The sequence below is a fragment of the Callospermophilus lateralis genome, chromosome 11, assembly GCF_048772815.1.
Source record: "Callospermophilus lateralis isolate mCalLat2 chromosome 11, mCalLat2.hap1, whole genome shotgun sequence".
Taxonomy (NCBI): Eukaryota; Metazoa; Chordata; class Mammalia; order Rodentia; family Sciuridae; genus Callospermophilus; species Callospermophilus lateralis.
In genome coordinates, this window is record NC_135315.1 from 86,728,477 (window position 1) to 86,799,227 (window position 70,751).

Below are 70,751 nucleotides of genomic sequence, written 5' to 3' on the forward strand. Positions count from 1 at the left end.
TCATTAAAATGAATGCATCCTAAAATGGGTGTGTTACATGGGCTGTTGCAGGACACTAAAAGTTTCTATCTTTTGAGGTTCTGAATGATCTTTAATAAGCCCTTTTTTGCCTTTGGGCATAAGGGGTATTGTCTCTGATGTGGAAAGACTATTTTGATTGGAATTGCACTTTTTGCCCGTCCAATTTTGCCTTCAGTAGCCCACACTTCATGGTTTATATCACCTTCTAATAAAGGCAAACATAATGGCCCTCTCGGTCCTAAATTCATTGTAATGGACGTCTGAAGTTTTGAAAGTAAATCCCTTCCCAATAAAGGGGTAGGACATTCTGGGACTATCAGAAATGCATGAGACAACATCACCCCGTCCCACTCACGACTCAGTGGGGGAGTAAACTCTCTGGTGATTGGCCGTCCAGACACTCCTTGCACTGTTGTAATATTAAGGGAGAGAGGTCCGGGTAAGAGGTGAGCACAGAACAACTGGCACCAGTGTCTAAGAGGAAGTTGACCTCTCAGCTCCCTAGGGAGAAGCATACCCTGGGCTCACGTGGGGTGATAGGAATTACAGGAGCCAGAGTTGAGCCTGGCCCCATCAGGCCTGTGTGGAGGAGTCTGGCTTCAAGGACCTATGCCCCTGAGGACAGTCATTCCTCCAGTGATTGCCTTGACATTTTGGGCAGGGCTTTTGAGGTGGTCATTTGGCTATTGGGCAATCCTCTTTGAAATGTCCTTTCTCTCCACAATGGAAACAAGTCCCTTTTGTGGATTGAGGAGCATTTTGTCTTCCTCCTTTTTCACCCTGGGAGCTTACTCCTCTAAGAGCAAATACCAGCGCTTCAGTTTTTTTTTTTTTTTTTTCTGTCTCTGAACTTTTTTCCCTTCTTTTCCTCTTGATCTCTATTATTAAAAAACGGAAGTAGCACGTCAAAGGATGTTATCTAAAGATTGATCAGGGCCATGTGCCAATTTTTATACCTTCCTCCGAATGTCTGGGGCTAACTGAGTGATAAATTCATCCTTTAAAAGTAGTTGGCCCTCTGTGGACTCCGGATTCACAGTGGTGGTGTTTTCTCATTGCCTCTCTGAGTTTCTCCATGAAAATAGCAGGGCTTTCCTGGGGTCCCTGAATAATTTCTGAAAGGGCTTTTGCTTGATTCTCCTGAGGGCCTCAAGGACCAGCATTTGGAAATGGCTAATTTTCCAAGCCTCTTGCTCATCATTTGGGTTCCACTCAGGATCATTTCTGGGAACTGCCTGTGCTCTAAGTGGATAATTGGGTTTGCTCCTAGTCTGTTCTGCTGGGGCAAGAGCAAGGTGTAGGTCATCCCCAAATTCCTCAGCTGCTCTTAGGGCTGCTTCCTTCTCATTGAAATTCAAGTTCTGGTTGAGTAATAGTGTAATATCTTTCCAGATGAGGTCAAACACCTGGCATATGTTTTGAAATACCTCAGTATATTTATCTGGGTCCCCCCAAAATCTCCCCAAGTCTGTTTTTATCTGCCTTAAGTCTTGAAGGGAGAATGGGGTATATGTACTTTGATTGGTCCAAATTCTCCTCCTGGCATCTCCTGGAGAGGTAATATATTTGGTCTGTCTATTGGGGCAGATGCAGAGAGGCCAGGGTATGGAGGACAGGAGGGCTGCTGTTGCACACCAACAGCAGATGGAGATTTTGTGGGTCCTCCTGATTCTTTCTCCTCAATAGGTGAGTCCCCAAGATTTTCTCTCTTCGTGCCAGATATCATAGCTAAGTCTACTTTACATTGTTGGCATAATTTGGGGTTTTCCCTTAGGGCAAAGAAAACCTGGACATACGGCACTTCACACCATTTCCCTTCCTTTTTGCAAAATTTATCAAGCTGTAAAATTGTATTAAAATCAATATTTCCCTCTGGTGGCCAGGTTTCTCCATCAGGGAGTTTGCTTTGAGGCCAGGACTGGTGGCAGAAGAAAATGAGGCACTTTTTCTTGAGCATTCGTGGGTCAAATCTCTCCCAATTTTTCAATATGCAGGTTAATGGTGCACCTGGCATATTGGAGAGAGAATCTCCCATCTGAGTGAGAAGAGGAAAAAACAGGACTCGGGCACCTGCGCTGGAGAAAGCTGTTCTCATTAGGGACATCTCCCTAAATTTGAGCTTCCTGAACGGTCTAGAAAACCTGTCTCTCACCTTGCTTTGCCAAGGGTGTTTCTGGTCCCCTTTGGCAAAGTGCTAGGGTCTCAGTTTGCCCTGTGCCAGAGACCCTGGGAGGATTCAGACTTAAGGGCCTTACTGCTTTCCTCCCTGTCACTAAAAACCCAGAGCAAAAGAGAATCAATCGCGCACTCTTCTTATTGCCTTTTCTCCATAGATTAAAGGAACCTCCTGAGGGTAAGGGATATCTCCTGGTTGTAAGGTAGCCCTTTCCATTGGAGAGACTATTGGAAGATTCGATTCTAAAAATGCCTCCCTCTAGCAGCTTAAAGAGAACACAGCACATTCTAAACATTGGAGCAATAATGGGAAATTTTAAAACAGACTAGTGAAAGTTACCTATGCACATGAGGGAACCTGGGCAGCTTTTACTAATTATCCCATGCTTTTCTCTCAGTCCTACAACCTGAAATGCTAACATTTCTGACCTGTGAAGGAAGGGAAGCATCCAGGAGGGAATGGATGTGGGGTTGGTAGTGTTGCATAGCCCACACGGAGGCAAATGTGATTGAGGCTTTCCCTCAGTGCCGTTCATCTACCGATCACCCTAGATACCCCTTAGGGCTGTTGAGAGGGGGCTCAAGAGAAAGAAACCTTAGGAATACGTCTGAGCATAGCCCGGACTGGAATTCCAAACTCCTTCCTCCACCTCCATGCATCCAAGGCAGATCGGGATTAGGGACACTGTGTACTCACGCCAATTGCTCTCCGGGCCCAGACAGAAAAGTTGGAAGCGGCTTTGGAAGAACCCAACATGCCTGCTCTATATGGAACAGGTGATTGAGAGCTGCCTAGGCCAGGAAACCTCTCACCTGAGTCTTGAAGAGTGGCAGGTGCACGTATTGTGTTTAAGTAGCTGTTGGGTGCCCAGATCACCCTCCAGAAAGAAAGACAAAGATGTACCTCAGACAGACATGGGGTGCGTGGAGAGGTGCTTACCTCGGTGTAGATCTCAGTGGGACCTCCAATCTGTTACTGCTGTTTACCAGTGACGAGTCCTTGCTTCCCCAGCATATATAGTAGTATAACACCAGAGAAGCACGCTGAGGCAAGGTTAGAGTGGAAAGTAGAAGCTTTATTAAGGACAGCAGAAAAGACTTCTCCCTGGAAGAAGAAGGGGAACCAAGAGGTGGAATCTGTGGAAGGGCAATGTCTTCCCCTTTTAATAGCTAAGGTCTTCATCCAGCTTTCCTACATTTCTGTCCGTGTTCCTGTCCTTTGTTCTGTTATCTTGCAGTGATAGAATGTAGGTGAGAAGACCCAAAAGATGAGGGGCAGATGGGCCAGAGGAGTATTCTGGGCAGAAGGAGCCTTTTGATTAGCACCTCCCTGTTTTCTGGGAGCTGCTTCATTAACATTTCTTTATAATGGGCCCTGGGCCTCGGGAACATTAACATTTCAATTTCCCCAAGTGCTGCTCTGCTTTCCTGGGCTCCATTCACAACATGGCCTTCATTTTCGATTTTACTCAATATTAGACCCTATTTACCTAACTACACTAACTACCTATCTGTAAATCTGGCTTCATCGAAAGCTGTGCCCTCTGAAACTGGCTACAGCCAAATAAAACTGTTTCCTGTTATCTTTGGTGCCCTACCTCATCTGTTCCCTACAACAGTATGAATGAGATGTGCCACACAAATAAGTTCTCAAGGACTTAGTACAAAAAAAATATAAGTCACCTCACAATAGCTTTCATTTTGATTATGTTTTGCAGTGACCATATTTTGGTTGTCAGGTTAAAAATATATTAAAATTAGTTTCACCTTTTTTTCTTTTTAAAATTTTTTTTAGTTGTTGATAAACCTTCATTTTATTTATTTATATGTGGTACTGAGAATCCAACCCAGTGCCTCACACATGCCAGGCAAGTACTCTACAACTGAGCCACAGCCACAGCCCCTCACCTGTTTTTCTTTAAAATGCAAAATTTGAAATTATGCTTACATTTGTGATTCAAATTCTCCTCTTTTGGATAATGTTTATTTGAAGTAGAAGAGTTTTATTGGATTTAAAATCCATTTACAGCATCACAAAAAAATATTGTGAATTTAAGGCAAAGTTGCTAGAGTTAAAGAGATTAGTTCCTCAAGAGATTAATTATCTGTGGGCTGGGGTTGTGGCTCAGTGGTAGAGCACTTGCCTAGTACATGTGAGGCCCTGGGTTTGATCCTCAGTACCATATAAAAATAATAAAATAAAATAAAGGTATTGTGTCCAACTACAATTGAAAAGTAAACATTTAAAAGAAAAAAAGAGAATGAATTATCTAAAATCTGGTTAATGACAAGAACAAAAATGTGTTGGGAAAATAAGGATAAATAGCTTTTACTTACTTATGCAAACAAATTTTCTCATCAGTGGTAATGCTAAAAAAATTGAAGAAAGTCATCTTTTAGTCAGCCTGATCAGGTACTACTTACAGTTGATCCTCAATATCTGTGAATTCCTTGGTTGTGAATTCACTAAAATTTTTTTGTTTGTGATTTTGCAGATACAGTAGCCTGAGGCACAGATAGAGCTGAGGTGCTGTCCAGCTCCGGGAAGCTCTCGGGCCTGCAGTGTGGCCTAGGAGGTTGGGGTGGGTAAGCCACAGAGGGAGTCAGAGCCGTGCCCCCACAACCCTGGGGGCCACAGGGAAGGAGGAGGGAATTCACCCATCTGTCTGGGAGGCTGCTCTGGAAAATGCTGAAATAACATCACTGCATATGGCGAAGCTCTGGAAAGCAGTGAAATGTGTAGATTCACGAGATGATGACCAATTTAAAAAACATCAGTTAAAGGCATCGTTGTGAGGCTGAAAACCAAAGAATCAGAAACGTGTTAAAGCCTCCTGGGCTGGTGCAGCCAACCACCTTGTTTCAGGAAGGTGGTCAGGCATGAAAACTGTGAACTTGCAGGCCAGGCAGATTCTGCAAATCAGCAAACTGGAATGATTTTTAAAAACACCTGCTTAGAATTATACAGGGTGTGGAAGAACAGGTTTTCAATGGTAATGAAATGGCTTGTTTCACGAGGACATTGGCAAATGAACCTTTGTAGCAAGTGGCATTTCAGTTGACATAAATGTGATCAGAGGCTTGTAGGAAGCTTACTCTGTATTTCCTCTGTAAGTAATAGGCTAATATTCACTAATTCAGTGTTTATAGGGACTTATAAATAACAACTTGAATAACAAGAATCAACTGTATTTCAAGCATAAAGCCTGGTACTAAAAAATCAAGTCCTATAAACCACAAAATTAAAAGTAAAATTAATAGAAAGCAAGGTCTCATTTAAATCATGGAAAAGATGGGGTCCTGGGGGTTTGCTCAGGAATGTTCATTGAGCACGCTCAAGGCCCTGAGCTCAGATTTCTAACCCTGAAAAAAAGACTCTAGAAGTTTTTATGCAATATCAATATCTAATATTTTACACATTGCTCTTTATTGCTTTCTTATATAATAGACAATATAGTGGGCTGGGATTGAAGCTCAGTGGTAGAGTGCTTGCCTAGCATGTGTGAGGCACTGGGTTACATCCTGAGCACCACATAAAAATAAATAAATAAAATATAGGCATTGTGTCCATCTACAACTAAAAAATTAAAAAAGAGAAAATATAGTAACTTTTTCCAACAAAGCTCAAGGTTGATGATCTCATTTCTTCCACTTCCTTTCTTTAAAATATTTTTTTTAGTTGTTGGTAGACCACTCTCCCTCTCCTGTCCTCCCCCTCTATCCCTCCTCCCTCCTCCACCTCCTCTTCCCTCCTCCCCCTATAGTCTTGGGAAGGTGCAACTCTAAGTGGTGCTGAGAATCAAACCCAGTGCGCCATGCATGCTAGGCAAGCGCTCTACCACTGAGCCACAACACCAGCTCCTTCTTCCACTTCCTGTTAGTTGCTATGTAAACACTAGCATGTCTGTGGACCATGAGATGAGAATAGTCGGAAAGTACAGCATTAGACTTAATTATGACTTATTTACATGAAGCTCAATCAGACAGAAGAATTCTCAAACCATCCTTCAAGAACAGCCAAATAGGGGCTGGGGTTGTGGCTCAGTGGCAAAGTGCTCGCCTAGCATGTGCGAGGCCCTGGGTTCGATCCTCAGAACCACATATAAATAAATAAAAAAAAAGGTATTGTGTCCAACTACAACTAAAAGATAAAAATATTTAAAAAAAAAGAACAGTAAATGCCTGTGTGACAGGAGCCGTACATCCACTTGAAGGACGGAGACAGGCACAGTGGCACACACCTACAATCCCGTGACTCACAAGTTCGAAGCAATGCAGCAAGACCCTGTGTCAAAATTAAAAAAAAAAAAAAAATCCCGGGTTGGGAATCTAGCTCTGTTAAGGCACCCCTGAGTTCAATCCCCAGAATGCGACAGCTCCCAGTGCTGCATGGTGGAGGGGAAGAGGCTTGAAGAGGTGTTAATGAGCACGACCAGGAGGTGGGTGAATATTCATTTCTTTTGGTAGCTGCCCATAACAAATGATCACAAATGTGGGGACTCATGACATGTAATCATTGTCTTAAAGTAGGAAGCCCCACACATGTCTCAGGGCCCTGGGTCTTTGTGGAGGCTCTGGGAAAGTCAGCCTTGCCACCCCCACTCCTTGGCTGCCCCCATTTTCAATGCCCCTGCTCTCCCTCTCCTGTCCTCCCCCTCCAACCCTCCTTCCTCCTCCACCTCCTCTTCCCTCCTTCCACTACAGTCTTGGGAAGGTGCAACTCTAAGTTTCTCGTCACTGCAGTGGCCCCGCCTGACAATCCAGGATAATCTTCCCATCTCAAGATACTTAACTGTGCCAGGTGCTGTGGCTCAAGTCTATAATCCCAATGGCTTGGGAGGCTGAGGTGGGAGGATCTACCAGCCTCAGCAACAGCAAGGAGCTAAGCAACTCAGTGAGACCTTGTCTCTAAATAAAATACAAAATAGGGCTGGGGATGTGGTTCAGTGGTTGAGTGGCCCTGAGTTCAATCCCCAGTACCCGCAGCAAAAAAAAAAAAAAAAAAGATCCTTAACTGTAATCGCATCTGAAAAGCCCCTTTAGCCACATGAAGTCTTCTACTCACAGGTCCCAGGGGTTAGGACGTGGACATGCTGTCAAGGAGACATCCTGCTCAGAGCTGCTCCTGTGGTAGAAAACTATGGGGCATAGGAAGGCTAACATTTCACTATATGTACCCTTTATTATTTGGTTTTAAATATATGCAAGACTTAATTTAATTGAATAAACTTTAAAGCTCTTAAATTAATTTATCAGTGTTGTTGGTCTTCTTGTGTTTCTTCTTTATTTTTTGGCGCTAAGGATAGAACTCAGGGCCTCACTCAGGCTAAGCCAAGGGCTTTACTAATGAACTATGCCCCCAGCCTCGCTTGTATATCTTAAATGCTAAGTAATTTAAAAAAAAAATCTTCTGAGCCAGTTGCAGTGGTACATGCCTGTGATTCCAGCCACTCAGGAGGCTGAGGCAGGAGCATCACAAGTTCCAGGCCAGCCTCAGCAACTAAGTGAGGCCCCAAGCAACTGAGGGAAACCCTGTCTCAAAATAAAAATGGATGTGTTTCAGTGGTTAAGTGCCCCATGGGTTTAATCCCTGGTTCAAAAACCCCCCAAACTTCTGGATTACAGCCTCTAAGGCCTACCATGATGGCCACCAGATGGCGCCCTTTTGACACGCTGGTGTATCCTGGTCACAGGGCTTGCTTGCACCCTGGCTGCTGTGTTCCTCATCAGGAACCCAATAGGGATGAGGTGCGAGAGGCGCACTCCAGAGCCCAGGGCAGCTGCACTCAGTGGTTTCTTTGTGCTGCTTATGCATTTGAAACCTGCGTCCCCCTCTGTTAACTGTCACCTCCTGGCCTCACTGGCGGACTGAGAATCCACATGAACTTATCCTTCTTTGATGGAGTCTGGTCTTCTCTTTGGGCCTTCACTCTCTACATGGAATCAGTCTTTTGTCAGTCAAATTTGTGGAGGCTAGGGCTGGGGATGTGGCTCAATTAGTAGCATGCTCGCCTAGCATGCGTGTGGCCGGGGTTCGATCCTCAGCACCACGTACAAACAAAGATGTTGTATCCCCGAAAAACTAACTAAATAAATAAATATTAAAATTAAAAAAAAAAGACTTCCATGGAAAGATATCCAAAATTAAAAAAAAAAAGCAATAAAGAGCAATGTGTAAAATATTAGATATTGATATTGCATAAAAACTTCTAGAGTCTTTTTTTCAGGGTTAGAAATCTGAGCTCAGGGCCTTGAGCGTGCTCAATGAACATTCCTGAGCAAACCCCCAGGACCCCATCTTTTCCATGATTTAAATGAGACCTTGCTTTCTATTAATTTTACTTTTAATTTTGTGGTTTATAGGACTTGATTTTTTAGTACCAGGCTTTATGCTTGAAATACAGTTGATTCTTGTTATTCAAGTTGTTATTTATAAGTCCCTATAAACACTGAATTAGTGAATATTAGCCTATTACTTACAGAGGAAATACAGAGTAAGCTTCCTACAAGCCTCTGATCACATTTATGTCAACTGAAATGCCACTTGCTACAAAGGTTCATTTGCCAATGTCCTCGTGAAACAAGCCATTTCATTACCATTGAAAACCTGTTCTTCCACACCCTGTATAATTCTAAGCAGGTGTTTTTAAAAATCATTCCAGTTTGCTGATTTGCAGAATCTGCCTGGCCTGCAAGTTCACAGTTTTCATGCCTGACCACCTTCCTGAAACAAGGTGGTTGGCTGCACCAGCCCAGGAGGCTTTAACACGTTTCTGATTCTTTGGTTTTCAGCCTCACAACGATGCCTTTAACTGATGTTTTTTAAATTGGTCATCATCTCGTGAATCTACACATTTCACTGCTTTCCAGAGCTTCGCCATATGCAGTGATGTTATTTCAGCATTTTCCAGAGCAGCCTCCCAGACAGATGGGTGAATTCCCTCCTCCTTCCCTGTGGCCCCCAGGGTTGTGGGGGCACGGCTCTGACTCCCTCTGTGGCTTACCCACCCCAACCTCCTAGGCCACACTGCAGGCCCAAGAGCTTCCCGGAGCTGGACAGCACCTCAGCTCTATCTGTGCCTCAGGCTACTGTATCTGCAAAATCACAAACAAAAAAATTTTAGTGAATTCACAACCAAGGAATTCACAGATATTGAGGATCAACTGTAAGTAGTACCTGATCAGGCTGACTAAAAGATGACTTTCTTCAATTTTTTTAGCATTACCACTGATGAGAAAATTTGTTTGCATAAGTAAGTAAAAGCTATTTATCCTTATTTTCCCAACACATTTTTGTGGAGGCTAGGCACTGAACCTGGGTGGGGGTAGGTGACAAAAAGGCTTTGTTTTGTTTTCCTTCTCCAATACCGTGGACTTGCTTTGGGGAATGGAACCTGCGTAGAGGTGATAAGAGCAGAGTTTAGAAAAGCATTGAGGCTGCTCTTGTACATGGGAGCTATCCCAGGTCAAGCCTGGGTCAGCCATCTGTCCTGCAGCAGCATGAGATACCCGGGGTAGAGACACTCACAGTTAAATTTAGGCTGAGTTGTTACACAGCAGTAGCTCATTTATAGAGTTGCTTTTACCTTTTTGTCCTCTAAGGAACAGGGAAGCAGTTCCAAATGAATTTTAAGAGGCTAGTCTGCTTTTCCTTACTGATTTCTGAAACGTTTTTATACTATCAAGGACATTAAGTCCTGTACATGAGGCTATGAATGCTTTCACAGGGTTTTGTTTGTACTTTCATTTGTTGGTAAGCCTTCTTTGGTGACTAGAACACACACACACACACACACACACACACACACACACACCCTCCAAACCACTCTTTGGCTTTGTGGATTCTTTTTTTTTTTTAATGTGAATTCTTTTTTTTTTTAGTGGTTCAAAACATTACAGAGCTTTTGACATATCATATTTCAAACATTAGATTCAAGTGGGTTATGAACTCCCATTTTTACCCCAAATACAGATTGCAGAATCACATCGGTTACACATCTACATTTTTACATGATGCCATATTAGTGACTGTTGTATTCTGCTACCTTTCCTATCCTCTACTATCCCCCCTCCCCTCCCCTCCCATCTTCTCTCTCTACCCCATCTACTGTAATTCATTTCTCTCCTTGTTTTTTTCCCATTCCCCTCACAACCTCTTATATGTAATTTTGTATAGCAATGAGGGTCTCCTTCCATTTCCATGCAATTTCCCTTTTCTCTCCCTTTCCCTCCCACCTCATGTCTCTGTTTAATGTTAATCTTTTCCTCCTGCTCTTCCTCCCTGCTCTGTTCATAGTTGCTCCCATTATATCAAAGAAGACATTTGGCATTTGTTTTTTAGAGCTTGGCTAGCTTCACTTAGCATAATCTGCTCTAATGCCATCCATTTCCCTGCAAATTCCATGATTTTATCAATTTTTAGTGCTTTGTAACACTCCGTTGTGTATAAATGACACATTTTTTTAATCCATTCATCTATTGAAGAGCATCTGGGTTGGTTCCACAGTCTAGCTATTGTGAATTGTGCTGCTATGAACATCGATGTGGCAGTATCCCTGTAGTACGCTCTTTTAAGGTCTTCAGGGAATAGTCCAAGAAGGGCAATAGCTGGGTCAAATGGTGGTTCCATTCCCAGCTTTCCCAGGAATCTCCATACTACTTTCCAAATTGGCCGCACCAATTTGCAGTCCCACCAGCAATGTACAAGAGTACCCTTTTCCCCACATCCTCACCAGCACTTGTTGTTGTTTGACTTCATAATGGCTGCCAATCTTACTGGAGTGAGATGGTATCTTAGGGTGGTTTTGATTTGCATTTCTCTGACTGCTAGAGATGGTGAGCATTTTTTCATGTGCTTGTTGGTTGATTTTATGACCTCCTCTGAGAAGTGTCTGTTCAGGTCTTTTGCGCCTTTATTGATTGGGTTATTTATTTTCTTGTTTAATTTTTTGAGTTCTTTGTACAGGATATTAGGGCTCTATCTGAAGTGTGAAGAGTAAAAATTTGTTCCCAGGATATAGGCTCCCTGTTTACCTCTCTTATTGTTTCTCTTGCTGAGAAAAAACTTTTTAGTTTGAGTAAGTCCCATTTGTTGATTCTAGTAATTAACTCTTGTGCTATGGGCGTCCTATTAAGGAATTTGGATCCCGACCCAACAATATGTAGATCGGAGCCAACTTTTTCTTCTATCAGGCGCAGAGTCTCTGATTTGATATCAAGCTCCTTGATCCATTTTGAGTTAACTTTTGTGCATGGCGAGAGAAAGGGATTCAGTTTCATTTTGTTGCATATGGATTTCCAGTTTTCCTAGCACCATTTGTTGAAGATGCTATCCTTCCTCCATTTCATGCTTTTAGACCCTTTATCAAATATAAAAAAGTTGTAATTTTGTGGATTGGTCTCTGTGTCCTCTATTCTGTACCATTGGTCCACCCGCCTGTTTTGGTATCAGTACCATGCTGTTTTTGTTACTATTGCTCTGTAGTATAATTCGAAATCTGGTATTGCTATACTGCCTGACTCACACTTCCTGCTTAGAATTGCTTTTGCTATTCTGGGTCTTTTGTTTTTCCATATGAATTTCATAATTGCTTTATCTATTTCTACATGAAATGCCCTTGGGATTTTGATTGGCATTGCATTAAACCTATAGAGAATTTTGGGTAATATCGCCATTTTGATGATGTTAGTTCTGCCTATCCATGAACAGGGTATATTTTTCCATCTTCTAAGGTCTTCTTCTATTTCTCTCTTTAGGGTTCTGTAGTTTTCATTGTATAAATCTTTCACCTCTTTTGTTAGGTTGATTCCCAAGTATTTTTTTTTTTTTGAGGATATTGTGAATGGGGTGGTTGTCCTCATTTCCATTTCAGAAGATTTGTTGCTGATATACAGGAATGCCTTTGATTTATGTGTGTTGATTTTATATCCTGCCACTTTGCTGAATTCATTTATTAACTCTAGTAGTTTCTTTGTAGACCCTTTTGGGTCTGTTAGATCTAGTATCATATCATCTGCAAATAGTGATAATTTAAGTTCTTCTTTTCCTATTTTTATGCCTTTAATTTCTTTTGTCTGTCTAATTGCTCTGGCTAGTATTTCAAGAATTAAATTGAATAGAAGTGGTGAGAGAGGGCATCCCTGTCTTGTTCCAGATTTTAGAGGGAATGGCTTCAGTTTTTCTCCATTCAGAATGATGCTAGCCTGAGGCTTAGCATATATAGCTTTTACAATGTTGAGGTAAGTTCCTGTTATCCCTAGTTTTTCTAGTGTTTTGAACATAAAGGGATATTGTACTTTGTTGAATGCTTTTTCTGCATCTATCGAGATGATCATGTGGTTCTTATCATTAAGTCTATTGATGTGCTGAATAACATTTATTGATTTCCATATATTGAACCAGCCTTGCATCCCAGGGATGAATCCTACTTGATCACGTTGCACAATTTTTTTGATTTGCTTTTGTATTCAATTCGCCAGGATTTTATTGAGGATTTTTGCATCTAAGTTCATTAGAGTTATTGGTCTGTAGTTTTCTTTCTTTGAAGTGTCTTTGTCTGGTTTCGGAATCAGGGTGATATTGGCATCATAGAATGAATTTGAAGATCTCCTTCTTTTTCTATTTCTTGAAGTAACTTGAAAAGTATTGGTATTAATTCTTCTTTGAAGGTTTTGTAAAACTCCGCTGTATATCCATCCGGTACAGGGCTTTTCTTGGTTGGTAGTCTTTTGATGGCTTCTTCTATTTCCTCCTTTGTTATTGGTCTGTTTAAATTGTGTGTATCTTCTTTACTCAATCTGGGCAAATCATATGACTTAAGAAATTTATCGATATCTTCACTATCTTCTATTTTATTGGAGTATAGGGTTTCAAAATAATTTCTAATTATCTTCTGTATTTCTGTAGTGTCCATTGTGATATTGCCTTTTTTATCCCATATGTTAGTTATTTGAGTTCTCTCTCTTCTTCTCTTCATTAGTATGGCTAAGGGTCTGTCGATCTTATTTATTTTTTCGAAGAACCAACTTTTAGTTTTATCAATTTTTTCAATGATTTTTTTTTTGTTTCAATTTCATTGATTTCTGCTCTGATTTTAATTATTTTTTGCCTTCTACTACATTTGCTGTTGTTTTGCTCTTCCTTTTCTAGGGTTTTGCGATGAAATATGAGTTCATTTATTTGTTGGTTTTTCTTTTATTGAGGAATGAACTCCAGGCAATGAATTTCCCTCTTAAAACTGCTTTCATTGTGTCCCCTAGATTCCGATATGTTGTGTCTGTATTTTCATTTATCTCTAAGAATTTTTTGATTTCCTCCTTTATGTCTTCTGTAACCCATTGATCATTCAATAACATAATGTTCATTTTCCAGGTGATGCATGGTTTTTCCTTCTTTTATCATTGATTTCCAGTTTCATTCCATTATGATCAGATAAGATGCATGGTATTATCTCCACACCTTTATATTTACTAAGAGTTGCCCTATGGCATAATATATAGTCTATCTTTGAGAAGGTCCATGTGCTGCTGAGAAGAACGTGTATCCACTTGATGATGGTTGATATATTCTATATATGTCGGTTAAGTCTCGGTTATTGATTGTGTTATTGAGTTCTATAATTTCTTTATTCAGCTTTTGTCTGGTGGATCTGTCCAATGGAGAGAGCGGTGTGTTGATGTCACCCATAATTATTGTGTTGTGGTCTATTTGACTCTTGAACTTGAGGAGTGTTTGTTTTATGAATGTTGCAGCACCATTGTTTGGTGCATATATATTGATAATTGTTATGTCTTGTTGGTGGATGGTTCTTTTTAACAGTATATAGTGTCCTTCTTTATCCCTTTTGATTAACTTAGGTTTGAATTCGATTTTATTCGATATGAGTATGGCCACTCCTGCTTGCTTCTGAGGGCCATGTGAGTGGTATGATTTTTCCCAACCTTTTACCTTCAGCTTGTGTATGTCTTTTCCTATCATATGAGTCTCCTGAAGGCAGCAAATTGTTGGATCTGTTTTTTTAATCCAGGTTGCTAGCCTTTGTCTCTTTATTGGTGAATTTAAGCCATTAACGTTTAAGGTTACTATTGATATATTGTTTGTACTTCCAGTCATGCTTATTTATTTATTTATTTATTTTAATATGGCTCTTTTTCCTTTTTGGTTATTTTTTTTTCTTTCCTTTACTGAGTTACCTCCCACTGTTAGTTTTGGGTGCTGTTTTTCAATTCCTCTTCTTGTAGTGTTTTGCTCAAAATGCCTTGCAGTGCTGGTTTTCTGGCTGCGAATTCTTTTAACTTTGGTTTATCGTGAAATATTTTAATTTCATTGTCAAGTCTGAAGCTTAATTTTGCTGGATACAGTATTCTTGGATGGAATCCATTATTTTTCAGCATTTGAAATACATTGTTCCAGGATCTTCTTGCTTTCAACGTCTGTGATGAAAAATCAGCCATTAACCTAATTGGTTTACCCCTGAATGTAATCTGCCTTCTTTCTCTCGTAGCTTTTAATATTCTCTCCTTGTTCTGTATGTTGGATATCTTCATAATTATGTGTCTTGGAGTTGGTCTATTATGGTTTTGTATGTTTTGGGTCCTGTAGGCTTCCAGGATTTGGCAATCCATTCCACCTTTCATCTCTGGGAAGTTTTCTAGGATTATTTCATTCAATAGACTGTTCATTCCTTTGATTTGAACCTCTATACCTTCTTCTATCCCGATGACTCTCAAGTTTGTTTTTTTAAGACATCCCATATCTCTTGGATAGATTGCTGGTGATTTGTTAGCATCCTTTCTGTGTTGACTATATTCTTTACGAGTTGATGAATTTTGCCTTCATTATCTGATGTTCTGACTTTTATTTGATCTAGTCTATTTGTAATATTATCGTTTGAGTTTTTAATTTGGTTTATGGTTTCCTGCATTTCTAGGATTACTGTTTGATTTTTTTTTAAATCTCCATCTCCTGGTATAGCATGTTCTTTGCCATTTGAATTTGCCTATGTAATTTGTTTTCAAAGTATACTTTCATTGTTTGGACTTGCTGTCTAATGTCTTCTCTAAGATTCCGTTCGATCTCAGTTAGTTAACTCTCTGTCCATTTTTCTGATGCCTCTAGGTTCTCCTGTGAATTTAAGTTGTCCTGCATTGTTTGTAATCCTTTTTTCCCTTGTTTTTTTATGGTGCTTACGTTACTTTCCAACTCTGTTTGACTGCTGTGTTTCTGTTTTCTTCTTTAAATTTGTTTTGGTTTTTATAGTTCCACTATCTCTCCTTTGTGTTGGAAGACAATGTTTAGAGATGTTGGATTTAATTATGATTTAAGGTAAATTCATTAGTTTCATTAAAGGCCTACAGAATTTGATGGCATGTATAGAATTGAGGTTTGAACTTAGGATTTTATGTTGAGGTCAGGCGATTTGATGGTATGGAGGTTAGTATATGTTAGCTTCTTTGGGGGGTTGCTCAAATGCAGACGGATATTAACAAGAGAATATACAGGAGTACTTGGGGGTAGTTAAGGGCTTAGGCAGACTATGGACCGATTCATAGTATTCATCTATTTGCATTTAGTAAGTTGTTCGTAATCTGGGTGGTCATGTTTAAGAGGAAAGATGGGGAAAAGGTAAGGAAGCAAACCAAGAAAGAGAGAGGGAGAGAGGAAAGAAAGAGAAAAGAATAGAAAAGAAAAATAAATGATAATAAAAAAATAATAAAATCCAGTAAAATAAAAATTACATTAAAAATAATAATATAATTATAGAAAAGAAAAAAATTAAAATTTAAAAATTTAAAAAAAAATTAAAAAAAAAGAAAAAAAAAGAAAAAAAGGGACACTGTTAGGCTTCTATTTTCTTTGCTTCCAGTAGATGGTGCTGTGTCTTCCAGGCCAAGATTTTGCCCTCTGGGTGTAGGAAACAATCCATGTGAGGCCGCTCCCCCCCTCCCCCAAAACCTGTTAGCTTAGGTTTATTACTGGTTTCTAGTCCCCTGGCTTCTCCTGTCAGCCAGGCCTTTCCCAGTGTGATACCTCTTCGCAGTTCAAGCTACACTCTGCCTGCAGTTTCCTGGATGTGTAGTGCGGCTATTGGGAACCGGGCCCCTATTGTTTTGGTTCCCTCCGCTAGCCCCTCCTCTGAGAGCTGGCGAGACAGGTTTCGTTTTCACCGCTGGTGGGAGGTGGGAGTTGGGAGTTGGAGGTCAGGTGCCTTTACCTTTCCCCACACCTCTATTCACGCTCACTCTGTTAATCACGCCCCCGGAAAGCCGGGGAGAGATTTTATGTGATTTCCCTGCTGTATGGGAGATGGTCTAAATGACACAGAAATGTTCTATCGCTGAATGAGCTGCAATCTGTCGAAAACTGGCGATGGTGACGTCAGCTCTCCAAGATGGTGGCCGCTGGCTTCCTCGGTGGGCTGACCAGTGTGGAGGACAGAACTGGACCGCTTCCTTCCCCGTCTCAAAACCGGCTTTGTGGATTCTTGTCGGCACTTCCTATTCTGCAGTTCTGATATTCGAATATCCTTTTGCTACCTTGTAACTAAACCCAGTGGGTTGGCCCCCTGGTGACAGCAAAGCCAGTAAACAACCAGGAGATAAAAGAGTCAAGAAAGGTTTATTACTTGCATCAAGAATGGAGCTGCACTGGAGATACTCTCAACAAGGTCTCCCCAAGGAAGAAAACCGGGGGCTTCCCCAAGGGTGATTTACCAGTGAGCTAGGCTCTCCCTATCCCCCTGCTCCTCCCCCTCCTCCTCCTCCTCCTCCTCCTCCTCATTACTGGGGAACTGGGAATTAAACCCAGAGCTGCTTTACCACTGAGTTACATTTCTAACCCTTTTGGTTTTTTTCAAGGGCCTTTCTAAGTTGCTGAGGCTTGCTTTGAACTTGGGAGCCCCTGCTTTAGCCTCTTGAGTCTCCAGGATTAGGGTCCTGTACCCGGAGCCCCACTGCAAGGGTCTTTTCTGGAGGAAATTTATACATATTCATTTAGGAAAGTCTCCTCTGGTCAAGGTGGCCACATTCCTGAGCAGGCTCAGTTCAAGGTCACACATTTCAAGTTTAAGATAAATAGCAGAAGGAATGCTCTGGGTGGAGAATTGAATGTTGTGTAAAGTTTACTCCAGGTCACCTGAAAAGAGCAAGTCAGAGTGACTAGGTGAATTGGGGCTGAATCCTTGGAAGTTTTTCTATAAGGAAATAAAGACAAACAGAACCACTCCACTTTGCCAAGTCATTCAAAAGTACAAGTGGTTGTGCCTGAAAGCACCAGAGCAACAGCTAACAACCTGGTGATATTCCTTTCTCTGAGGGGCTCATTCCCCTCCCACTTTCTTTCTTTTTACCTGGGATCTCAAATTCTTCAAGGTCAGAGGGTTCCCCACAGGCAGGCTTGGAGTCCACTGAAGGAATACAAGTGAGGGCCACAAGGGGGAGAAGGACAGAAGTGGGTGCTTTGGACTGGAAGAGAGTTCTCTGATGAATGGTTCATTTTTTAGCATCATTAGTATGGAGATTTAAGAACAGTCTATTATTTTTGCTAGCTCGCTGCCTACACCACTTTTTTGAGAATTATATATCAAATGGACTGGGGACTGGGCAGTTAGGACAGCTGGACACTCCCTTCCTGCCTCCCTCACAACTGTAGGAAGTGAAGGTCACATTTTTAGACTTTCACCCCCTTATCAGTTTTTGGCTTGAGACTTCTCTAGGGGTTGTCTACTTACCTTGGTGCAACCCTTGTACTGAGACCTTTTAATCAAAGAAAATACTCTTCTAGCTGAGCTGGCTCACAAGTGGCAAGGCCTCTGATTAGGGATTTTTTAAGCAGCACCATTGTGGTGGTTGGGGTTAGTCGGTGCCATCTCTCCCACACTGTCCCCTTCTGCCACCCTGCCTTCAGCAGTTATTAACACATCCACAGTCTTGTTGTAAGTACCTCTCTCGACTCCCTCACCCGCACCCCACAGATTGGTTTTAAAATTAAAGCCATCTTAATTTTTCCATATTTGCCATGAACTCCTAAAACACAAGGACTCTTCTTTAAACTGCATGATCAGGATGAAACAGGGGCAAGGCACAGAGAGCTGATTATCAAAGAAAAGAAGACAAGGAGATAGGACTCCCTGTTAACCATTGCTAACACTTCAAGATCACACTTTCCAACACAAGCAATTACCCCCTGGATGGCTCTTTCCCTGCCTTTTGGTCTGTAGGCATGAGAAAAAGGGAAACTTCAAATCTATAAAGGGGTAAGACATCCCCCCTCCCAGAGGCACCAGATCTGGGTCCCAGCTCCTTTCCTGAGGATCCCCACCCAACCCCTCTCCCTGTCTCTGTTCTATCCCCTGAATAAAACTTGTTTTCTTGCCTGGGTGTTTGTTGGGTGTTTAATTTTTAACACCGGGGGAAACAATGACCCAATTCTGATTTTCAAGGTGGGTATCAGATGGGGGCTCATCCAGGATCATCACCAAGGTCAGTTTCTTCCACACCCCACATCTTTCTGGGGTGCACCCTTCTGTGTTTCTTTCTGGGGGACAATAATGGGCACCCATTGGCTAGTTAAACGTGGTTAGTGCAAGCTGCCATTCTTCAAGACTCAGGTTAGGGGATTCACAGCCTAGGTGGCTCCTCTTCACCTATCCTTCAGGTCAGGCATGTTGGGTTCTGCCAAAGCTCTTCCTCACTGTCCTACCCAGGCTCGGATGGCATAGCATCTGTGTCCCTAGACAGTGTCCCTAAACCCAGTTTGCCTTTGCATGCCCTGATAGATGAACAGGGGGGTGACACAATGCGAGATTCTGGCGGGGGAGGGGCTACTCCCTGGTGAATCTCAAGGGCTTTTCTGCTGACCTCCTCTCCCGACAGCCCTCATAGGGCAACTTGGGGGGACTGATCAATCAAGCAGTGCTGAGTGAACCTCCCAGGGACAGGCACCTCCAGAGGAGCTGATCTGCACTCTCCTGTGCTCCCTCTTCCTGAACACCCCCTCCCCTGCAGATCAGACTCCAGTTGAGAGGGGGACATTTTACAGGGATTGGTTTAGGAAGTGCCTGGGTTCCCTTTGTTCCCATATGAAGCCCTTACAAGGCTGTAGGGAATGTCCCCACGGTTCTTGCTGTATCTGGAGGGAGGTGCTTTCAATTCCTCTTCCATAAACTCCTCCTCCAGGAAAAGGGCCTTAAGCATTCAACAACCACTACGTGTCCTCATCACCCTCTGGAGATTCCTTGGGCCACAGCGAGTGCAAATTCTTTATCCCAGCCTTTACCCCTAGTGTTCTGCTGCTGCCAAACATGGTCTCCATACAAACTCTCTGAGTCATGGCATCAGGGGGAAATACAAATTTCAATACCATCCTACAGCTCAGCCTGTTCTATAAAGAGGAAGGAAATAATCTGAGGTTCCTAAGTGCAGGCCAAAGGACTTCTCAGTTCTTGTTTAAAAGACCCAAATGGCACTAAAAGTATAAATTATATTGGGCTATGATCCTCCATTCTAGTGAGGCCCAAGTCTGCTCCTCCAAAGTTCATTAACGAACGGTAGACTCCACTCAGAGAGATCAGGATTCATTACAAGACTTGTAATGATTAACTCCCAGGGTTAAAAGTCACATGGTGAGGATGGATAATCCAGAGGCTTACATCTTTTCACGGCCACCTATGAAAAAGCACAGGGGTTGTGACCACACTGGTAAGGCAGCAATTAAAACCAGAGGTCATGCATAGAAGGAGGGGGGAAGCTGCTGGCTAGAGGCCCCAACATCAGGGTGGACACAATATTTTTATTTTGTTTGTTTATTTTTATGTGGTATTGAGGATGGAACCCAGTGCCTCACACATGCTAGGTGAGTGCTCTACCACTGAGCTACAACCCAAGCCCTTAGCCAACTCTTAATAGTTAGGAACAAGGTCAATTTGACCAGCTTGGTCTTAAACACCTGGCCAGAAAGTTATAACCAAAGCACAGCCATACCTGAGAATTTAAAAGGAAGGATAATAATTATTTTAATTTAACTTAAGATGTATACTGTATCAGTCCCACCAAGAGTGAGACTGGAGGCTATCTATATAAGAAGGGTTGTTAGACAGGATTGCCTAATGACTATCAAAAGAGACAATCAGAGTCAGAAGCTTTTTTAGTCAATTTAAGACCTACAAATCTTCCTAACTCCTACATAGGCAGTCTTGATCTGTGTTTGCTAATATGATTATCTAGCCCTAAGTGACAGAAATACAGGGATCTCTGTGACATTATAAAAATTGTGTTCTGTGTTTATATTCTTGACAATTCTGAAAATGTAACTAATAGTCTTAAAGATTTACATTCCCAGATAGAGGCTGTGACCTCACCGGCTCGTCGTGGGAACAACTTCTTAGTTCTTGGTTCTCTGGTACCTCCTGATTGACAAATTCCAGTCTTCATTATCATCATCACACTAATTGGCATGTTTGCATGTGGCAGTATTTATTGTTGTATTAATCTATTTCCAGTACTTATGTCTTCTTGTTTCTCTCATAGAAGCATCCATGTCCAGATGACTTTAAAACCTGTTCTTTACAAACCAGACTTTTACCATGGACCCCTTAAAGACCTGAAATGTTTCTAAAAGGGAAACCCAAACCGCTTGCCTCACGCTGCCCCCTCTCAGCCTGGCATAGCTAGAGCAGCCATCACCCATTTCCCCTTGTAGGGGTCAGGGTTCCCTTAATCAGAGGGGGGAATTAGCCAAGAACAAAAGACAGATTACTCAGGGTAGATAATAAAAGATCAGGTCAGAAAGATGGGGGCTAATTATCAAAGAAAAGGAAATGGAATGCTTACACCTCCAGAACACCCCCTCTAACCCAAGGATACCTCCAGGGAATCCCTCCTCAAAACACAAGGAGTTGCTAATGAGTACCTCCAGGACAGCTCTTTTCTTATCTTTTGGTGGTACAGGCAAGATAGGAAGTGGGGGGTGGTAGGAAACTTGAGATCTATAAAGGGACAAGACACACACCCCTCTTGCAGATACCAGCTCTGGGTCCCCTTCTCTCCAGAGAAGTCTATTTCTGTTCTTTTCTGTAAATAAGACTTGCTTTCTAGACTTTTCTCAGCATTTCTTGGGTGTTTAATCTTCAACACCAGGGGAACGAGGATCTGATCCTGATTTCCAAGACCGGTATCAATCACCCCCAAAGTTAACAACTTCTTTCCTTACTGAATCAGAGCTTAAATTTTCTTGATTGTTTTAAATATTTTAGAGTTGACTTTTACAAATCAGGATACAATCCATGTTTACATAGGGCTTTTTATTGCTATGTCTCTTGATTATCTTTAGCTTATGGGTTTCTTATTCCCCCTTAAAAATAAAGCATGTCATTTGTCCTATAGAACTTCCCACAATGTAAAGGTGGCTTACTGCAGCCCTTACTGTTTTTTGGCTTCCTTTCCTTTCTATTAACAGTCCCACATCTAGGAGTGTGAGAAGATCCCACTTAGCATGACTGTTTCACAGGCGAGTGCCATGAACTTTCCTGAGGCGCACCGTCAGCCCAAGGCAATCACCTGTGCATGGGGGAGGGAGAGCTGCTGTTGACCATCCAGGTTTGTTTTGTGTGTGTTTCAGTGAAGACCCTCCAGAGAGGGTGTATTTTTTTATGGTGCTGACCTTGCATCTGACTCACTGCCTTCAGGTGTCCTGAAGTAATCTTCTCCACCCAGAGGCAATCCAGTCCGCTGGTTTTCTGAACACCTGATGAGTGACCCCTGCCACCTGGGCTGATGGATACTACCTCTATGATTATGTATGAGAAGCTCCTTGCTCGCTTTGTTGGGGAGATACTGCTTTGACAATAATCTCCAGTGCACACCCTTCTCGCTGCAATAGTAAACCTTCCTCACTCTTTCACCTCTGGTTGTGATTGCTGGCTCTGCACTCACCAGGGGCCAAATACCACCCGATTCCCTTACAATATGCTCTCTGGTTTTCTCTCTTCACGATTTGAAACATCTTAAGTTATACTCTCTGAACTGTAAGTCAAACCAGAGGGCCAGCGATTTTAGCTTCCTTGTAGGTAATCTGTACACACTTGTGTGTGCCCTCTCCCAAGCACACGGGTACACGTCCCCCCCACACACACCACACACAACGTTCTCTTGTGCCTGGAGAAGCAGCAACAGGGCACCAGAAGGGTCCAAGCAGAGGAGGGAGGGCCGGGATGGGGTTCCAGCTGAGAGAAGAGGGTCAACAGTCTCGGGGGTGAACCTGTGAACCAGGGGAGATAAGAGCACAGCGGGTTGGAGAAAAAGAGCCCCGTTTGTTCATGTAACCAAAGTAAACTTTTCCTAAAATGTGCTTAAAAGCCAGCCAGACAGTAAGTATTGATTAACAGTTGATGGGTGGATATTTGGTTTTCTCTCAGCGGGGATTGGTTCTTTCTTCCTCCCTCCCACTAGAGTTCATAAATTCTGGGGGGTGGGGGGTACCGGGGATTGAACTCAGGGGCACTCAAACACTGAGCCTCATCCCCAGTCCTATTTTTTGTATTTTATTTAGAAACAGGGTTTCACTGAGTCGTTTAGTGCCTCGCTTTTTACTGAGGCTGAATTTGAACTCACAATCCTCCTGTCTCAGCCCCCCAAGCCACTGGGATTACAGGCAGGCGCCACCTTGCCCAGCTAGCGTTCATAATTTTTGAAGGGTGACAGACCATCTAGCAGTGGCTAAGGATTGATTTCCTCAAGGGGAAATTCTCTGCAGAATAGGCTGGAAGAATATCCTAATACAACAGAAAAGCAAGGCTTCAGACATGAGGTGGGTTCCCTTTGTATTGAACTCACCAGGGAAAGCATCTTGTGGTCAAATAGAGCCAGCTGTGAATCAATACTTTCAGTCCTGAATATGTGCGAGGCCCTGGGTTCCATCCCCAGCACAACCAAACACAAGAAAGGAAAAGAAAAGAAAAAAAACACTATTTATTTTCTTAATATAGTTATTCTTATTTACTTTAAGATAACTTACCAGTAATATAATGTAATAATGGCTAAATATTTAATACATTTCATTCAATTATCTACACTGAGGTATTATTGCCCCTATCATATCCATGAAAAAAAATTGAAAAGCAGATTATTAGCAACTCACAAGTAACTATTGGCCTTTTTGCTGCTATCATACACCAACTGGTAGAAAAATTTATTTTATTATTTTTTAATGGTGCTGACCTTGCATATGCTAGGAAGGTGCTCTACCCCTGAGCTACATCTGCAGCTAGTAGAATATGCTAGATGAAATGTTTTTTATTGCTAAGAGCCACAGCCAAGTAATATGATACATGGCATTTTTGGTTGAAAAGTGACGCCAACAAGCCATTGAGATGATATGATTATCTTAAGATTTGCATTCATATGGATATTGGACTCCTGCTGTCCACCCCGGCCTGCTATGGGACTCCTGGAGAGTTCCCATTGTTTGGGGAAGTGCGGTAGGAGGGAATTCCGGAGGAGGAACCGCCTCTTGGGTTCCGGGAGAACTTGGCGTGGGTCCATAGGGAATCTTCCCGGATGCATACGGAGCATTGGCGGCAGTTTCAAAAAATAAAGTTTGTTCCTGCTTGAGTGGCTCTTGATTTTGTGCCCAGCCAGACTGCGGCATTTTATGTTTCAGATACAAATATTTTCTGCTTTGATGGTTCATCTGATTCCACAGAATGATTGCTTTAAATGTTTTTTTTAAGATAAAACACACTTTAAAGATAAAGATTCCCCATATCTGTAGATAAAGATATACACATAGGCCTAGAAAATAAAAATTCAAGGAGGAATTCTTTTTTTTTTTAAACTACTGTCATCTGTAACTATAAAGGACTTTTTTTTAAAGAGAGAGAGAGAGAGAGAGAGAGAGAGAGAGAGAGAGAGAGAGAGAATTTTAATATTTGTTTTTTTAGTTTTCGGCAGACACAACATCTTTGTTTGTATGTGGTGCTGAGGATCAAACCCGGGTCGCATGCATGCCAGAGCGCACTACCGCTAAAGCCACATCCCCAGCCCCCAAGGAGGAATTCCAAACAATTTGATCAAGGGAAGCTGCCCTTGCTGAGATAATTCCCTTGAAGAAAAGATTTATTTATCTTGGGAAGGACTGTGTTTTAACACTCTGATGACCCTCTCCAATGATATTCTACCCTATTCCTTTTCATTGTGCAAATTCACTTTTTTTAAATTTATATTTATTTATTTCTGTTGTGCTGGGGATTGAAACCAGGGCTAAGAATGCTGAGCACATGCTCTACAACTGAACTACACCTCCCCGGCCAAAACTCACCTCTATTTTAAAACTTTAAACCATGGTGTTTTTTTTTTCCTACTGTGTACAAAACCAGAATCAAAGGGAAACATGGGATTCATCACCCATCCATTTATGACCAATCTGGTTTCATTCATGTCCTTACCCTTTTTGAGTTCCTTCTCATTGGTTTTTCTCTTAAAATCTGTTTTACTGAGATATAATTGACATAATGACTTACTGAGAAATAATTCACATACCATACAATTCATTCAGATTTTATAATTCAATGGCTTTGTTATTTTTAGATATTCACACACATCATCATAATCAATCCTAGAGCATTTATATCACTCTAGAAAGAAACTCTATCCAATTGTATTACTCCCTGTTAACCCAAACCCACTAGCCTTGGGCAACCGCTAATCTTCTTTCTGTTTTAATAGATTTGCTTATTTGGGCACTTAATATAAATGACATGGTATATATGTGGTAATGTACTGGCTTCTGTCACTCAATATTGTTACTGTCTAGGGAGCTGGGTTCACTGTCTCCAGTCTGCAAAGAATTGAAGAACAGGACACAGAGATAGCAGGAAGAAGCAGGTTTATTGCAAAAGGGACAGAGATACAGAGAGAGACTTCTCCAAAGAGAAGGGGCCCCAGAGCTGGGAATCTGGTAGGGGAGTTTGGGCCTTTTCTTTTTATAGTCTCTGGAATTTCCTCCTTTTCTTATCTTCTCCCTGTCCATTCATGCCTCACTATTGAATGCCCCATTGTGTCCACAGGCTCTTTTGTCAAGCAGGAAGTTGACCTCATCAGAAGACCCTCTTCATGCTCCTTTGTTCCGGCCTCTCCCGGACCTCCGCATTTGCCCTCTTGCCCTCTTGCCCTGACTGCCTAAGCCTTTCCCTCAGTCATGTTTTCTAGGTTTTTCATGTTTTAGTAGTGTCATATTTCACTGTTTTTTTTTTACTGCCAAATAATATTCCAACATGAATCCACATTTTATTTATTGAATCTTTGATTGATATTCTGCATTTTGGCAATTATGGAAAATGATGCTGAGGACATCTCTACACAAGTTTTGTGTGGACCTATGTTTTGATTCTTCTATCCCAAGAAGTAGAATTATTGGTGCAGGGACCCACCCGTGAAATGTGCGTGGACCAGATCAGCACTGAAGCCATTGAATGGGAAGATCTGGTATCTGGTGAGATGGCCCAATACATTGTGAACTCCCACCCAGCTCTGCCAAAGGCCTGTGCAGGGTGTGACCTGTTTAGAACCTTGCAGCCTACTTACCCCTACCTCTACCCTGTTTTTGCGAAGAACTTTCTATAGAATGCTTTTTTTAATCTTTGTTGTATTAATTACTGTTTTATGTAGTGCTGAGGATCAAACCCAGTGCCTCACGCGGGCAAGGCAAGTGCTCTACCACTGAGCTTCCCCCAGCCCCTGTGAAATCCTTTTGATCTGTGCCAATATAAATAACCAGGCATGGGATACTTTCTTTGTTAGAAGCTGCACCCCTCTGGTCAGCTTGGCCTGTCGTTGCCCCCACTCTGAAACTATATTTCTGTGTCCTGTGGTTAGTTTGTAATATTATTTTCTTAGCTTTTATTTCTCAGCCAGCCCATCCCTCCAGAAGAGAACCCTTTCCCTTGCCCACATAGGGTGTGTGTGAGATGTTGGATCACATAGTACTTCATATTTAACATTTTGGGGAAAATGCCCAAGTATTTTACAAGGAAACTGCACCATTTTGTTTATTTTTACAACTTTTATTATTTAAAAAAGTTTGAGACAAGGGTCTCACTAAGTTGCCATGGCAGGCCCCAAGATTGTAATCCTCCTGCTTCAGCCTCCCGAGTAGCTGGGAATATAGGCATGTGCCACCAGGCCTGGCCTACCATGTTTGTTTGATTGTTTGTTTTGGGTGGTGCTGGGGATTGAACCTAGGGTTTTGCTCATGCTAGGCAAGCCCTCTTCCACTGAGCTACATACCCAGCTGGCCTATCATTTTACATTTCAATGGATAATTCCAAATTCTTAACATTCTCACGAATACTTATTATTTTTTCTTATTATGGCCATCATAGTGGGTATGAAGTAGTATCTTATTGGTTTTGATTTGAACTTCCATGCTAATTACTAACTTTGAGCCCCTTCCTCCCCCCTTCTCTCCCTCTCCCTCTCTCTTCTTCTCCATCCCCTTCTTCCTCTCCCTTTCCTTTTTATTTTGGGCTGGGTTTGAACCCAGGGCCTCATACATGCTGAGCATACAGTCTATCAGTGACCTATACCTGCAGCCCCTGGGCATCTTTTCATATGTTTATCATCCATCTATAAATATTCTTTTGAGAAACATCTATTTAATTCCTTGGACCATTTTAAAATCCAGTTGTTTGCCATGGAGATTTAAAACATCAAAATCTAAAAGCATAAGCATCTGGGCTGGGGCTGGGGCTCAGCAGTAGCGCACTTGCCTGGCATGTGTGAGGCACTGGGTTCGATTCTCAGCACCACGTAAAATAAATAAAGGTCTATCAACAACTAAAAAAAAAAAAATTAAAAAAAATAAAAACATAAGCATCATATAGGATGCAAGCTAACCTGGGAGACCAAGTGGACAGAGGCCCCTAGCTATTGTCCTAAACAAGTGATGGGGTTTCCTCGACTCTCAGTGTTAGCCAAGCTGGACAGAAACTGGAGAATTACCAATATCATTGGAAGAATCATGAGAAATACTAAATCATTGTGTTAAGGTGTCTACTTGGGATTTTTTCCTTCCACTGTCTCCTGGGGGACATAGGTCAGTAGCATCTATAAGAAGGACACAGACAGTAGAGGCTATGCATTACAGCTTGGATCTGGACTGTGTCCAAAGGCTCCCTGGAAGGCTTGGTCTCCAGCTGGTGTTGCTACTGAGAGCTGGTGGAAACTTTAGAGTTGGGGGAGGAGGTGAGTCAGGGGGGTGAGACTTCCAAGGGGATATCTTCTTCCCAGCTCCTGGCTCTCTCTGCTTCCCTACCATCACAGGTGAGCAGTTTTTCTCTGCTCTGCAGAATAAATCTTTCCTCCTTCGAGTTGCTCATGTCAGGTATTTTGTCACCACGGTGGGAAGCTGACAAAGGCACCATGACAGAGCCAACTCCAGTCCAGACCTTGGAGCTTGTCCTGAGTCTCCTTTTGCTTTCTACAATCATGTGAGACAAATACTGATTTAAATCAACAAGTTTAGAGGGACTTACTCTTTGCTCTAATTCAGATTCTGGCACTTGGAAGGGAGGTGCTTGGGGTAAAACTTATCAAAGAGCTGGTAGACTGTGGAGGAAAGTGAAGGGAAGCTCTTATTAAGGAAGTCTTCTCCACCCAAGACTCTTGCTTCTAGAAAGCCAAAGATCATGTCATTAACTGGAAGGGGTGGGGGCTGCCGAATGCAGAAGCTGACAGGTTGACAGATTTTGTGGGTTTAGAAACATGACCCATAGGTATGTTTTAATACCAGATTTGGGGGACCCCAAAAAACAACCAGGAGCACACAAGAGTCTTTATTGCAAGCTCGAGCCTGGATTCACAACCATTTTTGATGCAGCAGTTCCAAGGAGTGAGATTTTGTAGGTTTTGGGGGGATACTCTATGTGTCACAACATCATACAGCAAATCATTTCATACTGTGGGAAAGTCAAACAACTCTTAACATTAATTAGCACATTCATTAGCAGGAACAAGTTGGGTAAGGGTGATTGGTTAGTTCAAGAGGTGGATAGGGCGTGAGGGATTGCAAGGGCTGAGTCAGGGACATCTGGCACCACAGGCCTTTTCTGTTATTAACAGACAAATAACTCAGCAGGGTAGCCACATGCCTAGGAACGCTCTGTGGGTTTTCCAAAAACAAGGGTCACCTCCCCTTGGACAGGCCCTTCTCTAAGGTAGAGGCTGGTTTATCCAAAATGGAGTCACATCAGTTTCTCATTCCCCTCTTTGTCTGGAAACTTGGGGACCAATCATGGTTCCCTCAGTTGGAGGTTCATTCGGGCAGGCCCTACATCTTGGTAGGATTCTCCTTCTGGGTCTAGGGCTTGGTAGTGGGTACGCAGAACCATCATCTGAACTGTGTTCACTCTGTCCCTGACGAAAGCCACTAGCTTGTTAAGAATACATGGGCCGAATGGAGACGTTGGTGAGTTCAAAGCATGGGCAGGCAAGTTTAGAAATTGCAGTAATTTATAATAAAGTCCAAATTAACTTTTTATGCTTTTGTGATGAGATGGCTCCCAATCTTTTTTTTTTTAATAAAATACCTTTATTTTATTTATTTTTATGTGGTGCTGAGGATCGAACCCAGGGCCTCACACGTGCCAGGTGAGTGCTGTACTGCTGAACCACAACCCCAGCCCGGCTCCCAATCTTAAGAGGGAATTAGGCTGGGTTTATCAATGTCTGGGGTAGTCACTGCCACACGGAATTAACCTGGAGCATATCCCCTGGGGCAGGACCCCAGTTCAGTCATTGCAGAAGTTCTCTTGGAGTTTAGTATCTTGTCCACACAAAAGGCATGACTTCTTTCCTACATAAGCTGGTGCTCCTTTGGAAGTCAAGGATACTTGTTTTCACGAACACTAATGGAACCCTGTTTCCTTAGTCTTATGTGACAGTTCACATGGAGTAGACAGAACATCTGGTGGGTGCCCTGAGAAGCACAGCTGGGGCCACTGGAGGCACCAAGTATCCCGGATGTGGCTGAGCCCTAGAGCCCGGCAGCAGTGATGGTGCACCTGCCCAAACCTGTCTTCACAGCACGTTCTAGCCTTTGATTTTGCCTAGTGCTGTAAGGTGGGTTCCCCCCAATGCAAGACCTGCCACAACTATAGGTAGGAAGCAGAGCAGGTGCAGGTGTCGTTCCAGGGGGAGAGTGTGAGGAGGAGCTGAGTGAAGCAATTTTTTGCCTGACATAAGAGATCATCCCTTCCAGCAGAGTTGTTGCTGTTTTTCTACTTGCATTCTGGGAACAGCAGGGAGCCGATGAGTCATGCTTTACCTTCCTAACCCAAATACGGGAAGCAGGCCTATGGTTGGTGTCTGGCACTTACGGAAGCAGTTTCCAAAATAGGTGTGGCCTTAGTGGGGGATACCTGTTGTGAAAAACCAGCAAAGTTCTGAAGGACCTGTATCCTTAGGAACACCGGGAGCCTCACCAACTTCAGCTGTGGCCGTGGAGGATAACAAGGAACCACAGAGCTTCTCGTGGTGCAGAACTGGAGGTGAGTCAGGAAGCCTGCCCCACTGTCAGGGCAGGCTATCCTCCCAGTGTCTGCCCCAAAGAGTTTTTCTATCACTAGGGCCCCTTGGTGGCTTCTGCACAGTGGCTTTCCTTCTTTCCCACAGGGATTGGCTGTCTCTGTTCTGGTTCCATTATTGCAGCCAGAGTGTGGGTGGCAGGGCTGTACCTTGTGGAATCCCTTATGGGCTCTGAACTGCCAGGAGCTACATCCTGATGAGAAGGCCTGGTGAGTGGGCCTGCCCTAGAGAGTCTGACTCTGAGTTGCTGCTGGCAACTGGCAGGGACTCCTGGTGGCCTCCCTAGGGGAGCGTGAGCATGTGTTCCTTCACCCAGAGCCACTGGTGTTTTTGGTGTGTGTGCCTGCCCACTCTGGGTGACATTTCCTAGCCTTCTGTTGTTGGCTATGGTCATGTGATTTGTCTGGAACCAAGGGCATTTGAGTGGTAGTGATGTGAGATCCCTCTGAGGATCTGAGATCCCGTTTTTGCCTCATCTAAGAGAAAGCTGCCTGTGAGGGTGGGGTATCCCTCTGTTCCCTACTGTGGACTGGACAGGGCAACACTTGAGGCTACAGCAGTGTGCTCAACCTTGGGGGCTCTGTGTGGAGGGCTGCAGAGCTCCCTTGCGCGCGTAAGGTCCTTGACCACCTGTGTGTAGACCACACACCTGCCTGGGCCAGCATGCTCAGTCTTTATTTCTCACACTAACCACTGGGGAATGTGTTCAATGTAGGTGGACTCAGGCCCTGAGAAAGGGCCCGGATTCTGCATTCCTTGTGGGTCCTGGGATATATCCAGGCACCTGCTGAGTTGGCAGGAGCCTCATTACCTGCCTTCCCTTTAAACATATGTAAGAATGAACTTTCTAATGAGTCCAAAGTGTTTTGGAGTAGTTTTTTTCTTAATTACTATACTTCTTGAACTTTTCATGTTTTAAAACCCTATAGAGGCTTAGTTTTGCAGCTGGAGGATCAGGTGAACGTCGACCTGGCTGGGAGTGAGATGACCTCAATTTTGCAAAGCCCTAAGGCTCTGCAGCTTACTCTAGCCCTAATCAAGCCTGATGCAGTTGCTCACCCATTGATTCTGGGGGCTGTTCATCAGCAGATTCTGAGCAACAAGTTCCTTATTGTACGAATGAGAGAACTACTGTGGAGAAAGGAAGATTGCCAGAAGTTTTACAAAGAACATGAAGAGTGTTTTTTCTATCAGCGATTGGTGGAGTTCATGGCTGGTGGGCCAATCCGAGCTTATATCCTTGCTCACAAGGATGCCATCCAGCTTTGGAGGACACTGATGGGACCCACCAGAGTGTTTCGAGCATGCCACATGTCCCCAGATTCAATTCATAGGACTTTTGGCATCTCAGACACGCCCAACACCACCCATGGCTCAGACTCTGTGGTTTCAGCCAGCAGAAAGATTGCAGCCTTCTTTCCTGACTTCAGTGAAAGTGCTGGTATGAGGAGGAAGAGCCCCAATTGTGCTGTGGTCCTGTGTGCTACAGAGGGAGGCATCCACTGTTTATCTGGAACAGGAGGCCCAGGACCAGCCCAAAGAGGGCCCATCAAACGATGAGGATTGGTAGCAATGCCCAGACTTTTCTCCTAGATCTCTGGTCCAGAACATTCTCATGGGACCAGGGAAGCCTGGGCTCATGGTGTTATTTCTACTTGGCATCACTACTTGCTAGAGGGCCTAGGTCCTCACTGCAGAGCCTCCAGAATCTAGCTATCTAGCTCTTCCCTAGAATGTTCATGGTTTGTTTAAAAAAGAAAAAAATGATTCTTTTTTTTTTTTTGACTGAGAAGTATTCATCTCTCTTCAAGGAAGAGCTTGCCCAATTGACCTGCCTGGAAAATACAGTGACTATATAAACAGTATTTAGCTTTTCTTCCTTAATAGAAGTCAGTGTTGTGAATTCTCAAATAAATAAATAAATAAATAAATCCCTATAGAGAACTCTTAATAAGCAACTCAATAATAAAATAGATAACCCAATTTAAATATGGATAGACTTGAATTAGCATTTCTCTAGAAAAGATATCTAAATGGTCAATACATGATATCAATACATGATATTATGGTCAATATCATTAGTCATTGGGGAAAAGCAAATCACAATGGCAGTGATATACTGCATAGACATTAGAAGTGCTATTGATGATATGGACTAATTGGAACGTTCATCTATTGCTGGTGGGGATTTTTATTTTTTTGGGTACTGGGGATTGAACTCAGCGGCAGTCGACCACTGATCCACATCCCCAGCCCTATTTTGTATTTTAGTTACAAACAGGGTCTCACCGAATTGCTTAGTGCCTTGCTTTTGCTGAGGCTGGCTTTGAACTCACCATCCTCCTGCCTCAGTCTGCCAAGCTGCTGAGATACAGGCATGTACCACCATGCCTGGCAATTTATAATGAAGCCACTCACAGCCTCTCAAATAGTTAGGCATAGAGTTGTGATAAAATAATGTATTTCCACTCATTAATATGTCCAATAGAAATGAATATATGTTCACATAAAATCTTTTTTGTGAATGCAGGTAGGATTATTGAACCCAGGTTTGGAGCCTTGTTCCATGGAAAAACCAGTGTCCTGAGAGACCAGTATTGGGAAGAAAGCAAAGCTTTATCCAGTGGCCACAGAAAGGAAGAGAGCGAGAGCTTTGTTCAAAATCAGCTTCTGAACTGAATGGACATTGAGGGGTTAGAGACGTAGACCAGGAATAATAAGTGAGAGGGACAGGCTAGTGAAGGGAAGGACATGCATGTCTTTGAATAGGTAGAGAATATCCAGGAAATTGTTGGGCCACTTCTTTTCAATCCTTTCATGCTCTGGTATTTCCCACTGTGACATCTGGTAGGTGTCTTAAGCCTTCAGTTGAGGAGAGAAAGTAAGCAAGGCTGGGTCCACTTAACCCTGTATTAAAGTTTTGGACAAAATGTTTTTCAACTGATCAACATGTCAACATGCAGAGTTGAATAGAATCTGACCCAAAGATTAAGTAGCAAAGGAGATAGACTCAATACGAAGGTGGAGATGCCAGACCTGTGCATCCCATTCTTGTTCTTCTGAAGAGGTGCAGTTTTTTAGCACAGTTACCCACCGGGTAATGTAGTAGCTGTTATATTCATAACCCACACATCACAGAGGGACATACTAGTGGAAATCTGATAATGTGTTGCCCAGCTGTGCGCCCTCCAAAATTAGTGATTTTTACTTCAATTAAGAGCAAGTGAAAGTGGAGAATTTATTTAGGTTTTCCTTGTTAACAATTGCAGCATTATTCATAATAACCCCAAATTAGGACTCAAATGTCCACCAAATGGTAGCTAAAACATTGTGATATATCCATACACTGAGATATTTAGCAATATAAAGAAGTACTAATGTATGCTAAAATATGCTAGGTTTTTGCGGAGAAGTTAGGGGTTATGGATTTAACCTAGGGCTCTCGAGCAGGCTCAGTATGAGATCTTCCACTGAGCTATAGGCCAGGGCCAATGTGGTGTGTTAATCACGTTTTAATTTTTCTGTATTTTAAGATGTTTTGCCACCTTGGGGGCTTGGTTAGGCAGCCCCTCGTAGAGTTTGCTAATTCCTAGAGATTGCAAATATTTTTCCATGAGCACATTTTTGATGTTTTAACCAATCCAGAGCTCATACCCCTATATATCTTCTTTAATATACTCTTACACACTAAGTGAGAGTTCTGCACTCAGTCACACCAGAGCCAGGTACTGGACAACTTGATAATCCTCTGTATCCCACAGCTCACTGAAACTGTGCAAAGCATCAAATCAAATCAAATCAAAGCATCCAAACTTGCATACCTGCCTCACACATTCCTTTCAGCAGAGCTCACAACAAAGGCCATATTTTCCTCTTTGAGGCTCCAGAATGACCCTGATACTTCCCTCCCCATGTGGGTGTGTCCTTTCTTCTTGGGAACTTTAAATAATAAACTCTTAAAATTGTCTTTATTTTTGTCACTACCATACCTGGTTAGAAACATTTTAATACATGTGGGATAACTTAAGAAAAAAATTGTTTTGTAAAAGAAGCCAGACACAAGAATCACTTAATATATGATGATTTCATTTACATAAATAGGCAAATCTACAGAGACAGAAATAGATGTGTGGTCTCCCCAGGGGGTGGGGTGGGGGTTGGGGGGATAAGGGACCTGGGAGTGATTGCTGATGGGTGTGGGGTATGTTTGTTTGTTTGGGGGGGATGAAAATTTCCTAAAATTAGATTATGATGGTAGTTCTGATGAAACTAAAAATTTTGAATTTTATAAAGGGCAGATTGTATATAGCCTATGAACTATGTTGGCTGTACTTTTGTGAATGAAAAGTAAATACGTTTTCTTGCTACTTCTTCCCTCCCAGCTTTGGAAACTGTTTTTGACTATTCTTTTAATTGCAATGTAGTTCTTTGTATAACATTAATAAAAATGGTGCATTTGTAATGGATATATTTGGAATTTTATTATGGCTTCCTAGCCTTGAGAGACTTTTGAAAACAACAAATCTGCGATTCATTCAGAAGTTCCAGCAAAGAAAATTTAAAGACTAAATGTGGTAGTCACACCTCTATTCTTGCTGCATTATGGAAGGAATACGGACATGTTTAATGAAGCTGTATTTATTTGGCAAGCAACTTAGCCTGGAGGATGTTTAGAGAAAGGCTACCTGTCATGAGACCCTAGCTCTGCTCACTGGGTTTGAGTCTGTTATCTGCCTGTTGACTGGACTGGATCCTGAATTCTTGGGGTTCATCCAGTACAGATTTCCCCCACAGAGTCTCTAAGAAGAGCTTCCCTGTTCCAGAAGGCCAAGGAGCTGAAGCTGGCCAATGCAACATGGAGCACAGGGACACGTCTCACGGTCGGTGTGCGAACCACACAGAGAGCTCCACAAACCCCTGATGCCCCCTTGAGCAGAGACATTGAGACTGCAGACCCCGCTGGAGGCTGACGACACGAGGCTGTGCACAGCTTTCCCCAAGATGGCCAGAGAAGACTACCCTATGTGATCCTCTTCTCTCCTTGCTTATGACTACATCTTTCGCTTGGCAGGAAGATGCTGTCATTAGCTTTTCACATCCAGTGGCTCCTTTGGGTCACTTGACAGAGGGTGGACCTGTGATGTCAAAAAAGCTTGACATAACATAAGCGATCGGTTAGTCTAGCTGGTGGCTAGCTTTCACAACAGCCCTTCTGCCACTGTGTTCCAGTGGTGAGGAGGACCCTTCAATAGACAGCCTCCTAGAAGGGTTTGTCTCTCTCCTTGTTTTAATGGAACCCAGTGATAGGATACTAGATAACAGAATTGCTCCTTACTGGCCGAAAAGGGAGGAGCCTGGGCAGTTGCTAGGACTCCTTGTGGCACATGGAATAATACCTCTGGGTATTGTGTAGCCTCAGGTGCCAGAAGTTGTTGAGCCAGTGACTTGGTTGAAATGCCTTGAGACTCATTGGGCTCACTCTTTGATTTTGCTCAGGGAGACCCTGGCTAATGGCTGTATTTTAAACTCATGGTATGATCCTCTGATAGTCACAGTCGTCTGCCTGGTACACTGTGTTCTCTGAAAAAGTATGAAATATCCACATGGAGCCATGTCCTGTCAGGAAGTTGTCTTTCTTCAGCTAGAATCATGGAAGCTCTTCAAACCTGTGATCACGAGGCCATCAAGGACATGTTGGGACTGGAAATGGCAAATGATCAGACCAGAGCAGAGTTGCTCCACCTCAGTTGTGTGCTTGAAGCACAACCAGAACCAGAGAACCAGAGTGCCTGAACCAGAGTAAGAAAACTGGCTTTGAGAGTAGCCTCCCATTCTGTGGTTCTACACAATGCGGAGTTATGATCCATGTATACGTAATACGTCAAAGTACAGTCTCCTGTCATTTGTATCTTAAAAGAACAAAAAGAGAAAAGAGTTTGAAATGACCAATTTCACTCTCCTCAATGCTTTTATTCTTATAAAACCACCCTGCCTTGCTCAGCTCTTTCTTTTTTATGGCATGAAGTGCTGCCTTATTCTATAATCAGAAACAAAAGACAACTAAGGTCTTGTGGGGCTGGGTTGTGGCTCATAGGTAGTGTGTGAGATACTGGGTTTGTACCTCAGTACCACATATAAATCCTCAGTCCACATATAAATGAAAATAAAGATGTTGTGTCCACCTATAGCTAAAAAACAAATATTTAAAAAATGTCTTGTAATTTTGTGTGTTTACAGTTAGGGCTGATTCCCAGAAAGCTCCCATGAGGGAGGGAATGTTTATGCACCTCTATTACTTTGGGAGACCTGAGGAAAGAAGAGTAATATTGCAGAAAGGGGAATTATGTACCGGGGATTGAGTCAGCACTGGCTAGTAGCTTCGGAGGTCCAGTTGGGATTGTGATTGTACATCTCAAGAGTGCCCAGTCAGCCCTGTGATTCCCTCCTCCCAGTGTCTTGCTGCTAGTCAGGCTGGGTGTGGTGGTTCCTTTTGAGGGTTGGTGTTTTCTGGGCTCATTCAAGAGTGTAGGATAACAAGGGAAGAGTTGGAGCCCCAGGCTCCCTCTGCCTGCTCTGAGATATGGGCATGTTTGTGACTGTCTGCAGTGGGGGTGTGTGTGCTGCCGGCATTGTCTAGCAGACATAATCAGCTTCCTCTCCAGTGTGCAAACCTCAGTTTGGTCTCCATTTGCAGTTCATCTCAACTTCCCTTATTCCACTTAAATCTGAGCCCCTTTAGCTTTTCAGGTGAGCTGGTTGTAACACCTGCCTGAATCCTTCATATCCTATATGAGACTCAGTTTCTCTTTCTCTTCTGATTTCCTTTTTCTTTTTCCCTGTGAATGGGTCTTATGTGCTCTCATGTGGTCTTGAACTCTTAGATTCTAGCTTTGAACCTACGCAAGCATCCCAAGCAGTGGCACAACAGGTGTGCACCACTGCACACACCTCTGGAAATGGTATTTTTGTATGTAATTTTACATTTTCTGAAAATTTTATTTTAGCAGCATGTACCTTAGTCTTCAGGTTGAGAAATAAATCTTAGCAGTAGGATAGAATATCCTTTCCCCCATTGCAGAGGTACCCAGGAACCTGAATATGGAATGATGATGTCTTTAGAGCTCTTGAAGAAGCTGGATGTCATTAAGGTATTAAGGAAACTTATCTTTGCATTTCAACTGTACATTTCTAAGCCAGCACTTGAACCACTATAGTCTTGACTTAGACATTGTTTATGTGTTGGTGTCTGCCTACAAAAACAAAATAACTAGGAGGAAATGAACAACCCTGTTGAAGGATCAAACCTGGAAACCAAACCTTCCTCTTTTTTTAAGTATTTTTTTTTTAGTTGTAGATGGACACAATATCTTTATTTTATTTGCTCATTTTTATGTGGTGCTGGGGACAGAACCCAGGGCCTTAAGCATGCAAGGCAAGCGCTCTACCACTGAGCTAAGACCCCAGCCCCCAAACCTCCCTTTTAAAAAAAGAGCTGGTTCTCAGGGGTGCTCACTCTTCAGGTCTCCAGCCATGGCAGCCCCTGGGGCAGAGTGAGAAGTCCTGAGAGTAGAGGTGTGGACAGCATGGAGCCAGGCTGTGGGAGGGAAGGGACAGTGGACACTTCCTGATACCCTCTGGAGCCAGCTGGGTGATGGGCAGTGAACAAGGGCTTCTCTCCACCACCAGGGGTGACATTGCTCTGATCCCAGGTGTGACAAAAGCACACGCCTTGTGGTACACGTGCCAGGCACCGTTTTTCAACACTTACACTGATGTGTCATCCCATGAGTGCTTGACAGTTAAAGAAACCCAGACACAGCAAGGAGTGGCCACTCTGCTTGAGCCACTGCTAAGTAAGGTGCCAGATCCTGGGCTTTCCTTTTCCATTTCTAATTTTTATTTATTGTTGTGGTACTGAACTGTGGACCTGAACCCATGACTTCACCCATGCTAGGCCAGTGTTCTACCACCGAGCCATACCCTCACCCTCCCCAAGATTTCAAAGCTCACAATAAACAAAAAAGTGGAAAAATGGTCATCAATGTCTATATATACATCTATGGTTTGCAATTCCAAACATCCTGTTATGCTCTTCTACTTCTTTGTATTTTGGAACACATGGGAGTATTACAGTTGTGGGATACTTCATTCCTACTTAGGAACACTCTCTTCCAGGCGTCTCTATAATATTTCTCCAGCTCAGTCATAAGTGACCATGCACACAGCACCCACTCACTCTTCTCAAGCTGCTGGTTGTTTTCACACAATGACCTAGGCTTTGGGAAGACACAAGGGCAGCTGCCTTTGCCTTGGTGGTAGTGTGTTTTCCTGGGGGAGGGGTAAGCCATAGTCCAGGGGCCACATCCAACTATGATGCTTGTTTTGCTAAGTGTGTCTGCTCTCCTGTGGGACGAGTAGTTGCAACTGAGGGCATAGCCCACAGAGCAAGGTGTTTAAGGCCTGGCTCCTTCTAGGTCTGACCAAGCCTGAGTTTCCCTCTCCCTCCCCTTGACCTAGCTTTTACAGTGACCAAGCTCCTGGCATGGAGTTTGCTTCATCATGAAAACAGTCTGCAGAGTGGACATTTATCAAGAATCCTTTATTCACCTTCTCATTTGCATTAGTTATTTTCAGGAATTTCACTTTTCTCTCCCTGTGTTGAAGAAAAGACCTCAGGGAATTAGTGGTGCCTGAGTGAGCTCCCTAGTCCACCTTTGACATGTGACACCTAAGCACTTGATAAGGATGCCTTGCAGGATTTTTTTTTGTCTAAGGATAGTTTTGAAAGCATAAATATCCTTTGGGTCACATCAGTGCAGGATACCAAGTGGGGACCATGGTGGAGGTGTGAGTTCAGCTCACCACTCACTAACTTGTTTATCCTGAACAAACTGCCCATGAGGCCCCTCTGCCTCTGGGGGCAAAAGGGCCAAGTACACGGGGGTCTCGGCTCCTTCTTCCGGGCTCTTGGTGGCCGAGGGTCCTGTCATGTCGGTTCTCACCCACCCTGGGCAGCAGGCATTCAGCAGGATCTTGTCTCCTCTCCTCTGTTCACTGAGTTTCCAGTCATAGATTCTGGACAGGACTGTGACACCAATCTTGGACACTCCATAGGCAGAATTGGGCCAGCCTTCTTTTTTGTGCACTCCATTTTTTGCGTCTTCCACAAACTTATTCATGAGCCCCACCAGCTCCTCCTCTGTGATGGTCTCACTTCGAAACTTCTGCTGCAGCTCTGGGCTGCAGAGTTTAAGGTAGACCAGACTCAAAACGCTGGAGACATTCACCACTCTGCCTAAAATACATTGCAAACCATCATACATTCACCTGTGTTAACATGTAACATAAAATCTACATGAGAACAGTGAAGACCAATTATACTGAAATGTTAGAGCAGAAAATTGTCATATGAAAGAGCGCTACCAGTATGAGCTGTAGGAGAAACAGACACGGACTGTCTGGTGGTTGCATAATGAATTTCCATAAAGAAACTCCTGGGATCACAGGGTGCTTGTGAGCACAGAAGTTTCAAGGAAGCTGTACACTCAAGTGACAACTCTAAGCCACACATCTCCTTGTTGTAAAGGCGGCTGGCTGCCAGTGTGTTCTTAATGAGAGGGGGTCTCCCTGAGTGGAGGAGTACTAGGGCAGTTTTCAGTGGAAGACTAGGAGAATCTGTGGCGTGCACAGCATGAAACATTTTGATGGGGAGATGAAATGAGCCAGGAGGGAGACAGGGGCAGATCACAGTGTCACTGTGAACCATGCTGAGGGCCTGGATTTCTCCTGAAGGAGTCTGGGAGTGCCCGGCACAGCTTCAGCAGAAGCAGACACTGTGCAGAGCCCTGGGAAAGGGCATGACTCAAGAAGGGAGGCCTCTCAGGAGGGTTTGCAGGTGTGTGCATGGTCAGCTGAGGGCCCGTTTAGGGCTGGAATGCGGGATTCGGGTGACTCTCAGTGGGCACAATCTTTTTAATTTTATTATTTCTTTTTCTTCTTATTTTTTTTTTGAGAGAGAGAGAGAGAGAGAGAGAGAGAGAGAATTTTTAACACTAATTTTTTTAGTTATCGGCGGACACAACCTCGTTGTTTGTATGTGGTGCTGAGGATCAAACCCGGGCCGCACGCATGCCAGGTGAGCGCACTACCGCTTGAGCCACTTCCCCAGCCCCTTATTATTTCTTTTTGATTTCAGCAATTGAACCTAAAGGTGCTTAACTGAGCCACATCCCCATCCAGTTCTTTGAAATTTGAGGCAGGTTCTTCCTATATTGCTTAGAGCCTTGGTAATTTGCTGAGGTGGGCCTTGAACTTGCAATCCTCTTGCCTCAGCTTCCTGAGTTGGTGGGATTGCAGGGGTGTGCCATGATGCCTAGCTCAGTGGGCACAATCTTAGCACATGGGCATTGCTGATGTGGGGGCAGAGCCTCATGACCACCAGGGTGGCCATGATGCCGGGTGGCCAGGAAGATTTAGAGGAAGGATGGACATCCTCTGAAAGTGTCAGTTGTAGATTGGGGGTATCAGGAGTTATGGAGGATCAGGAACATCCATATGTGTGAGTTGGTCTGGGAGTGTTTTGGGCAGGTGACAGGTTTAGTGGGGCTGTGTCTAGTGAGGTGGTCCTAGTCCATGAGTCTGAATAAGGGTGCACAGAATGGAATCTAGGGCCTTTGTCAGTAGGAGGGAAAGAAGAAATAAAGAGCTGCTCTGAGGAGACCTTTGAACAGACACTTGAGGATACCAAAGAGCCAGGTGTGGCAAGAACAGTGCACAGAGGATTAAGCCACTGGAGAAGGGGGGTGGGGAAGTAGAGCTGCACCTGGCAGGTGGAGGCCCAGCAAGGCAGGGGCACAGCTGCAGCAGGAGAGGCCAGGGGCAAGGAGATGAGACTGTAGGAGGGCAGGGCCAGATCACCCACCCCACTCACCTTGTGGTTTTATGAGGGGGAGTAGCTCTGTGCAGACATCTCGGGTACCAAAATTTCGTTTTCATTGTGACTTCTGCTTGAATATGAAAGGGTGTCGGATCAGCCGCTTTTAAGAAAAAAAGAGAAAACAATAAACAGTTGCCATGGAGTAGAATTTCTCAGAAATAAAAGAGTGCACAGGATATTCCTCCAAGTAAAGTCTTTTGTCTAGTGCAGGGTTGTTCACACTTGAGATCTCCTGGGAAGCGGGTATAGCAGTTGGGGAAGGAATGGGGAAGGGTTTCAGATAGTGACCTCATTATATTGTTATATTTTCTTCTATATGAACATGTAGCATGAAATCCCATCATTATGTACAGCTCTGATGCCTCAATAAAAAAAATGTAGAAAGTGGAAAAAAGTCAATCTCCTAGTTTCATAACATTCTTTGTTTTTGTAGAATGGCAGTATTGGGGTAATCTGAGTCATGGGTACTATTTACTATATTGGTGTAATCGATATTTTGCAACTATTTATTTCAAAAGTAGTCAAAAGTCTATTCAACTGCTTTAATGTAAAGTTTTTTGTAAAGAAAACCTAGAAAGGTCCCAATGAGTCCCAGCCACGCAAACACAATGTCCCTTTGGCTTGCACCTTCTCGGTCTCTGCTTTCCCTATGGCTTCAGTCTGTGCTGTTCTGTTTCTTTCTAGGGAGACATTCTGGATCCCACAAAGCAGAGGGCACCCGCCCCTGAGCCGCTTGCACAATCGTGGTCCCCCAGGACTACAAGCTTTGCACCCCGACCGACCGCTTACTCTTAAAGGCGATGCCCGCGTTGTTGACCAGCACATCTAGTCCCCTGTACTCCTTGCGCAGGAAGTCGCGCAGGTTGCGGATGCTCTGCTGGTCGTCCATGTCCAGCTGGTGGAAGAGCGGGCTCAGGCCCTCTGCCTGCAGCTGCTGCACCGCTGCCCGGCCCCGCGCCTCGTTGCGCGCGGTGAGCACCACGTCCCCCGAGAACTGGCGACAGAGGTCGCGCACGATGGCAAAGCCAATGTCCTTGTTGCCTCCAGTGACGAGCGCCACGCGGCGACAGGACGACATGGCTGGTGGGCAGAGGGGAACACCTGCACGGAGAGTGGATCTCAGAACCCCTGCACCGCTGGAGCGCAAAAGTGTAGCTCCGGCAGGTTGCTGGCCCGGGACCGCCCGCCCACCACGCAGGCGCAGCCCCGCCCTGTGCAGGGCGTGGCTCGCCTGGAGTTGTCCGGAGTTGCTCCGAGTTGCCCAGAGTTGCCTGGAGTCGCCTGGGGCGGTCAAAGACTGGGAACTGGAGATTAAAGTAGTGCTTCTCAATTTAATCGTTGCAAAACTCGCCTCCTGATTTTATTGGTATGTACTTAATGAATTGTTCAACTGTTGTTTCCTTCCGCAGTTAGAGGAATACGCAGTGAAATCGGGTAGCTTTTTGTAGAGGAACATGAGGAGTGTTTTGGGGGAGTCAGAGTGAACCAGGAGGTAGGCTGGGGCAGATCACTGGCATCCCTGGGAACCATGCTGAGGGCTTGGACTTTCTCCGAAGGATTTTTGGAGCGGTTTGCCAAGCAGACTGTGTGCAGAGCCCTAGGAAAGGAAAGGATTCAAGAAGAAAGGCCCTTCTCTTGCCACACAGGCCAGTGGGAGCTGGTGGGTGCTGGCAGGTGCCTACCTGGTAGAGTAGAACCATTGGGATTGGTCATGTGACTACATCTGTACTGACTCCCAGTGCTGGTCTTCTAAGGTTTGCTTTCTGTACCACCATTATCCAGTATTCACAATTGTGCTTGAAAGACGTGTGGCTTGTGTATGAACTTCCCCTCCCTTTATCTCTGCAATTGAAGTCTTTTCAAACTAGAGTTGTGGAATGAACTGAAAGAACAGTCCAGGGCATCAAATTTCTGTTCATTTCACCCTAAGTATATAAAAGCAAAGCTACTCGCCTGTCCTTTTTGAGAATGGAGGGAAGTATTTACTAAATCAGCTCTTACTTCACTAAGTATTTGCAAAAATACCATCCTACCTGGCTCTGAGAGCTGCAGTGTACAGGTGCCTGGGCACATCACAGCCCTTCACACACACACACACATACACACACACACACACACACACACACACACACAAACAAATCACATGTCAGGTTGTACCTTTTTTCCTCCATTTTAAGATGAAGGAATGGACTTCTGCTGAGAAAGTTTATAAGTTGGTTCAGTGGTTCGAATGAATTTTCCTCATCCCTTGGAACTTACAACTAGGGAAGAGGGGACTAGATCAAGTTTCATTTCTGTCCTGTCCCATATGTACCACTATACACAGTGTCTATTTAAATCTAAATTGAAATTGATGTACAATTAATGCAAATTACAATTAATACAATTAATGTTTTAGGCTGGGGTTGTGGCTCAGGGGTAGAGCACTCACCTATCATGTGTGAGGCACTGTTAAATCCTCAGCACCACATAAAAATAAAATAAAGATATTGTGTCCATCTATAACTGAAAAATCAATATTTAAAGATTCACACATCAGCGACCCCAATATTGAGCAGTGCCACTATAAGATATTTTCATCATTGCAAGAGAGTCTTGTGCGCAAAGCTGCTTTACACAGATTCTAATTATGTTGCCATTTCAAGGTGACTTTCCTGGCAGTTGATTAACAAAAAGTTGAAGAACCTTGCTTTTTTCAATGGAATTTTTTATTGAGGTAATAATAAATTCACAAGCAGTTTTAAAAAAACAAGAGAAATCTTACAGGTCTCCCAGTTTCCCTCAGTCTGCAAACTCTAGTATGATATCACACATATATTAACATGAAAAGGATGACAAGTCATTTTTGGAGTTCTTCTGTTTTGTGTCCTTACTCATGGGTGTACAGTTACTTCTGTATGATTTCATCACATGTGTAGATTGTACAGGGCTCCTGCCCAAGACACAGCGTTTCCAGGAGCAGAAGGGCGACTATTGTTGCTGTTGTATAACCAAACTCTTCGCTCTTGCTCCCAAACCCAGTCTATCCCCTATCAATCAAGCATCTGCTTCCCTTTTCTCCAGGTTGTTGGAAACTTGTTACACAGATGAAGCCTAGGATATGTAACCCTCTGGGCTGTCTTTTTCACTTGGCTAATGAAGTGGCTTTGTGTGTTCTCCTTCAGCCGAGTGTAGGTGTGGTCTGTGGTTGGGTGGTCTCTCCTCTCTTGCTTTCTTCTTAGGTGTGGTGAGCCAGTGCAGGAGGGCGTGGGTTAAGGATGTGGGTTGAGTTAGAGTGGGTAGGAGGGCCACTCGCTGATGGCTGGTGGTGCAGGAGCTTGGAAAAGAGAGCACCTGCTGATTAAAAAGGCAGTGCCTGACAGAGGGCTCTGGATCATGATTTTCAGGCTGGTTTGTTTATTCTTTCAGAACTGGTCCCCACACAAGAGTTGACAGTTCAATGGGGCTAAATGCTCCAGAAAATATGGTATAGGAACCATCAAGAGCAGAAACAATCGGAGAAAAAAAAATCATGGGTATCCTCAGTCACAGACACCAAGGAGGGAAATGGGAGAAGGAATTCCCAGCAAAAGAAGGTGTTCTAAGAAAGAATGGATGGTCAGCTGTTCCAAGTGTTAGGGGAAAAAGTGAGAAAGAGAAAAAGAAAACTGAGACACAGCCAAGAATCTTCTCAAGAGGTAGTCTTTGATCTCTTTGGGAAACATATTTATAGTAACGGTGGAGAAAGGAGTAGTAAACAGGGAAGGGACAATCATCAACAATTATATTTCATATCACCTTCAAAATATACACCACAAAGGAGAAATCACATATGGAGACAGACTAGCAAGACTAGGGTAGAGAAATTATACGATGGGAAGAATTGAATCAAGACAAATGTGAACATTGGGGACAGGAAATGTATGAACAATGGCTGGTTAACTGCAATAGGACAGAAAAGATGTGAAGGCTCCCAACCTAGACCATGGAGAACTCACTAGGGTGGGGATAGGCAGACTCTGTCTTGGAATCCAATCCAGTGAGTCAGGCCTCATATCCACAGGGTTTGGCAACAACTAACCAACCATCTTCCAGGGAGCACTGAGCAGGGGGAAGGACTGGGAAGGAGTACACGTGTTAACACAGTGAAATATGAAGTCTTCCAGCAAGTAAACTGGAGCAGGAACAGGAACAGGAATATTGTAGGAAATAAGCTGAGAGACAGCCAAATAGCATCAGAAGAGTGGAGTAGTAACACAGATCCTGCTAATGGACTCTGGTTCAGGGGCAAGACTCCAGTCCCTGGGTAGAACTGGCAAAGGCAAGTAGAAAGTACTATAGTGCCAGAGGAATAAGGAGACAGAATGCCCGGCAGGCTTTTAAGAAGCAATAAGGTGCCCAAGATCGTGTGGAAGCTAGTGAGCAGATCTGAGGTGCAAAATAGAGCCAAAGGGGCCAAAAAGTGATTTCCTGCAGCCCAGAACACTGGGCCAGAGCTCCTCAGCCCCTCCTAGTAAGACAGAAAAAGCCTAGCATAAACAAGTCGGGTTGCAAGGATCCCCTTGGAAGAAGACTGCCAAGACTAAGAATCAGGCAAAAGTCAAAGTAGGAGTGCTTCAAGATCAAGGGGGATTTTAAAACATAAAAAGAAGTCAGAGTAAGGGGAAGTTCAGAGAGAAGGTAGTGAGAAGCATTTTGTGGGGAGAAGACCAAGAAAGAAGGGAAAGTAGGGCTGGGATTGTGGCTCAGTGGGAGAGCACTTGTCTGGCATGTAAGAGGAACTGGGTTCAATCCTCAGCTCCACATAGAGATAAAAGGTATTATCCATATCTAACTAAAAAATATTTTTTAAAAAGAATGTAAAGGAATGAAATTCCCAAGGAATGCCTGACCTTTCTCTCACCAGACCTAACCAGTCACAGACCCAATGCTTTACTGTAAAGTAAAGTAAATGTACCAAATCAGAGGACCTGAGATTCATCTGCTGTGTGAGGGCCAAGGAAGAATTTCTTCATTATGAAAAATGGTAAATACACAGACGTAAGTCCCTGAAGACGTAAATACTTTCTCATGATGCGGACTCACATGTCCAGAGTAGTATCTTGGGTACTATTCTAACTGAAGACCAACAATGAGCTAGAGAACCTTGCACAGAATTTGGTAGTTCCATTGCTTTTCTTCTGATCTTGCCTATCTCCTCCTGGCAATTGGTTTGCAGCTTTACAGCTTTTGAAGTTCAGGTCAATAGGCCAGGTTCCCTTTTAGTGGAGATCACTGAAAAGGCATATTATTTCTTAGCCTTTGAAGTCATCACTTCCAAGTTTAAACTTTTTAAATGGCTCAAAATTTAAACTCCTGTCTAAAAAAATTATATCCTTGGTTTTGCAGTAGGAGGAGGACATTTTAGATTTTCTTGTGTTGGCCTAATGGATGCTGAGGAACCATTCAGAGAGATCTTTCAGAGGAGAAGCAGAAAGAGGCAGCCTCCCATTTCTTTCTAGAGATTAAATCACAAGGCCTCCAGGCAACTCTAGTGGCCTTGATACAACATCTCAGTAAAGAAATGAGAGGACATCCTGACCCAACAACACTGTGACCACAGTGCAGGATTATGGCAAGGGAGGGCTGGACTAGGTAGGGAGTCCAAGTGACAAGGCCTCCTACTCTCTACATCCAGTTCCTACCCACCCAAAGTCAGGAACCTGAATTAGACAACAAGGCAAATTTAAAAGTCAGCTCGGAACTATGGTTGCTATGTCATTTTTAACTAAATGTAGAACATCATCCATTTTCAAATTCCAGTTTAAAAAAAAATCAAACACATAGTTCCTGAGAGTTGGCTACCAGGTCATGATACACATACTGTGTACGAGGTGCCTCAACATGGGGGCAGGGAGCTCTGCAGAAATACAGTACCCATTGCTGTCTATTTTGGTGGCTGATAAGCCCCACACTGCTGCAGACCAGGAGTCACACTCGGCAATCTTCCTCTTCCGTACCACCTCACAGAATTTTCATGCAAAAGATCTTCAAGGGATAATGAAAGGGCCAATGAAGTTAGCAGGGAAAGCACATGAGCAAGTCACAGTTGTTCTGCATCATAATGTGTAGAAGGTATCATGTGACATTACCTGGCAAGAGAAAGCTTGCAAGAGAGCAAGAAGGTGGGAGCAAAAAGGCAATTAAATTTCAACATGAGTTTGAAGAGGGTAGTCAAACCATTTCATGATGTAACTGAGCTCCCCAAGCTAGTCCACCTCAATATCTTTAAAATTAACCATATCCACAATGTTCTTTCTGCCATACAAGAAAACAGATTCATGGGTTCTGGGGACTGGGATGCCAACAAGACTGAGAGTCTCATTATGCCAACCAAGGTTGGTGTACATTATGTCCTTGATACTTAGAAATTGCGTTGACAGTAGGGTAGAGGAGCAGGAGAGAGAAGAAGTAGTAGTGGCCTGCTGATTAATATTCATTGCCTGAATATTAAACACATGGAAAAGTTAGTTCAATAAATCCACAGATAGCACATTCAAAACAGTCTACAAAGGAAAGCTAGGGAATATCTGTGCCACCATCAACTTTTGAAAGTATTCCAGGTAATGGCAACTCCTCTTTAGTAAATATGTTGGTGTTATTTAAAATCATGAGAATCTTAGTATATTTTTCAACTCAGAATGACATTTTTAACAAGAAACCCAAGCAGTCTGTGGACAACAGAATAAAGAACCCTGGGCTGATGAACCAGTGTGGGAACATCCCAGGTGTGCCCATGAAGCAGGAGATGGTCCAGGCACAGTCTCACATCAGAGCAGCAGGGAGCAGTATTTCCGGGGCTGAAGCAGGAGAGGTGTGGGTCTGACACTCTCACTTGAGACGCAGCTATGGAATCCTGGGGACACGATGATCAGCCAACCACATCTGAAGTCTGGACTCCCAGTCCCAACCCAGCTATTGACCAGCCAGAATATGGGTACTAACAAGTGGCAAAAGGGCAAGCTGTCCATCTTCTGTCCTAGGTAAAAAGAGATCCAAGCCAGCTATGGTAGAACAGGCCCATAATCCCAGCTACTTTGGAGGATGAGGCAGAAGGATTCCAAGTTCTAGCTCAGCCTGAGCAACTTAGCAAAATCCCATCTCAAAGCAAAAAAATAAAAAATAAAATAAAATAAAAAAATAAAGGGCTGGGGATGTAACTCAATGGAAAGCACTTGCCTAGCATATACAAGGCCCTGGGTTCAATCCCCAGTGCCACACACACACACACACACACACACACACACACACACCCACTTACACACCCACTTACACAATACAACACACATGCTGGATTCCCAAAACACAAGTATACAGTCAACTTTTAAAGATTTCCAAGGATCACTTCTCTTGCTCACAGGGCTATGTCCTGGGTACTCAGTGCAGATACAAAATGGCTCTTGCGTCTGATGTTGGGTTTACTTGGGTCCCAGGAATGGATCTCCAGTGCAGTACCCAAGGCTGTCTTATGAAGATGTGGGAAGGGGAGATCTTAATTTTTTTAAACTACATACAGTAGCATCACTAGCTTCTACTACAATGCTGCTTTATTTTCACCCCTCCCCCCAAAAACCTGACGGATAAGTCCTAGAAACCCTTCCCCCAAATAAGCCAGGGGCCGGTGTTCCCTAATATCAAAATGCCTTGATGTGTTGGATGGAAGCAACTAATAATGAATCTCTCTTAATCCTAAGGAAGCCCTGCTAAGAATTACCTTGATTATCTTTTTAACATTTACTTATGGGCTGGGGATGTGGCTCGGGCGGTGGTGCGCCCGTCTGGCATGCGAGCGGCCCGGGTTCGATCCTCAGCACCACATGCAGGCAGGGGATGTTGTGTCTGCCAAGAACTAAGAAATAAAATATTGAAAGGTTCTCTCTCTCTCTCTCTTTCTCTCTCTCTCTCTCTCTCTCTCTCTCTCTCTCTCTCTCCTCACTCTGTCTTTAAAAAAAAATTAAAAAAAATTTACTTACGAAGAAAGATTATTTTTATTACCAATAAAAATTGCTATTGGTTACTGAAAACTTATGTTCTGCCTGCACTAATATTGTATATATTAACTCACTTAATTCTCAACAATATAACCCAACAATAGTTTGATTATTTTGTATTCTACATAACTGAGGGACCCAGAGGTCAAATCTCTTACTCAAAATCTTTTAATTGGGGTAGGGGTTGTGGCTCAGCAGTAGAGCGCTCGCCTCACATGTGCTGAGACCCTGGGTTTGATCCTCAGCACCACAAAAAATAAATAAGTGAAATAAAGGTATTGTGTCCAACTACAACTAAAAACAAATAAATATTAAAAAGTAATATTTTAAGTGGCAGAACAAACATTCAAATCCAAGTACTCTGGGTCCTGGACCTAAACTCTTAACAACTCAGCATTCTTCCTCTCAACAATTAACAAATTCCTTCACAGTGGTCTTGCCTATATTTTTAAGCATAAATATGTTTGTCCTAAGACATTCTGACCTCATTAAAGGCAACAGTGCCATGGAATAGGAGTTCTTGGTTCACCTTTAAGAGCAAAGACAGGGGCTCATCAGTGTTTTCAAGTACTGCTACAAAAAAATGAGAGTAATATGATCTTGTTTATTTTAACAAAAGACAATGCTTCACAATAGAAATAATCACTGCCTTACCCATTAGTCGGCATCACCAACACCACACCTGTAGCCATAACCTGGTGACTTAGCTAAGAGTTCAGAGACAGTGTCTTTATCTTCTACATTCTCTCCGATAGCTCCAGCTAACCTGCTCCACAATATGCATGTTATACATGTTTCAGATACTTCCTTGGTAGTGTGACTGGTATTAAAAGGGAGCTTTCATCCCAGAACATGCCCCACCTCACCCCCGAAAAAAGCGTACTCTAAATCTCAGTTACAACACTACTAAAGACAAAGTGGTGAAGGCTTCTTCTCTCAATACTAACCAAATAGAGGTTACTGGAAAAACAATTCTGAGATGCAAGTCTAGACCCTGAAACTAGATTGATCTGGCACCAATTTATAGGAAGGATTACATAAACCTTTGGGGACTGGCTTAAAACTGTTTTGCCCTAAATTTAACTATCCAGCATGTAACTCCCTTTCCATTGTTTGGAGACATCTCCCCACACATACTGGCAAGGGCATCTCTACAGAAGCTGAACCTGCCAGGACCCACTAGCTCCTGTTTGGAGAGGAGGCTGTCACATGGCCTCCCATCACCACTCAGATGCTCTGGCTGGGACCTGGACTCTAAACTGGGTGACTTGGTTTATTTTCCTCTCTCTGTTACACTTACATTTGTCAGTTCATTTGGTGTATTTTCACATGCCAATGGAAGGTTCCACAAGGACAGTAATAAGTCTTGTCCACTGCTACATTTCTGGTGCCTAAAATAATGCCTGGCTTATAAGAAGAATGCAAAATAAATATTTCTTGAATGAATCGATATATGGAAGGATTGATGGCTACATATGCCAAGAAAGGCTAATTTACTAGAAACTTCTTCACAGAATCATGCATGATAAAGAAGTTTATCCATGCATTCCACCAGTGTTACCCAAAGACCAAACAGGGCAAACAAGGTCATTTTGTGTTGTGGAAGGCTCTTCTCTCCTTCCACTTTCCAGCTTGTTCTCCTGAGCCAAACTCTGCATCCTCTTCCCCATGGCAGTGCAACTTCAAAGGATATTTTTAAAAGAGTACATTTTCACCATTTTGATGGTCAGAAGTTCCAAAATTGAAGAGGAGGAATATATTATGAAATCTTCTAAGTAGATTACTGGCCACTGTTGATCACCCTAGGGACTAGGAGAAGAGTTTAGGAATAGAGAGAGGCAAATATTGCCTCAAATTTAAAAGGGGTAGAAGTGATTCATAACAGAGACCACAATACTTAATATCAAGTCCCTTAAAATCTAGAGCAAATTAATGAACAGCATACAGCCTGGAACTCTTGACCCACACACCCCCTTCCCACTTTACATTTTAGTCTCCATACAAAATATCCCTGGTTGCTTCTACAATTACCTATGACTCTGCCAGAATAATCACCTTCACAGATGTCTTCGAACTGATCAACTCCATTTTGTCAATATCCATAACTAGAAATGGTGTTCCAGATAATAGGAGAGTATAGAATCATTCCAAATCATTTTGGTATCAATACATATCTATCAACAAAAAGCCTTTCTTGTAGCAAGGCTTTCACACAGCACATTAGAACTACTCCATGCCAGTCACTCCATCAGCCACACAGATCACAAAAAGGAGAAGACGTTGACTCAAGTGGCAAATGTGCGATACTTACTTCCTCTCCTTCTCTGTATTCTTAGAAATGGCAGAAGAGAAGGTTTTGAAAATACAGAAGCCATAAAACTACGTCACACAAGGAATAGTGCTGCCCCTGACCCGCTCGTGTGAATTTCCAGGGACACCAAATAAAACACAGACACACACTTTACCTTTAACCAAGCTTCAGGACGGCTTCTCTTTTCTGGGCCTCAGGCTCCCCAGATGGGAGAGCAAGAGAAAGTCACGAGAGGCTGGCGAGAGCCAGTGAGTGTGGAAAGCCTTTCTCGCACATGATTGGGCACTTCCCTGACTGGGTGTGAGGCGTTCCAGCTCAACTGTGTCAGAACTAATCCCCACCCTTTTTAGGTGCGAGAGCCCATCCGTGTGGGGGTGTGACTGACCATTGACCCTGAGACCAGTCACTGACCCTGACCTTGGAATGCTGTCCCCCTCAACCTTCATTGGATGGAATTTTCCCCTGAATTTCTTGTTCCCCAATAAAAGACCATTCTCTGGCGTGCTGTCTCTCTCTCCTGCTAGTCTCTTGTGTAAACCTCGCTGCCCCACTGGGTGGCTCCAGGCAGGAGCCAGAGGGGGAGCCATCTCAGACCTGGTCAAAGAAAAAGGTAAATTGAGTTTATGTGTCTTTATTTGGATCTCACTAGTTGACTTCTATGCTTAGGACCTCTAGTATGAAGCTAGCATGCTGGTCGTGCGGTTGAAGTGAGCACACTCAGAAGTGGGCTTTTATTGGGGGGGACCCTTGTTCTTAGAAAGTTCCATCCAAAAAAAGGCCAGAAGGGGCAGGGTTACAAGGGACAGGTGAGAGTAATTCAACCCAAGGGGCATCACCTATATCTGAAGACCCACCCTCAACTTTCCGAACTGGGACAACGCCCAGATCACAAGGAAATGTGGTGATGATGGTCAAAGGCTCTCCTTCAGGATGGAAGGTGCGAGTCATTTGGAGTGGCTCCCCACAGAATAGCACCCAATATTAACTGGAAATTTTGAGACAAAAAGCAAAAAGACATAAACTGGTAAATCAATTTGTCAGAGCAAAGTGCAGGCGAAATGCACAACGATGTCTGCTGTAGGGGAATGACACACAATGCCCCAGCTCTGAGGCAATGCTCCAAAACGCAAGGGGTACATGGAAAGAAACCACAGGGGATTCACTTAGTCACTGTGTTTGAAGTAGCCACTTCTAGCTCCTTCCCCCTCTTGAACTAAGTGGGGGCCAGCAGCAACACAGTGAGCAGGCTGACTTGAGAGGCTGGGATACTTGGGCCTAAAAGGCAGCATTCCACCTGAAGATACGGCAGAAAGTGGTCAGATGCTCATTGTGCCCATCTTCCTTTCCTGGGCACACCGAAGACTACATTTGCCAGGTACTTTGCAGTTCTGAGATCAGGTACTAGTTTCTAGCCAACGTTTAGCAAGGAAATGTACCCCTTCCAGGCCTGGTCATAAGTGCCCCATACAATCCTCCTCATTCTTTCCTCTCTAAAAATAAAAGATCCAATTACTATCTATAAGGAGTCCCTGGATGGGGACAATGCCCCAAAATGGAAGGGGAAAAAACAGGGCCCTTTGAGAAAGAAAAAAAAAACCAAATCTTTATTGAACTACTAAGATTCTTCGGTTATTTATTACAGTTGACATGAGTTATACAATTAATACCACGGCCAAGGATGACCCAAGAGAATATGGCCACACAAGAAAATATCTTCAAAGCATCTCCAATCATCTCAGTCAAGGTACTGAAAGGAAATGGATGGCCAGCCCAAAGGTCTAGCTAAAGAAAAATTCATAAATGGACTATCTTAAGAGGTCAAAATAGGACTGAGAGAAGTTCTCAGACATGAAGCACAGTGGAAAACAACACCCCCAGCTCTGAAGTGGGAGAGGATAGAGTAGTTACCTGAAACCAGGGAGAGCAGAAGCCACAATAGAGAGTACTCGCATTCTGACAACAGGAGTTCTGACAACAGACTGAAAAACACCACCACTGCGGAACCAGAGACCCAGAGGAAGGTGAGGGAGATGGGATCCACACTCCAACCTTTCCTTCTGTCCTCTGCACTCATCTGGATTCATCCTTTGGCTGCAGTAACTGGAAGGCAGCAGGCCACAGAACCCAGCAATGCAGGGACCAGCCTCTTGGGCTAGAGCAAGGAAAGTTAGGATGCAGCATGGATCTGGAAGAGAAACTAAGAAAAGCTGCAACCTCCTTCCAAAAGTTCAGCATGCCCAACCCCAGTCTCAAGACAAAAGCAAGCACCTGTGATCAGAACTGGCACCCACAGAGGCAAATAAGACTCACAAAACAAAGATGAGCAGACAACAGAGAATCAAAGATTGAAGGAAAGAGAGGTACAAAAGCCACTGCAAAAAAGAAATGGTATCAAAGGAACCACAACTCCCAGAACCAACAGGATTAACGTAAGTGATGTATTTTGGAAATAGAGAGCAGCTATCACATTCATAAATTAGGAATCAGCTATGATATAGGAAAGTTTGATCTTAGAATTTTTAAAAACTGATTCAGATAATAAAACACCTGTTAGATGAACAGAATTGCAAAAAGTTCACAACTAGTAATTTATTGATCTGGAAAATTAAGCGAATAGATTTTTTTAAGACTATGTCACCAAAAGGAAAAAAAAATTAAAGACCTTTTATTAAAAAAAAAGCACAACTACCAATATCTATCTAACAAAAATTCTAGACAAGAGAAAAGTTTAGACATGGCAAAGAACAATAATTAGAAAACAAAAGAAAAATTTCCAGGACTGAAGAAAAATATGACTTTTAAATCCTATCACTTGAAAAAGATCTGCCGTCTGTCGTACTGTTGTAAAATTGGGAAGTTCACAGATCAGGAGAAAATCCTAACTGCTGCGTGAAAGGACAGACAGACTACCTAAAATAATAAATAAAAAATCTAGCCAGCATCAAATTTCTTCTTGACAATACTTGATGCTAAGGGACAATAGAGAAGGAAATACTTGAATGGAGAATCTGAATCCTGTCCAAATTAGCACTCAAAAGGAAAAACAAATTAAGGCATTTTCAGATGTTGAAAGATTCTGAATGCTAAACCTTCCCACATACACCTTCTCCAAAAGATTTAATCAAGCACAAAGAGAAAAAAATTCAAAAAGGCACACATGAGAGACCCAGGAATCAAAAGTATACAGAGAAACCAATGGAACATAATGTGGAAATATATTTAAAGATTTTAACAACATTCTGCAACTTAAATCCCAGGAGATCTCCACATGGTAGATGTTAGGGTTGGAAGTATAATGGAAATGAAGTGAAAACATGGTAAGCTTCTGGTTTTGTTTGGGGCATGAAGTCAAAATGGCTGATTATAAATAGTAACTAACCACCTAACAACGAGGGAAAAAATGTTCTAGATATGGAATTTTAAATAAATAGAAAGAACACTACATAAAAAATAAATTTGACCATCTCAACAAATGAGTGATTTTTATATTATAATAATTATTATTATTACATTAAGAAATTAGATATGAAATCATATAGCCTATAGGGAAACTTTCAGAAAAGATCATGTTTAATAGTAAAAGATTAGACAGTTAAGGTTAGGAAGAAGACAACCACACTGGCTATCACAATTATCATCTACCACTGTTCTATACATTCTATCTAAAAAGACAGAAAAGATAAGAAGAAATATAAATCAAAACAATAAAGTTTCAAATTTCTCTACTTATGGTATTAAAAATAATAAGTTCAGATACAAAGTCAACAGCTTTCTGACAAGTAATAGCAAACTGAATACCTCTCATATTATATTTTTATAGTTTTATTTTCTATTATTTAGTTCTTTTATCTATATGGTATAATCCTTAAGATATAAAGTAGGATTCTAAGATTTTAGGAATATAATTAATCATAAATAGATAATAATAGACCTTGGAATAAGTCTAATGAAAAATGTGTGAACTAGTTTTTTTTTTTTAAATCACACACACACACACATACACACACACACACACACACACACACACACACACGAATGGTTTTATTCCCTGGGTACATGTTGAAATCACTACAAAACTAATTAAATCAAAGTCTCCCAAGGGGAGTCCATGCCTTTAATATGTTCAACTAGGATTAAAACTCTATTATAAAATGTAATCCTGTTGTTTTTAATAATGCAAATATAACCTTTTTGGATGGGAAAATTAAAAATCATAGATTATCAGTTCTCCACAGATTATTCTATAAATTCAAAGCAATCTCAATCAACACCCGAAAAACTTTTTTTTTTTTTTTTTGAGCCAGAAAGTTAACTTTTAACTTCCACATCAGGGAGGAAAAAAAATGTCAAACAATCAAATATTTTTAAAAAATTAAAGAGAACTCCCATTGAGTATCAAAATGCTTCAAATCTGCATTAATGAAAGAGTATGCTGTTAGAACAGAACAGACAAGTCAACAAAAGTAAACAGTTTACAAACACTCTCACATACATATTTCATTTGTGTAGAGCTTCCATTCATTGGGAAAAGGATATGGATCATATCACTGAACAAATGATATTCAGAAATTAAATATTTATTAAGAGAAACTAAGTTACACTTCCCTCCCTCATAGCATACTCTAAGACAAATACTGGATAGATTAAAGAACTAATCATTTAAAAATGTAAACATTAGGAGGAAATCCAGAAAGACTATAATCTATGGATGAGATGTTCCTAACCAAGTCAAAACCAGCAAAAACTGAGAAATATATTCTCATGAAAATTAATCCCATTGATGGATTCATTAAAAAGTTTCTTCTCAGCAAAAGAAATAATCTGTGAGGTGAATAGAGAGCCTGCATCTTAGGAACAAATCTCTATCCCTCACACATCAGATAGAGCACTAATCTCTAGGGTATATAAAGAACTCAAAAAGCTAAACACCAAACAAAAACAAATAACCCACACCCAAAAAAAAAAACCAAATAACCCAATCAATAAATGGGCCAAGGACCTGAAGAAACACTTCTCAGAAGTCAATATATAATCAATCAGCCAATATATGAAAAAATGTTCATCATCGCTAGCAATTAGAGAAATGCAAATCAAACCTACTCTAAGATTTCACCTTACTCCAGTCAGAAAGGCAGCTATCAAGAATACAAACAATAGTAAGTTTTGGTGAGGATGTGGGGGAAAAGGTACACTCATACACTGCTGGTGGGACTGCAAATTGGTGCAGCCAATATGGAAAACAGTATGGATATTCCTTGAAAAACTGGGAATGGAATCACCATTTGACCCAGTTATCCCACTCCTAGGTCTATACCCAAAGGACTTAAAAACAGCATACTACAGGGACACAGCCTCATCAATGTTTATAGCAGCACAATTCACAATAGCTAAACTGTGGAACCAACCTAGGTGCCCTTCAGTAGATGAATGGATTAAAAATGTGGCATATATACACAACTGAATATTACTTGGCAATAAAAATAAAATCATGGCATTTGCAGGTAAATGGATGGAGTTGGAGAAGATAATGCTAAGTGAAGTTAGCCAATCCCCCAAAAAACAAATGCCAAATGTTTTCTCTGATATAAGGTAACTGACTCATAGTGGGATAGGGAGGGGGAGCATGGGAGAAATTGATAACTCTAGATAGGGCAGAGGGGTGGGAGGGGAAGGGAGGGGGCAGGGGGTTAGCAAGGATGGTGGAATGTGATAGATATTATTATCCAAAGTACACGTATGAAGACACAAATTGGTGTGAACATACTTTATTTACAACCAGAGATATGAAAAATTGGGCTCTATATATGTAACAAGAACTACAATGCATTCTGCTATCATTTATTTTAAAATAAACAAATAAATAAAAGAAGCCAGACAAGAATCACCTATTATATGATTTCATTTACATAAATGTTAAGAACAGGCAAATATTTAGAGATAGAAATAGATGTGAGGTCTCCCCAGTGGGGAGAAGAATAAGGGGAACTGGGAGTGATTGCTGATGGGTATAGACACAAGAATCACTTAATATATGATGATTTCATTTACATAAATAGGCAAATCTACAGAGACAGAAATAGATGTGTGGTCTCCCCAGGGGGTGGGGTGGGGGTGGGGAGAATAAGGGACCTGGGAGTGATTGCTGATGGGTATAGGGTTTGTTTGTTTGAGGGGGATGAAAATTTCCTAAAATTAGATTATGATGGTAGTTCTGATTATACTAAAATTTTTTGAATTTTATAAAGGGAAGATTGTATATAGCATGTGAACTATGTTGGCTGTACTTTTGTGAATGAAAAGTAAATACTTTTTCTTGCTACCTCTTCCCTCCCAGCTTAAGAAACTGTTTGTGACTCTTCTTTTAATTGAAATGTAGTTGTTTGCATAACATTAATAAAAATGGTGCATTTGTAATGGGATATACTTGGAAATTTTGTTATGGCTTCCTAGCCTTGAGAGGCTTTTGAAAACAACAAATCTGCAATTCATTCAGAAGTTCCAGCAAAGAAAATTTAAAGACTAAATGTGGTAGTCACACCTTTATTCTTGCTGCATTATGGAAGGAATAAGACATGTTTAATGAAGCTGTATTTATTTGGCAAGCAACTTAGCCTGGAGGATGTTTAGAGAAAGGCTACCTGTCATGAGACCCTAGCTCTGCTCACTGGGTTTGCGTCTGTTATCTGCCTGTTGACTGGACTGGATCCTGAACTCTTGGGGTTCATCCAGTACAGATTTCCCCCACAGAGTCTCTAAGAAGAGCTTCCCTGTTCCAGAAGGCCAAGGAGCTGAAGCTGGCCAATGCAACATGGAGCACAGGGACACGTCTCATGGTGGGTGTGCGAACCACACAGAGAGCTCCACAAACCCCTGATGCCACCTTGAGCAGTCATTGAGACTGCAGACCATGCTGGAGACTGACGACACGAGGCTGTGCACAGCTTTCCCCAAGATGGAGAGAAGACTCCCCTTTGTGAGCCTCTTCATCTCTCCTTGCTCATGCCTACATCTTTCGCTTGGCAGGAAGACGCTGTCATTAGCTTTTCACATCCAGTGGCTCCTTTGGGTCACTTGACAGAGGGGACCTGTGATGTCAAAAAAGCTTGACATAACATAAGCGATCGGTTAGTCTAGCTGGTGGCTAGCTTTCACAACAGCCCTTCTGCCACTGTGTTCCAGTGGTGAGGAGGACCCTTCAATAGACAGCCTCCTAGAAGGGTTTGTCTCTCTCCTTGTTTTAATGGAACCCAGTGATAGGATACTAGATAACAGAATTGCTCCTTACTGGCCGAAAAGGGAGGAGCCTGGGCAGTTGCTAGGACTCCTTGTGGCACATGGAATAATACCTCTGGGTATTGTGTAGCCTCAGGTGCCAGAAGTTGTTGAGCCAGTGACTTGGTTGAAATGCCTTGAGCCTCATTGGGCTCACTCTTTGATTTTGCTCAGGGAGACCCTGGCTAATGGCTGTATTTTAAACTCATGGTATGATCCTCTGATAGTCACAGTCGTCTGCCTGGTACACTGTGTTCTCTGAAAAAGTATGAAATATCCACATGGAGCCATGTCCTGTCGGGAAGTTGTTTTTCTTCAGCTAGAATCATGGAAGCTCTTCAAACCTGTGATCACGAGGCCATCAAGGACATGTTGGGACTGGAAATGGCAAATGATCAGACCAGAGCAGAGTTGCTCCACCTCAGTTGCGTGCTTGAAGCACAACCAGAACCAGAGAACCAGAGTGCCTGAACCAGAGTAAGAAAACTGGCTTTGAGAGTAGCCTCCCATTCTGTGGTTCTACACAATGCGGAGTTATGATCCATGTATACGTAATACGTCAAAGTACAGTCTCCTGTCATGTATATCTTAAAAGAACAAAAAGAGAAAAGAGTTTGAAATGAATGATTTGACTTTCCTCATCGCTTTTGTTCTTATGAAACCATCCTACCTTGCTCAGCTCATAGGATCCCTCATTCTTTTTTACAGAATGAAGTGCTGCCTTATTCTATAACAAGAAACAAAAGACAACTAAGGTCTTTTTTTAACTTTTAAAATTGTTTTTAGATATTAATGGACCTTTATTTTATTCATTTATTTTTATGCAGTGCTGATAATTGAACCCCCTGCCTCACACATACTAGGCATACCACTGAGCTACAGCCTCAGCCCCCCAAGTAAGATCTTTATCAGAGTTTCTTGTGGGGCTGGGGTTGTGGCTCAGAGGTACAGCACTCGCCTACCAAGCGTGAGGTACTGGGTTTGATCCTAAGCACCATATAAAAATAATATAAAGATATTGTGTCCACGTATTTAAAAATGTCTTGTAATTTTGTGTGTTTACAGTTAGGGCTGATTCCCAGAAAGCTCCCATGAGGGAGGGAATGTTTATGCACCTCTATTACTTTGGGAGACCTGAGGAAAGAAGAGTAATATTGCAGAAAGGGGAATTATGTACCGGGGATTGAGTCAGCACTGGGTAGCAGCTTCGGAGGTCCAGTTGGGATTGTGATTGTACATCTCAAGAGTGCCCAGTCAGCCCTGTGATTCCCTCCTCCCAGTGTCTTGCTGCTAGTCAGGCTGGGTGTGGTGGTTCCTTTTGCAATTATTTATTTCAAAAGTAGTCAAAAGTCTATTCAACTGCTTTAATGTAAAGTTTTTTGTAAAGAAAACCTAGAAAGGTCCCAATGAGTCCCAGCCACGCAAACACAATGTCCCTTTGGCTTGCACCTTCTCGGTCTCTGCTTTCCCTATGGCTTCAGTCTGTGCTGTTCTGTTTCTTTCTAGGGAGACTTTCTGGATCCCACAAAGCAGAGGGCACCCGCCCCTGAGCCGCTTGCACAATCGTGGTCCCCCAGGACTACAAGCTTTGCACCCCGACAGACCGCTTACTCTTAAAGGCGATGCCCGCGTTGTTGACCAGCACATCTAGTCCCCTGTACTCCTTGCGTAGGAAGTCGCCCAGATTGCGGATGCTCTGCTGGTCGTCGATGTCCAGCTGGTGGAAGAGCTGGCTCAGGCCCTCTGCCTGCAGCTGCTGCACTGCTGCCTGGCCCCGCGCCTCGCTGCGCGGTGAGCACCACGTCCCCAGAGAACTGGCGACAGAGGTCGCGCAGGGTGGCAAACCAATGCCCTTGTTGCTTCCAGTGACGAGCGCCACGGGGCGACAGGACGACATGGCTGGTGGGCAACGCGGAACACCTGCGCGGAAAGCGGACCTTAGAACCTCTGCACCGCTGGAGAGCAAAAGTGGAGCAACCGCTTTTGCCCGGGACCGCCCGCCCACCACGCAGGCGCAGGCGCAGCCCCGCCCCGCGCAAGGCGTGGCCCGCCTGGAGTCCCCTGGAGTCATCTTAGGTGGTCAAGGACTGGGAGCTGGAGATTAAAGTTGTGCTTTGCAATTTAATCTTTGCAAAACTCGCCTCCTGGTTTTATTGGTGTGTACTTAATTAATTGTTCAACTGTTGTTTCCTTCCGCAGTTAGAGGAATACGCAGTGAAATCGGGTAGCTTTTTGTAGAGGAACATGAGGAGTGTTTTGGGGGAGTCAGAGTGAACCAGGAGGTAGGCTGGGGCAGATCACTGGCATCCCTGGGAACCATGCTGAGGGCTTGGACTTTCTCCGAAGGATTTTTGGAGCGGTTTGCCAAGCAGACTGTGTGCAGAGCCCTGGGAAAAGGAAAGGATTCAAGAAGAAAGGCCCTTCTCTTGCCACACAGGCCAGTGGGAGCTGGTGGGTGCTGGCAGGTGCCTACCTGGTAGAGTAGAACCATTGGGATTGGTCATGTGACTACATCTGTACTGACTTCCAGTGCTGGTCTTCTAAGGTTTGCTTTCTGTACCACCATTATCCAGTATTCACAATTGTGCTTGAAAGACGTGTGGCTTGTGTATGAACTTCCCCTCCCTTTATCTCTGCAATTGAAGTCTTTCAAACTAGAGTTGTGGAATGAACTGAAAGAACAGTCCAGGGCATCAAATTTCTGTTCATTTCACCCTAAGTATATAAAAGCAAAGCTACTCGCCTGTCCTTTTTGAGAATGGAGAAGTATTTACTAAATCAGCTGTTACTTTACTATGTATTTGCAAAAATACCATCCTACCTGGCTCTGAGAGCTGCAGTGTACAAGTGCCTGGGCACATCACAGCCCTTCACACACACACACACATACACACACACACAAGCACACACACACAAATCACATGTCAGGATATACTTTCTTTCCCTATTTTAAGATAAAGGAATGGACTCCTGCTGAGAAAGTTTATAAGTTGGTTAAGTGATTCGAATGAATTTTCCTCATCCCTTGGAACTTACAACTAGGGAAGAGGGGACTAGATCAAGTTTCATTTCTGTCCTGTCCCATAGATATCCACAGTGGCTATTTATATCTAAGTTGAAATTGATGTACAATTAATGCAAGTTATACTTAATGCAAACTTAATTTTGCAATTAATGTGAAATTTCTGTTTTGGGCTAGAGTTGTGACTCAGGGGTACAGCACTTGCTCACCATGTATTAGGCACTGGGTTCGATCCTTAGCACCACATAAAAATAAAATAAAGATATTGTGTCCACCTATAACTAAAAAATAAATATTAAAGAAAAAAATCTGATTTTTTAGCTGGGCGCCACACCTGTAATCCCAGTGGTGCAACAGGCTGAGACAGGAAGATCATGAGTTTGATGCCAGCCTTAGTAAAAAGCAAGGCGCTAAGCAACTCAGTGAGACCCTATCTTTAAATAAAATATAAAATAGGGTTGGGGATGTGGCTCAGTGATTATGTGCCCCTGAATTCAATCCTGGATACAAAAAAAAAAGTAAAGAAAAAAATTTCTTTTTCAGGGCTGGGGATGTGGCTCAAGCGGTAGCGCGCTCGCCTGGCATGCGTGTGGCCCGGGTTCGATTCTCAGCACCACATACAGATGTTGTGTCCGCCAAATACTAAAAAAAAAATAAATATTAAAATTCTCTCTCTCTCTCCCTCTTTCTCATTCTTTCTTTAAAAAAAAAATTTCTTTTTCAATTTCAATTACCACATTTGAAGTGCTCAAGATTCACACATCTGTGAATTGGGCAGTGCAACGCTAAGGTATTTTCATCATTGCAAAAGAGACTTTTGTACAAAGCTGCTTTACACAGATTCTGATTATGTTGCCATTTCAAAGTAACTTTCCTGGCAGTTGATTTAACAACAAGTTGAAGAACCTTGCTTTTTTCAATGGATTTTTAAAATTAAGGTAATAATAAAATCACAAGCAGTGGTAAAAAAAAACAAGAGAAATCTTACTGCCACTTCCGCAGTTTCCCTCAGTCTGCAAACTCTAGTATGATATCACACATATATTGACATGAAAAAGATGACAAGTCATTTTTTGAGTTCTTCTGTTTTGTGTCCTTACTCATGGGTGTACAGTTACTTTTGTATGATTTCATCACATGTGTAGATTGTACAGGGCTCCTGCCCAAGACACAGCGTTTCCAGGAGCAGAAGGGCGACTATTGTTGCTGTTGTATAACCAAACTCTTCGCTCTTGCTCCCAAACCCAGTCTATCCCCTATCAATCAAGCATCTGCTTCCCTTTTCTCCAGGTTGTTGGAAACTTGTTACACAGATGAAGCCTAGGATATGTAACCCTCTGGGTTGTCTTTTTCACTTGGCTAATGAAGTGGCTTTGTGTGTTCTCCTTCACCGGAGTGTAGGTGTGGTCTGTGGTTGGGTGGCCTTTCCTCTCCTGCTTTCTTCTGTAGGTGTGGTGAGCCAGTGTAGGAGGGCGTGGGTTAAGGACGTGGGTTGAGTTAGAGTGGGTAGGATGGCTGGTGGTGCAGGAGCTTGGAAAAGAGAGCACCTGCTGATTAAAAAGGCAGTGCCTGAGAGAGGGCCCTGGATCACGATTTTCAGGCTGGTTTGTTTGTGCTTTCAGAACTGGTCCTCACACAAGAGTTGACAGTTCAATGGGGCTAAATGCTCCAGAAAATTCAGTATAGGAACCATCAAGTATTAATAAGTCGTTGCTGTTACATCAGCCCTGTTTTTCTCATTGCCAATTGCTGGGGCAACATTGGCAAAAGAGAAAGAGCTTGTTTACTTGGGTGTGGTGCAGGGTTAACCCAGTCTTAAATCCTGCCACTCCCGCAGTAGGGCTTAGGGAAGTTTACGAGATAAACAAGAGGGTGGTTCGAAAAAAGGGCATATATGGCTGGAGTTGAAGTAATCTCTGCTCTGACTATGCATTATCAACCTTTATGTCTCTTCATGGGATATATGTTCAGATAATGGCATTAGCAGGAGTGGAGGGTGCAGTGTGGACTTCCCATTGTCAAAATAAAGTTAGGAGAGGTGGTACAGTCCTGAAATCCTTGTGAACAGAAGCTGAGGTGCTGAGGCAGGAGGATGGCAAGTTCCAGGCTGGTCTCAGCAATTTACCAAGAAGTTGTCTCATGGGCTGAGGATGTGGCTCAAGCGGTAGCTCGCTCGCCTGGCATGCGTGCGCCCAGGGTTTGATCCTCAGCCCCACGTACAAACAAAGATCTAAAAAATAAATATTAAAAATGTTGTTTCATGATAAAAAAAATAAGAAGGGCTAGGTATATAGCTCTGTGGTAAAGCACCCCTGGGATCAATCTCCAGTGCAAAAAGAAAAAAGAAAGAAAGAATCCCCAATGGACCCTTGCATAGGCCCAAGTGAAGAGCCAATGCTTTCACAAAGGCAGCCTTTAAGTCCCTGGAGGGAAACCTCAGCCACTATTTTCATTATAGGCTGCTCTTAAAAGGTCCCAGCTACCGCAAAGTGGGAGACTAACAACATATGCCGAGCTGTGTGACCTCCAAAATGATTCCCCCCTTTTTTGTGCCACACCGAGGACTTAGCCCAGGGGCACTTTACCACTGACTACATCTCCAGCCATTTTTATCTTTTATTTTGAGGCAAGGTCTCCTTAATTTACCTAGGCTGGTTTTGAACTTGTGATTCTCCTGTCTGAGCCTCCCCCATTGCTGGGAATACAGGCATATGCTACTAAGCCTGGAAAAACTCATGATTTTCAAAGTCTACTAAAAGCAAGAAACTAAAAGTGTGTGAAGGTGGAGATTTTATGTGGGTTTTCTTTTTGGTTTCATTAGTATATGAAAAAGGTTGCATCAAGAGTTAGTGGGGCAATGGAAGGATCATTCAAAATCAGTGCTAAGGCAAGGAAGCAATGATTGAGGGGGGGAAAGTAGACCCTGAAATAATCACTAAATAATTTCCAAAGACAGAGAACGAAACTGATTTATTAATGCAACCATAAAATAACTATAGAAATACATAACATTTATCCCTTCAACCTGGGAAAAGCACTTTATAAGGATAATTATAGGAGAGGACTCATGAAGGACTGACAGAGCTAACTATGGAAAACTTCAAGCATTTGTTTTTAGAAAGCATGGTATTTAAAAACCTGAAAATTAATCTCTATCTGAAGGATTTTGGATCCTTTTTTTCTTTGTGGCATTTGAATCTTGGATCTTTTTTTCCTCTCAATTATTTTTATATATTTTTTTCTTTCTAATTTTGGTTATGTATATTATTATTATTATTATTATTATTATTATTTTAATATTTATTTTTTTCATTTTGGGTGGACACAGCATCTTTATTTTTTATTTTTTTAATGTGGTGCTGAGGATCGAACCCAGTACCTCATGCGTGCCAGGCGAGCATGCTACCACTTGAGCCATATCCCCACCCTTGTATTTTATTATTATCATGTTTTTCTTTTGCTTTGTTTTTCTTTTTCCCATGCTGTGGTTGGAACCCAGGGTCTGTCCCACCCCTGAGCTATGTCCCGAGCTCTGGGTCTGGGTTCTCGTTTGTTTGTTGGGCCACCCCAGCACAAAGCACTTTGTCCAAACGTCTGAGAAATAAACCCAAGGAGCAGGGTGAGGTTCTGGACCTTCCTTCTTCCTGCCATTGGCTAAGTTAGGAGACATGCCTGGGTGGTGAGAGTCAGAGTTGTGGGATCTTGGCTCCTGTGTGGAGAGAGACTTTCATCCCATCTATCAACTTGTGGAGTAAATTGACATCTTTACTATCTATTGGTTTAAAACAATTTTTTAATTTGTCTTAAAGAACATACTTTCATGGTGTCTGTGAAAACATGCTGGAAAAGACTATTGCTGAATCCTAAATCATGACGCTCTCGGGCCTTTCCTTGCCTGACTTGTCCATACCAGCACCAACATCTTTCTTGGGAGTGCCCTGTGTGTCACAGAGGATCCACGTGTGGTGGTCAGGCCAGCTTTTCCACAGTGTTACTCAGTTTCATCTCAAACTTTAATTAGATCTTTCTTTGCACGGAGGCCTGCCTCCATCCTGAGCATATGGACTTGAATAATTTTGGACCTTGCTGTGCGGTTAACATACCTTGTCTTTCTGGTATATTGCCCGTAAGGTTTGTTCACATTGTCCCCACCCCCCCTCCTTAAGTATTGTAAGGATACTAGAAAACTTCTCTATGGCAATATGTGTTTGATTCATGGACTTACACTTTGATCATCTCATTAAACCACACGCAGCATGGTTGCTGAGGAGTACACTCCTGCCTTGCGGGAGATATATCTCAGAGGAACAGGAGAAGAATGCATAGTACTAAATCTTTTTAGTACATTCTTTTTTATTTTTTAGTTATAGTTGGACACAATATCTTTATTTTAATTATTTATTTTTATGTGTTGCTGAGGATTAAACCCAGGGCCTCGCACGTGCTAGGCGAGTGCTCTACCACTGAGCCACAACCCCAGCCCCTTTTTAGTATATTCTTTAAGGGTGGTCAGGGGCCTAATGTCAAGTGTTGTCTAGAATCAATAGTAAATTTTTTTTGCAGCTTTTAACATTATCAAGAAGGTGCTTAAAGGGATGGGGGCTAAGCTTATCCTTGGGATAGAGTCTTGAACTGTTAGAAACTATGTTAGGGGCTGGGGATGTGGCTCAAGCAGTAGCACGCTAGCTTGGCATGCATGGGGTGCTGGGTTTGATCCTCAGCACCACATAAAAATAAAATAAAGATGTTGTGTCCACCAAAAACTGAAAAATAAATATTAAAAAATTCTCTCTCTCTCTTAAAAAAAAAAACAAACTATGTTAGTGTTTAAGTTGTTTGAGGTGGGGACATAGATGGACAAAATTGTTTGTGCTGAGGGTCTGTAGTTTTCATAGAACAAGTTTTAAATCAGGAATCTGGCTATAGTTCTGTCGAGGAGAGAACCTTTATCAGTTCCTATATAGCAAGTGGGATCATACATTATTTTTGACCTTCATAACAAGAAAGTTCTTATTTAAATGCTGCTTTTCTTTTCTTTTTTGTTTTGGTACTGAGGATTGAACTCAGAGGTACTCCACCACTGAGCCAAATCCCCAATCCTATTTTGTATTTTATTTAGAGACAGGGTCTCACTGAGTTGTTTAGTGCCTTGCTTTTTGCTAAGGTTGGCTTTGATCTCATGATCCTCCTATTTCAGCCTCCTGAGCCCCTGGGATTACAGTTGTGCACTACTGTGCCTGGCTCAATGCTGCTTTTCTTGATGTTTAGAGGGCAGGTGTATGTGATGCCCAGAGCTGTGGCAATTACCTTGAGATCATGAGAGAACAACCAAAAAGTGTATTGAATAGCCAATTACATCAGGGATGGTAATATGGAAAGCTAGAAAAAGGGTTGAACTTTAAAGACATCACCAAGTCTCAATCTGTTAAACACAGTAATAAAAGTGGGCCAACCAACTAACAAAGAAATGAAAGACCATTAGATTGAAATAGTTCTAATGCCCTAGATTCCTATATAAACCCAAATCTGACTGAGATGTAAAAGAACATGAGGACTGGACATTGGCTAGTGGTTAATAAGAGCATGTGCAAGCCCCTGGGAAGATTACCAGCTAAACATGTGCATGCGTGTGGGTGCCCCCCCCTCCACAGACACACACACATACACTTTAAAAGAAAATGAAACTCAGTCTAGCCAATGACAGGTGGTCAACTGGGCTTTAGCTGTATTTCCTTGAACTTCCCATGGAAACAGTTCAAATAAGGCTTTTTTTGTGGTTAAAATTCAATTTTGTTGCTTTGCTTTTGAGAAACTGATGTGACTCCATTTTTGAAAATAAATAAATAACAGCAGCTTCTACCTCAAGGCCTGTCTTAAGGAAGGGGGCGGGACCCTTGTCCTTAGAAAAACCCACAGAGACTTTCTAGGCAGATACCCACCCTGCTGAGTTGTTTGTCTGTAAATAACAGGAGAGATATGCAGCACCAGGTGTTCCTGACTCAGTTAGGCTAGGTGAAGACCCATAGCAACCCACCTAGCAACCACCAATCAGCATGAGACAGGGAAAATACCAGGGATGCCAGATGACCCCTCAGTAGTTTATGGTGGTTGATAACATGTTGGGAAACCATGTAGTTTAGCACATACACCCCTCATGGCCTAAACCAATCAGTTCAAAGGCATCCCCCTCTTGTACTAACCAATCACCCCTACCCAACTTGTTCCCTCCAGTGAATGTGTTAATCAATGTTAAGAGTTGTTGTTTGATTTTCCTGCGGTATGGAATGATTTGCTGTGTGATATTGTGACGCATAGAGTATTCCCCCCAAACGTATAAAATCTCACTGGACAGAAGACTGGGACTCACTCCTCGGGAAATGGTTGTGACTCCAGGCTCAAGCTTGCAATAAAGACTCTTGTGTGATTGCATCGGATTTGGCTCCTGGAGGTCTATTGGAGCCCCACGAATCTGGCATTACACTTTCATGTTCACCCTATAAAAGATGCCTCCTAGTACTCTTTCCAAGTGGAGATCAAAAGGAATTCCAGTTGCATCCTGCCTCACTCATGAATCTCTGCTGAAATAAAGTTAGTTCCTTAAAAACTTTATCAGTTTATTTTAACAGTTCCATGCTTGGAAACATCTATTTCTAGCCCACACATCTTTTTTTTTTAAAGTTTTAAGTTTATAATTGTTTAATGTAGAGTAAAATTGCAAGTGTAATACAGAGAATTAAAGTATACCTCTAACTTGGTTTCTTCTATTAACATCTTACCACTATTGTTACTGGTAATCCAGTCTTATTCCTCTGTTATGTGTTCCCATTAGAGAAGACTTAAGGTGAGACTTGAAAAGTAGCAAAAATAGCTGGGTACTCAGGAGGCTGAATGAGGCAGGAGGATCGCAATTCAAAGCCAGAGTCAGCAACTTAGTGGGATACTGTCACAAAACAAAAAGTGGATGAATCTTGCTCTTTTATTCTACTCATAAGCTCTAACTCGGTTTCTTCTATTAAGAAGGTTGGTCTCTGTCCCCAGTGCCAATCAATGCCAATTTAATAATGAGGACATGGTTTTGAGAAAAAGGAAAAGGTTTATTGCTTTGCTAGCAAAGGAGAAACACAGGGGACTATCCCAAAGGCTGTGACTCTTCAGATCAGGAGGGACAGGGAGTTTTAAAGGAAATTCAAGGGTTACTTTCCAGGTGTGTTCTGGTAAGGAGTCCCAGGATGCCCTGATGGCGTGTTAGGATTAATTTGTTAATTTAGGAGATATTCATTTCCCAGATCTTCAGCAGGCATCTCCTTCCTGTAGGGGTATGTTCAAGGGCAGAAGAAAATATAATCCTGACCCCCTAATCTTGTTAGGGAGGGGAAGAGGGGAGAAGAGAGAGAGAAAAAAATATATTTTTAAATAAGCCTTAGAGCAATGAGGGCTATATTCAGAAGTTGAAGGGACCTCTGTTAAAAAGTCCACCTGAGCCCCCACCTCAAACAACTTAAACACTAACAAAGTTTCTAACCACTCAAGGTTCTGTCCCAGGGAGGAGCCTAGTCCCCCACCCCACCTTTAAGCACCTTCCTGAAATGTTCAAGCTGAAAAAAAACTATTTATTCTAGACAAAATTTGATATTAGGTCCGTGACCACACTTCCTTCAAAAATGTACTAACAAGAGCTTTGTGTTATGAATTCTCCCCCTGTTCTACGGAAATGTATATCCCTTAAATCAGGAGTGTACCTCCTCAGCAACCTTGTTGCATGTGGTAAAATGAGATGTACAAAAATGTACTAACAAGAGCTTTGTGTTATGAATTCTCCCCCTGTTCTACGGAAATGTATATCCCTTAAATCAGGAGTGTACCTCCTCAGCAACCTTGTTGCATGTGGTAAAATGAGATGTACAAAGTATAAATTCCTGAATCAAACACTGTGATACTGATAAGCGTCTTGGAGATCAGGAACTGGTAGCCACACCCCTACTTCCACCCCCACTGTTGCAGATTAAACACCCAAGAAACCACAGGCAGAAAGCAAGTTTTATTTAAGAGAGGGACAAAGGTAGCAGACTTCAGAGGAGAAAATGGGGCCCAAAGCTGGGTGCCAGTGGGAGTGGATGTATCTTGCTCTTTTATAGACCCCCAGAATTCCACCACCTTCTCTTCTCCATACAAGCACCTAAGGGCAGGAAGGAGCAGCACAGAAGGTAATGCCTTGTGCTGGGAAGTGCTGTCCAGGTTAGCTGTTAGAAACCAGTGATAACCAGTCCTCATCTCCTCAACCCCCATCATTCATTATCTACACTGACTGCCAGGCTTTTGGCCCCCTGCCTCGGTTTGTTGAGGAATGTGACATTTCCTGACCCCTCAGGATAGGCAAGGCTGCAGATAGATTGCTTTTTGGCAAAGTAGGCTCATTTTATATTCTCTTAACCCTTTGTTCCCACCATCCTATTCGTCCTATTTGTCAATTTTCCATGTTACATTGCCATAGAGTTTTCTTAGGTTTACAATATGTATACAATGGCAAGGAGGGGATTGCAATGCTAATTATATTAGAGTGCTATTTGATAATTTGTTTAGGGTTATCTTGAACATATTGCAGTTTAGGGAGCATGCCAGAGACCTGTTTGACAGCGTGGGTGTGCTGTTTGCCAAGAGACCCAATAATTCTGACCACAACTGGTTATAGCTTTCTGACAGCAGATTTTGGGATCCCTCTCTTTAGTCTGCTTATCTTCCCTGTCCCTTCCAGTGACCTTGCTCATGTCTATATTACCTAACACTGTAGTATTTTTGTCACAAGAAACCAATACTGAAGCAGCTGCAAAAACTAAGCTCCACACCTAATTGGATTTCACTTGTTTTCCTCCTAATATCCCTTTTCTATTCCAGGATCCCCTCCAGGATACCACACTGCATTTAATGGTCATGTCTCTCTGGTTTTCTCTCGTTTATGACAGCTTGTCAGAGTTTGGTTTTCATGACAGAAAAGATATTTTAGGAATCCTGGTTTTTTTTTTTTCTTTTTTTCAAGGAAGAACCCGAGTTATGGGTTTGGGGAGGAATACAGGAGGAAAATGCTGTCTATGTGACTTATTCCGGATGCTGTCGCCTTGACCAGCTGGCCAAGGCGGTATTTGCCAGGTTAGTTCCCACCCAGCCCCTCTTCCACGTTGTACTTTCAGGAATCCATTTACTAAGCACAGCCCACATCCAAGTGGTGGGTAGAAATGGAGCTGGAATTGGTATCGACGTGGATTATTTGGAATCCTCCTGCAAGGCGGGTCTGGAGCTGGGCAGAGAGCGGGAGCGGGACAGGTGGGGAGACGGGCGAGACCGTGTCCAGGCCGTGGGAGGGTAAGAGTGGAGGGGGTGGGGAGCAGGTAGCGCCAGCCCGGTAGGGCCTGCGGGTGGCGAGGGGTGCCCTAG

At 42.8% G+C, this 70,751-nt stretch overlaps 3 pseudogenes; 1 reads left to right on the forward strand and 2 right to left on the reverse strand.

Moving 5' to 3' along the window:
- The first annotated feature begins 30,753 nt into the window (after positions 1-30,753).
- Positions 30,754-31,332, forward strand: LOC143410649 (nucleoside diphosphate kinase 6 pseudogene; annotated as a pseudogene).
- A 7,298-nt stretch (positions 31,333-38,630) lies between these two features.
- Positions 38,631-41,890, reverse strand: LOC143409695 (carbonyl reductase [NADPH] 1-like; annotated as a pseudogene).
- A 17,989-nt stretch (positions 41,891-59,879) lies between these two features.
- LOC143410650 (carbonyl reductase [NADPH] 1 pseudogene) lies at positions 59,880-60,197 on the reverse strand (annotated as a pseudogene).
- Between the last annotated feature and the right edge of the window lie 10,554 nt (positions 60,198-70,751).